The sequence below is a fragment of the Mesoplodon bidens genome, assembly GCF_964165515.1.
Source record: "Mesoplodon bidens genome assembly, chromosome: 7".
Classification (NCBI taxonomy): domain Eukaryota; kingdom Metazoa; phylum Chordata; class Mammalia; order Artiodactyla; family Ziphiidae; genus Mesoplodon; species Mesoplodon bidens.
The window spans coordinates 96,218,556-96,290,644 of NC_138164.1; positions in this window are offsets into that span (position 1 = coordinate 96,218,556).

Here is a 72,089-nt window from a genome sequence, read left to right on the forward strand (position 1 = left end):
TAAACATTTCTGAGATTTGATTAATCAATAGTTTTGTTTTAATCTAGGTTGGCTAACCTAAAGAAACAGATGATATAAGCACAAGGAAACAAAGGTATTCCAAATTCCTTTGTGTGATTCCCATCTACACAGATTAACAAAATGCTTTGGAATTCTCAGAGGAAACATTTTCTTGATTTATACATTTATATACTTGGTCTTTACATGTTTTGTTATATAAGGACCTCGGTTTCTAATTACGGATTCAGTGAGAAAGCTGCTGAATTATTGCAAAGTATTATTGAATTCATATGCAAAAGTTGTGGACTGAATATGATTTTACTCATATTACTATTTTAAGGATAAAATGATGAAAACATATATTTATTGAGCCTTTAATATGTGATATGAATTATTACATGTTACATAATAACTCATTTAATTTCTTTTAGATGAGATGATTATTTAGATTAATAAAACATATTCTTTTAACTGTAATTTTACAGAACTTTTGGATCTTTATTTTTTCTATTGGTGGATATTGAGATAATATAAAAGATATTAAGTAATGTGCATAACAATAAAGAGGGATTCTCATATACAAAATATTGAAGAGTACTAAGATTTTCCAATGCTCAGTATAGAATTTGAGGTAGATGTACTAATCTTTTAAAGAAACTCATTTTCTAAAACCTAAATCACTGTATTGTAGTTTTTTAGCCTCAAAATATAGCTAAGTAGATGATATAACTAAGCTAAACAATTACCAAGAAGAAAAACTCTAGTTAGTTGGCACCTCCTAGAATAGACCAGGTTGGTTTTTCTTTTGTATAATCCAATACAAGAAATTCGATCAAATGTGTATGTTAAGGCAATAGTTACCCCAAATAAGAAGCTTTGATTAAATTTACTCTTTTTGGTGTATCCTGATTTCTTAAAATAACTATGTAACAATTAAAACATCCATCCTCCAGGGAAAAACTGCTTCAAAGTTCTTTAATTCCTAGGTAGGGAGTGTATGAATCCCTAACTACAATGTATTGCTCAGTTTTCTCCACTTACAGTACTTTCATCTTGTGAGGAGATTAATAGCCATCCTTGAGACACTAGCTGCTTTCTATTTATCAAAGAGAAACCAGTGGCTGGCAGCTCTCCTAGAGGACTTAGGGAAGATAACACAGTGACTTAACTGCATATTGGTAACCTGAGTGTGGAGACAAAACAAGGAACTCTAAATGCTGATGCATCCCCAAAGACTGTGCTTGTTTTCTACTATTTCGATTAATACACCTATCATATCTTTAATTGTATGCTGCTCATTTTAATTTCCGTGTTTATGGTCTAAAGCCGCACGAATATAACAGTTGTGCCTCCCATTGCTTTCATGAGAAGCCATATCTAAGTAATCAAGAAGCTGATTTTATTGTTTTAGCAGTGTCTTTTTTCTTCGCTAAATTTTTTTAAAGAAATTAATTCATTGACCTCAAGATTATGCAATCTTAAAACTAGTGAACATGAGAGAAATAATTAGTCCATGTTCTACAACCAACTTCCTGACTGAAATTTAGTTCTAATGTTGTGTTATAATCACTTCAAAACACATTTGTTAAAAGAAACTCAAGAGAGGTTTCTGGGAAGATGGAGAGGTAGGAAGCACCAGGAATCTGTCTCCCCATCTAGACAAAAATTATTCTGGCAGAATCAATATGATATAATTATTTTGGAACTCTAGAATCTGTAGAAAGCTTGCAACTTACAGGGAAAGACTTGGACAGTGAATTATGGTTAATTTTGGTCAATTTCAGCTTTTAACACAATAAGGTTAAATCCACCAGCCCCAGCCATGTGGTAAGCAGCTGTGTATGAGCTCCTGGAGCACCTTGCACATAGTGTAGGACTTGGGGTGGGTTCTCCAAATATTATGATCTGTTTTCAGCTTCCTAATTGCTGCTTTTGATCACAGAGGTGTAGAAGGATAGGTAGGTAGCCATTGTCGCTGCAAGTTTCTCACCCCCTGGATGAATTAACTTCCAGGGGATTCAAAGGATCAGCATCCTTTTAGTTCCCCTTCATTTTTTGCTTTTTCCTCTTTTCGGAGCCAGCCATTAAAGACTATGATATTCAAAAAAAAACTGCATATACAGGGAAAATTAGAAAGCGAATTCCTAGGGAAAGATCTAAGAAGACGTTAAGTTTACACCTCAGCCTGACATTTGGCGTAGAAACAACAATCCCCCCAAAACAAAACAAAACAAAACAAAACAAAAACCAAAAACACCCCAAAACAATAAAGGTATATACATGAGCAATTATAAGATATAATCCCCATGGCCCATGATTACCACAAGAAAAGGGCTTTCAGAAGGAAGACTACATAAGGACAAAGATTTTTAAGCAGCTCAGTCCATATATGTATATCTATATATAGATATAGCTCCCAAACAATGCTTAGACAGTTGTCAGTACCCATTCCTTAGTGAGTGCTGAATGTGAATAATTTACACTCTTCCAGCACAACCAGGTAGGTATCGTTTTCTTTTTATCTGGAAGGGATTTGCTACACAAAGAGATCACCAAATTTTCCCAATCAGTAGCAAGTAAGGACAGTTATAGAACACAACATTCAGGCTGTTTGGGTGTAAAATTGATGCCCACCCTCACTCTACTTTTAAAGTAGAAATGTTGTTCCTTCAGCAGCAGAACGTACACAGTCACCTTATTGGCAAATTAATTCTAAATTTGCCAGAAGAGATTAGAAATACAGTAGACAGGAAAGGACTGGTAAACACCTTTTATAACTCAAAGATCGAAAGAATTAACCTGGACAGAAAGGTCTGAGCAGGCTTAAAATTGCAACAGATTTCTTAAATGCAAAATCTAATAAATCAGAGAGTAGGACATAAGGGAAGTTAAAAACACAAGGAGACTACTGGGGCAATGTAACACATTTCAGGGTTCAACCATCACTTACAGGCATCGTATAAAAATGATATGAAGGTTAAAGCTAAGAGTTCTAGAATGCATAGATAAGAATTCAAAAGCTATTTAGTCATGAAACTCAGTCTGGGTGTTAATTATGATTTGAAAGAAGATTTTAAGTTTTAAAGATTTTAAGTAGAGTTTTATATTATCCACTTGACAATACAGAATGCTATCACCTAAAAACCAAAGAGAAAATAAAAGAGAGTAACAAAGAGAAGACTTTTCTTTACCTATTGCTCTTTAGAGTGAATGTTTTACATTTCTATAATCCTACAACCACGTTAGAGTAACGCAAGACTGAAATTACATAGATAAATCTGGTCCTAAAGTAAAAGTTAATAACATTACTGTATAAATTCTTATATATGGAGGGCTTGCATCAGAGAGTCAATAAAGCATACCCTCTATTTCATTTATACAACTGCTGGAAATATGCAAAAACACCATTCATGGGAAGGAATATGAAATAAGGGTAGAAATTTTCATAGATTCAGATCCTATCAGTTTGATCATATATTTTGCAGGGTGAGTATTTGAAATTCAATTCTACTTGATTTATCTATTATAATAATATATTCAATGTCATTTTAAATTGTGCTTGGTATTATAGAGTAGGATATGAGCTTCCTGGTCTTGGAAGATAGCTATATTGAAAGATTTTCACAATCATTATATGTAGTTGTTTCTATTAAATAATTTGAGTTGATTTGTGAAAAAGATTTTTAAATAAATATAACTCATATGCTATAATAAAAAAGAGAATATTGGCTGTGCTCTATGATATAAGAAATCTGTGTCCTAAACTAATTCCAGACCCTGTCTGCTACTGAGGAATTAGTTCAGAATATGCATCCACCAGCCTTGGACCCCACTGCCTCATTGATTGGGCAATAGTACACTGAGGTGGGCATCTATTATCACTATAGGCTAAGGCGGGGGGGGGGTTGTGGAAAAAATGTCATCACTTTGCAAGTGAGACAACATTATATTCATTTTAAAGATTAATAAACAGAGGTCCTCAAAACTTAAATGACATATTTGAAGTTAAACAGCTGTGAGATAATCAGTTTTAGCTTTGAAACAACATCATTTTATTTCAAATTTTAACATAGCTGTCTCTTGCCATTGTAATTATGGACATTAAAACATGAAATTTTAGCTCATTCTAGGTTTGGCTGTAAAATATTAGTGTGAGAACTGTAAATACTTTTGTAAAAATCCAATTAAAATCTCATGTATTCAAATCTCCCTATCTTCTTAAGATAAAAAAAATTGCTTAAATAATATACGTTTTAGGACGTTTTCTAATTTTCTTCTTGTTGTAGTCAGGGCATAATTTTTAGCATGGCATCTATTATCATAGTGTATTCTCCATTGGAATATAGTGTGTAGAGTAGTCCAAAACGTTCTTCCCAGAGTACCATATCAAACAATTTTTTCCTAGATGAATTCCAGTTTAGAAATACTGGGGGTAACGGGTCAGTAATTCAAAAAGATGTTTCCAAGAATATATTTTTCAAGCTCATTCTACTGAGAGCAAATTTCATATGTTACTATCATGTCATGTTTGGACCTAACTGGAATTAAGAAAAAATTTTCTAAGAGGAATGTGTAAGAGTTTTTTAACTTCTTTGATCTTGTATCTTTGCAGGGAATATTTTTTGTTCATAGACATGAAGTCAACTGATCCCTATTTTGATTCACTTTGAGCCCTTCAGTCATGAGCAATGTCCACTGAACTGCAGATTCTCATCAGAGAACAAAGCCACCCATGAAGACAAACCATGATGTCTGGCACTGTTACCCTGAGGAGCTGACCTTGGCACTGGTGATACCCAAATTCGTATAAAATCCATAGCTCATCTTTCATTAAATATCATCCCTTATGTGTCACAACTTTGTCCAGATGTTTGGAAGCTAAGTGAAGTTCAAAACAATCTCTTATCTTTAGCAAATATGAACTGACCCATATAAAATTTAAGCAAACAGAGAATCTAGGGGAAAAAAAGAGCTTAATCTAAGGTTATTTTTATTACTTTTTTCCCTTTTTTGTACTCAACTCCTAAATAACTCCACTGTAATAATATCAATTACATAACTCATGGTACATGATTTTAACTTTCTTTGTTGTTGTAAAACAAAAACTTAAAAGTTTCTGCAAGTAGATTCCATTATACTTGAAGTGGTCTTTATTTAATAATTTTTTAAACAACAAATTATGAGAAGAAAATACACAGCTTCTAGAAAATTGTCCTAGTTGATTTACCCTCAAAAGTACCCTCCATTTACCTTTTAAATATTCCCTGCAGGAATAAACTCAGGACAACGTTAATTTTTCTCTTTGTGTGTGTGTGTACCTTTCTGAAATCACCCTAGTCTGTCCAAGATACCATCTTAGGTACGTTATGTCATTCGGTCTGTGCAAGCATCACAAGGTAGATGTGCTTATTATTCACACTTCAGATGATGGAAATGAACCCTGAGATGTGAGGGAACTTATTTCTTGGTCATGCATGTAGTTTATGAATGATGAGCACAGATTTAATTACCAGGGTATATTACTCCCAAGCTGCTGTTCTAAACCATCACATTCTTAGCTCTCAGAAAGTATAGTGATATCTGACTAGAGAAAAACTTCGGTAAACATATACAGATGCTTCATTATAATGAAGTGTCTTTCAGGTACAAAGAAACTTTGAAATATGTGAGTGTTGTCTACTCCATTTAAGCATCTCACATTAACTAAAAAATCTGCCCTTTTTTTAAAAAAAATAGCTTTTCCAAGTTGGTTCAAACTAATGTAAACTTTCTGGATCTGATCCACTAATGCATAATACACAATACAAGGAATGAAAGCTTACCCTCACTTTTCTCCGGATGGATTTCTGGATGTGAGTTTCATCTCTTTTGGCATCAAATGCTAAAACCTCTAGTAATCACAATGCAGATGTGAAACAAGACAATTTTAGCTACAGCCTCTTGCATAAAATACAGCTCGACTTATGAAAAAACGTTTGGAGGAAACATGTTGGGATGTCTGTCTATTTACATTTTAATGGGATATAGGTCCGGGGCTATATTTTCTATTATATGGAACTAGTTTCCTAACAAAGTATTGTTAATCCTGCTGACATTTTGCCTTAGTGACTCTTGATCATTTAAATATAACATTTGAGCTTATATAATCTTAGAACATACTTAACTTTCTTCTGAGGCTCACAAAATTAAGCCCTAGAGAATAAGTGCAACATGTAAATAAGTGTTTCACAAAATACCAAAAAGAAAGGATCAATGCCAATATAATTAAAGAAGTATTTTAAGAATTTTTATAACTATTTACAAAGCAGTTGGTAAAGAGCAGCCTGATGGCAACTAGCCATCTCTCTCTGCAACCTTGAATCTGGGGGATATTTAAAATCATGATATCTCTAATATTTTTCAGTATTCTCCGCTCCAGTTAGAGCCTTTGTTTTTTTCCAAAGTGTAAAAACCTATAAAATCCTCTTTTATAAAATCACACTTCCCTTTAATATCTAAAATTATGAATTTTTTTTGCACTTTTTTTTTTTTAAAGACGATGTTGGGGGTAGGAGTTTATTAATTAATTTATTTATTTCTGCTGTGTTGGGTCTTCGTTTCTGTGTGAGGGCTTTCTCTAGTTGTGGTAAGCGGGGGCCACTCTTCATCGCGGTGCGTGGGCCTCTCACCATCGCGGTCTCTCTTGTTGAGGAGCACAGGCTCCAGACGCAGAGGCTCAGTACTTGTGGCTCACGGGCCTAGTTGCTCCGCGGCATGTGGGATCTTCCCAGACCAGGGCTCGAACCCGTGTCCCCTGCATTAGCAGGCAGATTCTCAACCACTGCACCACCAGGGAAGCCCTAAAATTATGAATTTTTAAAATAATTTAGGGGCTTACCTGGTGGCACAGTGGTTGAGAGTCCGCCTGCCGATGCAGGGGACACGGGTTTGTGCCCCGGTCCGGGAAGATCCCATATGCCGTGGAGCAGCTGGGCCTGTGAGCCATGGCCACTGAGCCTGCACGTCCGGAGTCTGTTCTCCACAACGGGAGAGGCCACAACAGTGAGATGCCCGCGTACCGCAAAAATAAAAAATAAATAATAATAATAATAATAATAATAATTTAGGTAGTGTGCATCTTATTTCTTCCCCAATATCATTGACGCCTCACTAGGTGCCCTCTCCTCATCACTTCTTCCTCCAAGAGAAAGCCACAATCTTGAATTTGGTGCTTGTTGTTACATAAATATCTTTATAATTTTCTTATCTATATGGTTTTGAATGTTTTAATGTTATTTTAAATGGGACAGCATTTTATACATACATATATTCTTATATAGATACACAAAATTTTGTAAATTTCCCGTTTTTAAACAATGAAATTTTAGTATTTGTCCATATTGAAGCATATAGCTTTAATTTACTTATTCTAATTGATGTATACTGTATCATTACAAGAATATTTCTGATATTACTGAGCTGTTCTTTTCTTGATGAGGATTGAAGTTTTTTTGGTAATGCAAATGCACATTCATATATGTGGAACTGTAGTGAGTAAATAAAGAAGTGGTATTGCTGAATTGAAGAATATATTAATATATATATTGGTTAGATATTGTTATATTTCTCTCCAACCTAGTTAGGCTAATTTACCTAGACACAATGACTGGATGAGTTTATTTGATTTGTTCTTCATGTCCAGTGACATTTTTTTTCTAAATGTGTTGTTTGTCTTTTATGCTGTTATTCTTCTTTATAGTACTTTTTATTTGTTCTTAATATTAATCTATTACTAATTATAGGTATAGCAAATATTTTTCCTAAAATTTACTTTAAAAATAAATTATAAAGTCATGTAACATAAGAAAATTTGATTTTTTTCTTAATATTATGTGAATAAAGTCAAATCAGAAATCTTGTTTTTTAAAAAGCTTTTTATTCTAAAATAATTTTTAGATTTTCACAAGATTTGTAAAGATATTGCAGAGCATTCTGATGTACCTTCACTAAGCTTTCTCTAATGTTAATATCTTAAATACTCCATATATATTTATCAAAACTAAGAAATTAATATTGGCCAAATACTATTAACTAAACTATAGAGTTTGTTCAGATTTCCATACATTTTCCATTAATTCCATTTTTCTCTGCCATGATACCATGTTGTATTAAGTCATCATGTCTTTGTCTCTAATCTGTGATAGTTCTCAGTGCTTCCTTGTTTTTTGTTACCTTGACTCTTTGGAAGAGTAATAGTCAAGATTTTGTAGAATATCTCTCAATTTGGATTTGTTTGAAGTTTCCTCATGGTATATGGCTATATGGATTTGGGGAGAAGTGTCCTTATTATTGCATGGTGTCAGGGGTAAATGGTATCAATATGACTTACTAAGTTTGATCATTTCGTTAAGGTGGGATTTGCTAGGTTTTCCTAAAAAGAAACTTTTCTATCAAGTTTTCTTTAAAGTAACTATTTTAACCTCTCCATACTTTTTATACATTAGAAATTCTTATTCTTTTACATCTTTACTTTGCTTGTATTTCTTAAGAACAGTTCCCTACACTGATGTTATACTCTATTATCCTATATATTCTTGAGCAAATTTCATAGTTATGCTTTTTACATTTTTATCTTTAAACTACCTGAATTTGATGTTAGCAACTGAAGAGATGTATAGACCCAAAACGTTCTCAAAAAGATAGTCAACTTTGCCAGCACTAATTATTAATTTCTTCCTTCTGTTCCTTGTGATTTACAAACTATTTTACCCATATATGAAGTTTCCATGGATATGTGGGTATTTTTTTTTGCGGGGGGTGGCTTTCAGTTCTGTTCTGTTGAAATACTTTTATAGTTCTCCAGCATTATGATGATACAATAATTAATCTGATTTTATAGTACTTTTTCTTATGTTGTGAAACAAGATTCCTCACCTTGTACTTCTCCAAAATTGCCTTGGTTATAATTAGACCTTTACCCATACAGATCAGTATTAGAAAGAGCTAGAAAATTGATTTAATTTACAGATTAATTTGGAGAGAATAAATGCTTTTTTAAAATATATTATTGAGTTCTATCCACAAGCACAGCAAATCTCTTCCATTTACCTATATTTCTTAGTTACTAAATTTCTGCTAATATTTCCATAAAAATTATATACTTTCTACAGATACATGATTTTTTTTATATTTATTACCTTGTACTTTATAGTTTTTTGTTATTCGAAATGGCATATTTAAAAATTACATTTTCCAAATATTTGCTGCTAGTGTAGAAGAATGCATTTTTAGTATTAGTATTAATTTTATATCCAGCAAATGTTAAATTATCTTATTAATTTTAATAAATTGCATATTTTCGGGAGTTTCCTACTTTGAAAGTCATCATCTGTGAAAAAAGACAACTTTCTTACTTTCTAATCTTCCTATCTTTTACTTATTTTACTTCACCTATTGTGCTGATTAAATCTCCAAGAAATTTCTTAATAGAAGTTAAAACAGAGGGCATCTTTGACATGTTCCTGATTTTAAGTGAAAAGCTTCTTATATTTAATATATTATGTAGAGTTTGAAGACATCATTTCCCAGAATAAGTATTCCTTTCTAGTTTTAGTTTGCTAAGGTAGTATTAAGTTTTTAAAAATTTATTATAAACATATTTTAAATCTTTAATTCCTTTTTTCAATTATTTTGATGAAACATTATAAGTATTCTCATGTAAACACAACATAATCACGATACATTAGTTTTATAGACATTACTGCATAGCATTTCCTATATTTATTTATAATAGTTGAATATATTTATGAATAAGATTCATCTATAATTTCCCTATCTGTACTGCCAGGTATATGGGGGAAGGCTCTTTTGTTTGTTTGTTTGTTTTCTAGGACTTTTTGTATAAGTTTGAAGTTATTTTTTCTTGAATTTTTAAAAATCTTTCATGAAAATATTGACCTGGTATATTTTTCTGGATAAATTATATTACTGACTACATTTTTTAAGTTATAAGACTATTCAGGTTTAATACTTCTTTAAATGGGATTGATAATTTTCATTTTTTCTAGAAACTTGTTTACGTTTTCTAAGTCTTTAAATTTATTGCAAATATATACATAGAATGGAGGAGAGATATCAAAGTGAATGGTTGAGTTTCTCTAGAAAAAAAAATGTATGCTGTGTATACACAAACACACACTCACAAACATACACATGAATAATGCCTCCAAAAGTTTCATCCCTGAAACCTGTGATTACCTTATCTTACATGACAGATGGACTTTGCAGATGTGATCAAATGGATCAGAGAGTTTATTCTGAATTATCTGGGTGGGCCTAATATAATCACAACAGTCAGTATTTTAGGGGCATAGAAGGAGTCAAAGTTAGAGTAGTATAAGATGTGACAGCAGAAGCAAAAGAATGAAGTGATGTGTCCACAAACCAAATAATGCCAGAAATCTATAGCAGCTGGAAGAAGCAAGAAATAGATCATCCCCTGGAATCTCCAGATGGAACCAGCCTGTCAACACCTTTATTTTATCTCCATGAGACTTAGTTTGGATTTCTGACCTCCAGAACTATAAGAAAATTAAAAAAAAAATGTAAGCCATAAAGTTGTGGCAATTGTTTACAGCAACAATAGGAAACCAATATAGATTTTGGCACTGAAAGTGGGGTCCTGATGTAACAAATACCTAAAAATTCAGTAGTAGCTTTGGAATCGGTTAGTACATAGGGCCTGGAATAACTCTGAGCATAAAAAAAAGAAAAAAGAAAGAAAAGAAAAAACCTAGATTGCCTTAAATAGATTCTTATTAGAAATATAGATGCTAAAGATTGTTGGTGAGGGCTCAGAAGGAAATAATGATCATAGTAGATAAAACCCATGGCGCAGATAGAACTGAGAAACACAGTAACAAACAAACAAACAAACAAAAAACACCTATACTTTCTTAGAAAATACCCACATCTTCATAAACAGAATGTTGGTAGACATTATAATGCTGATGCTGAGGGCTCAAAAGAAAATGAGGAACATGTTATTGGAAACTGGAGGAAAGTGGATACTGGAGGAAAGTGGATACCAGCTATAGAGTGGCAGAAATCTTAGATTGAATTGCACTTGGATATTTAGCTGAGGAGATTTTCAAACAAAGTTTTGAAGGCATTATTTGGCTTCTTTTTGCTGCTTACAGTAAAATGTAAGAGTTAAGAGATAAATGGAGGGAAAAACTATTAAGCAAAAAGAACCAGACTCCATGATTTGGGGAAATTCTGTCTTTCCAGATTGCAAAAGATGCTGAAATTAAGAGATTCACTCTCTCTAAACAGAAAGCCAAGAATGTGGCTGAACAATCTTTTGCTAGTGTTTAGGAAGGATCAAAAGATCAGAATATTTATTCATATAGAGGGCTGTTTGACGAAATGAAGAGTGTGACTCAGGGCTCTCCTCCACCATCTCAGCCTAAATAAGAAATAGAGATGGACTTAGTGAATCAGTGAAACCACTTATCAGGAAAGATCAGTGGAGAGGCTTCTTGTTTAAAGGAGTAAATCCCAGTGACATATGCAGGAAATTCACAAGGTTTGTGGGCATGTTATACCAGTAGAAATACTGCCAGATTAGACTAAGTGAAACAAAGAAAGACAGTAAAATAAAGAAAGTTGTTGTACTTTCAAAATTCTACAGGCAGAAAATAGACTGATAAAACCACTTGTCTATAAAAATGTGGTACTCTTCATGGAAAAGCAATGATGACTTGGATGGCAGAGCCTCAGGTCCAGAGTGCAAGAGCCTGAGCCACAGAGAATTATTCCCATGCCTTGAAACTTAAGTTTACCCTGCTAAATTTTAAAATTGCTTGAGACTGGTAACTTCCTCTTTGAATAAGATTGCCTATAATGGTTATCCTATGCCTGCTCCACCATTTTATTTAGAAGCAGATAACTTTCTTGAGTTTCACAGACTCAAAGAGAGGAATTTTGTCCCAGAATTGATCATACACAGAACCTCACCTATACTTAATATAGGTAAGATTTTGAACTTGAATTGAAGCTGTAACAGATTGAGACTTTGGGGAATTTGGGATGAAGCAAATGCATTTTGCATGTGAGATGGACATGAATCTTTGAGACCCAGAAGGCAGAATGTGGTCAGCTAAATTATGCACACCAAGAACACCCATGTCATATACGCTGAATCTGTTTATTGTACTTTGCATTGTGAAAGAGAGTATGTAGGCACAATTAACTCAAGGATTTTGAGATGGGAAGATTATCCTGGATTACCCTAGTGGCCCCAATGTGTCAACAGTGCTTCCTGTAAAAGAGATGCTGGAGAAATCAGAGACAGATTAGTAGGAGATAGGCTAATGCACAGGAGATCAGAGTGATGCAACCATGAGGTAAGGAATGCTGACAGTACCTAGAAGTTTAAACAGGAAAAAAGCAGACCTCCCCAATGAAACTCCTGAAGAATCCAGCCCTGTTAAAACCTTTGTTTGTATTTTATCCTCATGACTCTTTTCAGAGAATATTTGTTTAAGTTGTTTTAAATTTGTGGTAATTTATTACAGTGGCAATAGGAAACTAATTTTCTATCTGGATTATCTGAATGGGCTTAATACAATCACAACATTACTCATTAGAGGGACATATATGCACTTACACACACACACACACACACAAAAAAAAAAAATTTCCAGATACCTCTTCTGTAAGATTAAGAAAATATTATATACACTTGTCTCAAATTCAAATTTTAGGTTTTCTTTTGAAACATGGTTTTAGCAATTAGAAGACACGGGAGAGTAATGAAAATAATAACATCAATATTATCGGCAATAGAGTTATGTTGTTTCTACAGAAAATATTTATTAAATAATACACTATTTATTGAATAGGTAAAACATTGGGTCCTTGTATTGCTTACATTCCAATGGAAAGGGATGGAAAATAATAAATAAGTAAAATGTATAATACATGAGATGATAAGTACTTTATACAAAATAAGTTGAAATATAACAAGACATTGCAGAGGTTGAAGGAGTTGTTTTTAACTGTATTATTAAGTAGGGTGTTCATAAAAGCTCTAAAATACTAGCCTGTTTTTCTTCTATGAAGTGGAAAGGCTTATAAGTTCATGAAAGGTATCCAGATTAATATTTACTCCTCTGAAAAGCATTTTTCCAAATGCACTGCAGAAGGCAACTTTTTTCATATGTGAGAAAGGCCAAGGGTGAGGTCTGGTAGATTGCTGGGGGAAGAGCATTTGAGCCAGAAGGAACAGCAAGTGCAAAGATCTTGAGGCAGGAATATGGCTTATATATTTGAAAATCACTAAAAATCCACTGTAACTCAAAGAAAGTGAGCAAAGGAGATAGTAGCGGGAAATGACGTCTGAGAATTAGGGGAAAGTGGCAGGTCTTAAAGAACTTTTACGGGAACTGATACAGATTTTGGCTTTTCCTCTGGGTAAGATAAAAAAGTATGAGACAATTTTGAGCAGGAGAGGGACATGATGTAACTTACATGTTAAGAAAAAACTGTAGAAGAGTAAGAGAGGAGCATGAAAACCAATGCAAAGGTCATTGTTGAATCTGTGTGAAAGACAGTGGCTTGGGCTAGGGTGACAGTGGTGGAGATGGCAACTAACCAAACTTCATGTTCATTTTCAAGAAGATTTTTAATGAATATTGTGTGGGGTAGGAGACAAAGAGAGGAGCCAAGAATACCCTCAATGTCTTTGACCAGAGGCAAAGGATGGATCTGAACTCTACTGAGCCAAGAACGATTTCTTCAAATGTAGGTTTAGGGAAAAGATCAAGATTTCAGTTTCGAACAGTTTGTGGCCTTGACATCTAAGTGAGGATATCAAACATACAATTAGAGACAAGAATTTAGCAAGGTGATCTAGGCTACAGATTTTTTAATTTTTAAAAGGGCATTTTCTGAAGTGCATTCCATTAGCCTCTAGTTCTCTACCAGGTTAACAAGTACTAAACACACAGCTTCTGTAGTCAAAATTTCTGGGAAATGTTGAGTTCATGTAAACAAGTTTTCTTACTTTAGTACTCAGAATCACTAATGTAATAATGCAATTTTGATACTTAAAACTTAAGATACGATATTTAAAATTTTCCAAATTTGTTCTCTCTAGAATCTTTCTTTTCCAGGAAAATTTTTGGGTCTACTATTTTGGAAGGAACATTTTGTGAAAAACTATAACAACACACCTGAGAATATTATTCTTATTTTTACCAATGAGAAAATCAAGTACTGAAGAATTTGAGTGGTTGTTCAAGGTCACATAGCCGGGTTCAAACTCTAGTCAGTCCTTTTCAGTGTTTGAACTCAGGAAAAATAAGGGATTGGCAATATAGGTGCACATGATTCCATGGGATAAGCAGAAGCCAAACAAAATGCCCCAGGACCAGGCCCTAGATCCCTAGTGGGGAAAGTGGAACTACATAGCATTAGGAGAAGCAAGCCAGAGTGTGCTGTTTGAATCTACTTAGTTCTGACTTAAAACAGTTTAACTAATAATGGCTATATAACTCAGAGTGTTGCAGAGAGCTTGAATACCTTTGAACTAGCATGGAAAATTGCCTTCTAACATAGATAAACTAAAGTTACTCTGTGTATCTTTAGCCACAATAGCCCTGAGAGGTGAGTCAAAAAGATAAGTTTTACCATTTGGATAAGGATCAGCTGGTGGCAGAATAGTGCAAAGTGATAAATTCCCTTGCACAAACAGGAATGAAATTATGAGCCATTCAAAAGTAAGCTTTGAGGAAATTACTGTTCTTTTTAATAGTTTTGAAACTGTGTTTAATTATTACCCTAGAATTGAATCTCAAATATGACATGAAGTCCCATGGAGGTAAAGGGACATCAAAGTGGGCTGCAAACTGAGCCCCTTTAGTGGCTCTTACTGTTGTTAACAAACTATTACATAGATTTTAATTTTTTTTTTTTTTTTTTTTTTTTTTTTGCGGTAGGCGGGCCTCTCACTGTTGTGGCCTCTCCCCTTGCAGAGCACAGGCTCCGGATGCGCAGGCTCAGCAGCCATGGCTCACGGGCCCAGCCGCTCCGCGGCATGTGGGATCTTCCCAGACCGGGGCACGAACCCGTGTCCCCTGCATCGGCAGGCGGACTCTCAACCACTGCGCCACCAGGGAAGCCCACATAGATTTTAATTTTGAATCTTGAACTGCAGGCTCTTTGCTAGTAATGTACCAAGTGAGTGATTAAGAGTTACTAAAATTTCCTATTCATAAAGTTTAGCACATTATTAACATTTATTGATGGCTGTAATTCCATGTTCCACAAACAAGATTGGCTGCCATGCAACGACTGGCAAAGCATCAAAGCTACATCTGTGTACGTACACCTGCAAACCACAGAAGTACTAGAGCATTTAGTTTGCAGATAAGTTATACGAAGTGATATCCTTTAAAATTATATAACACTATGTTTATACTCCAGACTGTTCAGACTCTGCAGGATAACAAGGGTGGCTCATTCATTCTCCAGCCATTTCCTTACTAACCCTACAATTACCTTACATTCTAAACAGTTCCAGGCTCTACTTCCTTCACTACAGAGACAAAGTAATTTACAAGGAATTTACTCTAAAAATATACTTATGAAATGAGCTTCTTGATCTGTGTGAGGTTATGGATAGTGACTCCTGGAGGTGAAGAGTGTTTTGATAGGCAGTCTAACACTGCAGCTAAGAGTAGATGTTTTGATGTCAGGAACACATGAGTTTAAATTCTGGCTTTATCATTTTTTATCTAAAAGATATCTAGGAACAGTTATTTAACTTCAAATATCAAATTTTACTCTGTAAATGCAGATAGGAAAAATTGCCTCATAAAGTTTTGGAGTTAAATTAAAGGAGAGAAGTCATGTAAAGCACTTAGCACATTACACAGGACTCAACTGGTAGATGTCAGCTAAAGAAGAAATCTTGTTTTGTTGCTGTAAATCTTCTTGAGATTCTTGTGCGGCTGACATGTTGGTTCTACCTAAAGGGAATTTAAGTCACTTAAATATATTAAACTTACTGAAAGTTCTATGAAAATGAGATATTTAACATATTTTAAATCTGACTCAGATAGTTCCTGTTCTTGACCCAAAGATGACATGGCTCAGATGCTCATGGGAAAACCTGACTGATAGTCACTTGCCTCTAGTTTTTAACAAGGTCATCATCCTACAGCTCTGTTAGTAGGCTGCACAGACTGAAGGGATGGGCCATACCTTATGGCCTCTGTGTTCATTACAAAGTCCTAAACTACCATGGTAAATTTTAATAGCACTGGTATTAAATTTTCCTTTCTGAAAGACAACTAGCAAAGAGGTAGAGAACAGGAAAGAAAATTATTTTTATAATTATGAGGAGTATAATAACATAAGTGGAAGTTGATTCAGTGTGTTAAAGGATCAGAGTCAAAAGTTAATTTTAATAATGATGTATCTGCTTTTCTTAATATGACATGAAGTAAGTACTATTATTTTATTTCTGCCAGTTTCAAGGGAGTGGATAACCTTGGGTTTAGATTGAAGGAAGAAGTAGATAAGACCCAACATTTGAAGGAAATAATTAGTAGGTAGTCACTATGGCTCATTTGTTCAATTTATCTAGCTATCAATTCAACCCCATGGTTAAGAATAAAAGCAGAATAGGTCCAGACTAATGTTCTAGAAGTAGTTCAGTGGGACAAAAGGTAGCAAATCTATATGCTTAAAGTTAGAGGGAGGTAAGCATACCACAGTTAGGGAATGTTTAGAGAACAAGGTTATTACAAGATCAGGCCAGAGTGAAAGAAGATAAAATAGTATATGGAAGGGTAGAGTAGGATGAGCGGCTTAAGTCCAAGGCAGTAGTCAAAAAAAAAAAATCTACAATAGACTCTTCAGGGAAAATCAAGGAAGATATCATATTAAAGTTACTTTATGTAAAAGTAATATGCTATCTTTTAAACAAACCTATACTTCCAGAGTAATTTTCATTGTAGCTTCTCAAAAGAGGTCACCAAAATCTCTGGGCAGGTCCAAGTGGCTCCCTACATATCTTTAACAGAAGTTCTTCCTTGGATTTTAAAGATTTCTTCAAGGAAATTGATGATTTTTATTTTAAGAAAGTATTTATTAGTACTGATGTTTGAGTTGTTTTTCCACGTGGTTGAAGGAATGTCTTTAGAGTTAAGAATTATGCACTTATTCTAATGACTGTTATTTTCAGCAGTATCATTCACATTTTATATGTATCAGTTCAAAGACAGGTGCAAACATTTGCTTGTCATTATTAACAATCAGTGAGAGGGTTCTTCAAACCCCATTAAATTTTAAAAATGGAAGAGGAAAGAAGGAACTAAAGGGAAATAATTTTCTTTTGTTACACAAGTAATTTTAGGATAATAAAATACATAACAAAATACAATTATCAAAAATAAAATTGTCAGGAAAGAAATTTTAAACCATTTTATAATGGAGAACCACACTTATTCACTATGGTTCAAAGCCATTCAGACTTAAAGGCAATGTATTACTTCTCCCACTAGAATTCATGGAAACATGCAGCTCTCAGGTCTAGTTTGCTCTATTTCTTGTGACAGCCCCGATGTATAAAAGTTGAGTCTCACTCACTCAGCTAAACAGAATTTCTAAATTGATATTTCCTTGTGTTTATTTATAAAGTTTCTTGGAACCACATTTTTTTTTTTTTATGTGGTACGAGGGCCTCTCACTGTTGTGGCCTCTCCCGTTGCAGAGCACGGGCTCCGGAAGTGCAGGCTCAGCGGCCATGGTTCACGGGCCTAGCCGCTGCGTGGCATGTGGGATCTTCCCAGACCAGGGCACGAACTCGCGTCCCTTGGCATCGGCAGGCAGACTCTCAACCACTGCGCCACAAGGGAAGCCCTCTAGGAAGCCCTCTTGGAACCACATCTTACTCTGTAGGTAGTTAGCAACGCTTTTTTTGTGTTCTGAATTATCAGGTCTTGTTTCAGTTTTGTCAATTCAAAAGAAAGGGAAACACACATTTATTGGGCACTCTGTTCTGTTTGTAACAGAACAAATGGAAATTTAAGAATGGAAAGAGACATTTATTGTCCAATAAATTTTAATAGCAGTTTACAGCTCCTAAATTAGGTTTAATAAATGGTATTAGAAATATCAAAAATCTTTCCATTATGTATTATATCCTATAGGTTTGGTTACTGATTCACAAGGACACTACAAAATATATTATCATTAAGTCAGACCAGTGGAGCAACTCACTCAGTCTTAACTTGGCTGTGGCAATACAAGTCTCTATTGACAACGCTTTTTTTTTAATTGACAACATTTTTAAAGCATGAGTATCTCAATTACTCCCTATATCACTTCAGAAAAATCTTAAACTCTTTAGCATGATATACGTAACACTCAATGATTAGATTGGCTCTACCCTCAGTTTATTTACCACCTGCTCCAGATCTGTAAACTTTCTCCTCTTTCTAGCTGGAGCCCTAGCTCCCTAGAAACTGCTTATATTGATTTCTCCGGTTGTGCAAGTCCACAAGTCCAGTTGCGTGGAAACCTGTGCACGGTGCCGACTGACAAAGAGAGGCTACTGCTGACCAGCTGGTCAGATTAGATGTCTACACTATACTATGTTACTAAATGAGTAAATAAGTGAATAAGCAAATGAGCAGGTTAGTAATAATACCATCAACGTTCTCTTAAAGCTTGGCATTCACAATTGCAAAAAATACTCCGTCTCATGCACTATTGCTTCCTCAAAATGAAAGAAAGCTTCTCACACAAATCATCTCTATTTCCTTTAACAGTGATACCAAGTATTGAATTGATTATATTTTTGAAGTACTATATTAGCCTGCTTCCAGTGACTTCTAGACTTTTGCCTTGACCTTGTAAGTAAAAGAGAAAAGTTTATCATTGTGATAGTGTTTGTACTGTCTTTTTCAAATGTTTTGCTGTACCCTGTGCTTGTTCTCACTAGAACATACACATTCCTACAAACCAAATCTACTCCAAATACAGCTCCAAGGCTTATTCTTAGTTAGTTGATGCTTTCTCACACCAAACTCCATTCTAATGTAAGTCTGGAAATTTCTAAGTAAAATAGTTTTATCCAGATCATTTATAAGAAATGTTAAATGAGATTGTTCATATTGCTTAATCTACAATGTTTACCTTTTTATATTTAAAGATTTTTCCTGAGCATATCATAGAGTGATGCTACAAGTAAAAAACGAGAAAACATATATAAAATGACCATGAAGAATTAAAGTATTATTCTAATGCAAAATATGATCTTTACAATTATAATTATATTTTATAATTATATAATCATAATTATATGTATAGTTATAAATATAATTACTGTTTATAATTATAATCTCTAGATATGCTTTAATCAAGGTCTATGAATAGGCTAAAACTGCCCCAGTTTTTCAAAGCTCCTTATTTTTAAGACATGATGAAAGTAAGTACATTCCATTCATTGGACCTGCTTATACACATTCTTATTGACCTTTGACGATTTATTAGACAGGTTTTCTACTAATTTCCACTCTATTCAAGCTTCCTCTCTTTATCTGTACACATGTGATCTTGGCAGAGGTTTTCTGAGTTCTTTCACCTAAGAGTCATGATGGCTGAATGAAGTAAGGTCATAACAGGAAGAATATGGGTCAAGGGTCAGAACCCCTGGATTTGGATTCTAAATTTTCCATTCTCTGTTTGTGTGCAATCACTTCACTTCTCTGAGCCTTAGTTCTCTCATCTGAAAATTGGAAATAATGATACTAAACTCATTTCTCTTCAGAATAAGAAAGATATGTAGCAAAATGTTTTGGAGTCTGTAATATATAAATATTACATGTTTTTTCTTCTCCCGTCTCAATGTAACTTTGAACCTTTGAGAATATACCACAGGCCATCTAAGTTATATGTCAGATTCATTTCATACAAGTGGAAGCAATCATTTAGTGCTTAAAATGTGCCAGACTCTGTGCTAAGCACTTTACTTGCATGATCTTATTCAAAACTCATTAAAAACCTCAAAGAAAAGTATTATGATTCCCACTTACCTTGAGGAAGCTGAGTCACAATAAGCTTAAGTAATTTGCCCAAATGTTGGAACTGTCATATTAAAATGAATTGAACCATTTTTTATGGTTACAGGTGAAGACACTGAATTCTTTTGACAGGCCAGGAAAAGAGAAGTGAATCTTTCAGAGCAACAATGACTATCTTCAAAAATTAAAAAAAAAATCACACATATTGGCAGTGTAGAAAGACAAAAGAGGAATGAAAATAAATTAAATGCTTTGATATAAAAGCATAAAACCAAACAAGAAAACAAATAGAGGATGCCAGTTTCTAGGATTTAATTTGCATATGCAGGTGTCATTGAATCACGAATCTCAAGGTTTGCAGGTCTTTAGGTGGCTGGTTCAGTGTTACTGTTTTTAGCTCATTGTTTCATCCCCTTAGAAACATTCTCTAGAAATAAACTTCTATATCACTCATCTTCAGCTGCTCTCTTTCTCTCTGCGAAACATGATGAATGATATTCACAGTTACAGTAAACACACATGGACCTAAGAGCAGAGACAATAGAAAAAAATGCATGAGTTATGTGTTATTCTAGCCATGGTGGTTATTAAAATACTCCTCTTACTCCCAGCTAAATGATAGTGATGTCATTATACAAAAACCCTATATTTGTCCTTATTTTAAATGGAATCTCTTCCAAATTTTAATAACTCAAACTATAATACTAGCAAATTCCTCCAACACAACAGCCTGTCATGATTCTGATCTTAAAATTCTCTTCCATCCTGCAATTCTGCAACTCAAGTGATGGGTTATATAAGTTTGCTTTTGGTTCAGAGTGACATAAAACTTAACTCAAAGTAATATAAATAAAAATTGAAAATTGACTTTTTCATATAGTCACCAAGTCCAGAGGCATGGCTTCCTTCAGGTATGATTTGATCCAGAAGTGTATCATGGCATCAGGGTTCTTTTGTGTGCTGGGCTTTTCTGATTTTACTCTTCCCTGTGCCCACTTCATCCTCAGATTTTCCCCTCCTCACACTATGTAGCAAAAATATTTGCACAGTTTCACACACCACATTCATTTTCATATACATTGATCAAAGACCACGCACATTCCAACCCCAAACTCCCAGAAAAGATCCTGAGATTCACAGTGCTGGGATCAGTTTATGTCACAGGCAAACATGAACCAACCACTATGGCCTAGACTAGAATGCGTTGATTGGCTTAGCCTTGGTTGCATGGTTTATACCTGGAGGATAAAGTTGGCTTCCCAGAAACCACAAAAACCCCTTCCCTACCAAACATACCAAAAACAACAGAAGCTGTTGGAAAGGGGAAAAGGAAACTAATGCAGGGAATATAAACTGAAAAGTCCACTTGTAAGAATACATTCCCTCTGAAAACAATTCTTCCCCTTATGAATGGCCTGATAGAACATCTTTTCTTTTATTAAGCCTAATTTTTGCCCATAGAGTCTATCCATCAATTCACGTTATTCCCTTGCAGATCCACAGAACAGACTATCTTTGCCATATGCTTTCTAGGGCTGATATTTATCAATAAGATATCTTAGTCTCTTAGTTATTCCTATGAATAGTAAAAGTTTAGCTTCAGATTTTTTTTTTTTTTTTTTTTTTTGTGGTACACGGGCCTCTCACTGTTGTGGCCTCTCCCGTTGTGGAGCACAGGCTCCAGATGCACAGGCTCAGTGGCCATGGCTCACGGGACCAGCCGCTCTGCAGCATGTGGGATCCTCCTGGACTGGGGCACGAACCCATGTCCCCTGCATTGGCAGGTGGACTCTCAACCACTGAGCCACCAGGGAACACCCAGTTTCTGGTATTTTTGATGCACCTAAATAAGGATATCTCAAGAAAATAAACAAAGAGTGTATTGATATTCATTTTTTCTGCTGATTTCCAACGAAACCCAATGATTTATGATGGCCTACCTTGACAGTTCATAGAAAGAAGTTATTTCTAAGTATTAATCAAAATGCATTCAGTATCCTGTAGTGTACAGGATAGATTATTGATGAAGGTGACAAGCCTCTTTATTTCTGGGTGGGAAAAATTACACTTCGTTTAACTTCTTTAATGCCTGGTTAATAGAGGCACATTGGAGCAGCTGAAGTCCTTGGACCATAAACAGAATGCTTTTAGGCCCTTAGTTCTTCACAGCAGGAAGTCAGAGAAAGTGTGGCCAGTTCTCTTTTTAGTTTACTGAAAGGCCTTCCCACTCTGTAGGAGCTTAGGGATATAACTAGATATTTGCCTCTCCCCTGGACCCCAAAATGGCATTCCTTTTGGATAAATCTTTTAAGATTCCCTTATCTTAGTTCAGTCATTCTTTTAAAAGGGTTGTGCCTTTCCCACACCAGCTCTTGTCTCATTTTTCTTGGAAAGAAACTCTCTTATTTTTCTGTAGTAGGAGGGGATTTTGACCTTAGAAAAGACAAGAAACAAGCCTAAAACCTAGGAGGCTTCTTAGAGTGTTGCTATGAATTACTTTGGATACTAACCATGGAATAATATTTAGAATTTTACACTCATGTTTTTCTTCATCCCAAACCTGACAGATGAATTGATAGATGTGACACAAGCCATTTTATTTTATTTTTGTTAACAGATGGTGTGTTCCCATTAGATGCTAGTACATTTTGAATCGTGATAGGTATACTGGAAGGGAAATTTGTGGTGCCTCAACCATGAAAATTATATTCTAAATTCGTTTTGAATGAAATGCTCTTTTTGATTCCTACTGTGGTTAGAATCAGTGATCAAAATGGTCTTGCATACTCACATAGACACACACACACATACCACATACTTTCAATTAAATTACCAAATTCTTGTAGGAAAGATTCACACATTTCATTATATTAAGCATGGCACTTACTGCGAACAACTTTGAAAAATTAAATCACTTAACAACTTATTAAGGAAGGAAGACATATTATAAACATGAGTTCTAGGCGTTTAAACTGTCATAAATGGAAAGTGGACACCAGCTGGACAACTTAATCTTTGAAGGCAGTTGGTTTAATCCAAAATATACTGATGGCCACATTTTAAGTTGGCAGCTTATTGCTATTAGGTTAAAGGATGATTATTTAAAAATTTGTGTATCTTTCATATGTCTTTTGAAATATCTATTTTAAAAGCTTAGTTTTTAAAAGAATAGATACGATGATATGATAGTCTTGTCTCATTAATAATTAATAATGAACACAAATATTAAAATTTCAGATTCTTAGGCATGGTCTCTTTTTTTATTTTTTTATTTTTTGCTTTATAACAAATTTAATCAGTTATACATATACATGTGTTCCCATATCCCCTCCCTTTTGCGTCTCCCTCCCACCCTCCCTATCCCATCCCTCCAGGCAGTCACAAAGCACCGAGCTGATCTCCCTGTGCTATGTGGCTGCTTCCCACTAGCTATCTACCTTACGTTTGGTAGTGTATATATGTCCATGCCGCTCTTTCACTTTGTCACAGCTTACCCTTCCCCCTCCCCATATCCTCAACTCCATTCTCTAGTAGGTCTGTGTCTGTATTCCTGTCTTACCCCTATGTTCTTCATGACATTTTTTTTCTTAAATTCCATATATATGTGTCAGCATAGAGTATTTGTCTTTCTCTTTCTGACTTACTTCACTCTGTATGATAGACTCTAGGTCCATCCACCTCATTACAAATAGCTCAATTTCATTTATTTTTATGGCTGAGTAATATTCCATTGTATATATGTGCCACATCTTCTTTACCCATTCACCCGATGATGGACACTTATGTTGTTTCCATCTCCGGGCTATTGTAAATAGGGCTGCTATGAACATTTTGGTACATGTCTCTTTTTGAATTATGGTTTTCTCAGGGTATATGCCCAGTAGTGGGATTGCTGGGTCATATGGTAGTTCTATTTGTAGTTTTTTTAAGGAACCTCCATACCGTTCTCCATAGTGGCTGTACCAATTCACATTCCCACCAGCAGTGCAAGAGGGTTCCCTTTTTTCCACACCCTCTCCAGCATTTATTGTTTGTAGATTTTTTGATGATGGCCATTCTGACTGGTGTGAGATGATATCTCATTGTAGTTTTGATTTGCATTTCTCTAATGAGTAAAGATGTTGAGCATCCTTTCATGTGTTTGTTGGCAGTCTGTATATCTTCTGTGGAGAAATGTCTATTTAGGTCTTCTGCCCATTTTTGGATTGGGTTGTTTGTTTTTTTGTTATTGAGCTGCATGAGCTGCTTATAAATTTTGGAGATTAATCCTTTGTCAGTTGCTTCATTTACAAATATTTTCTCCCATTCTGAGGGTTGTCTTTTGGTCTTGTTTATCGTTTCCTTTGCTGTGCAAAAGCTTTGAAGTTTCATTAGGTCCCATGTGTTTATTTTTGTTTTTATTTCCATTTCTCTAGGAGGTGGGTCAAAAAGGATCTTGCTGTGATTTATGTCATAGAGTGTTCTGCCTATGTTTTCCTCTAAGAGTTTGATAGTGTCTGGCCTTACATTTAGGTCTTTAATCCATTTTGAGCTTATTTTTGTGTATGGTGTTAGGGAGTGATCTAATCTCATACTTTTACATGTCCCTATCCAGTTTTCCCAGCACTACTTATTGAAGAGACTGTCCTTTCTCCACTGTACATTCCTGCCTCCTTTATCAAAGATAAGGTGACCATATGTCCGTGGGTTTATCTCTGGGCTTTCTATCCTGTTCCATTGATCTATCTTTCTGTTTTTGTGCCAGTACCATACTGTCTTGATTACTGTAGCTTTGTAGTATAGTGTGAAGTCAGGGAGCCTGATTCCTCCAGCTCCATTTTTCATTCTCAATATTGCTTTGGCTATTCGGGGTCTTTTGTGTTTCCATACAAATTGCGAAATTTTTTGCTCTAGTTCTGTGAAAAATGCCAGGGGTAGTTTGATAGGGATTGCATTGAGTCTGTAGATTGCTTTGGGTAGTAGAGTCATTTTCACAATGTTGATTCTTCCAATCCAAGAACATGGTACATCTCTCCATCTATTTGTATCATCTTTAATTTCTTTCATCAGTGTCTTATAATTTTATGCATACAGGTCTTTTGTCTCCTTAGGTAGGTTTATTCCTAGATATTTTATTCTTTTTGTTGCATTGGTAAATGGGAGTGTTTCCTTGATTTCACTTTCAGATTTTTCATCATTAGTATATAGGAATGCCAGAGATTTCTGTGTATTAATTTTGTATCCTGCTACTTTACCAAATTCATTGATTAGCTCTAGTAGTTTTGTGGTAGCATCTTTAGGATTCTCTATGTATAGTATCATGTCATCTGCAAACAATGACAGCTTTACTTCTTCTTTTCCGATTTGGATTCCTTTTATTTCCTTTTCTTCTCTGATTGCTGTGGCTAAAACTTCCAAAACTATGTTGAATGGCATGGTTTCTATTATTTCCTCCTAACAGAGACAGTGAAATATATATAATAATAAAATTAACATGTCAAACTTCCTGAAGAAATACCATTCTTTACATTTATAAGTGTTTATTTAAGACTTAAATAAATGATTTAGACACCTTGTAACCACAAATTTGCTTTTTGTCTAATAACATGGATTAAAAGGTATGTACAAGAAACCAAAACTAAAATATCAAAACTAAACCAAAACTAAACTAAAATATCATAAAACTAAAGTTATGTTCTTGAGGTTTCTTAGCTAACAAATATGGAAAACAACATTATTTTGTGAACTTTCTAAATGTTATGAGTTGAATTATGTCCTCCAAAAACATATATCGAAGTCCTAACCTCCAATACCTCAAAAAACTGTCTTATTTGGAAGTAGTTTGGCTGCAGAGGTAATTAGCTAAGATGAGGTCATACTGGTAGAGGGTGGGCCCTTAATCCGATATGATAGGTGTCCTTATAAGAAGATAAGAAAACACAGGGGGAGAATTGGGTGATGGAGTCAGAAATTGGAATTACACTGTTGTAAACTAAGGAAAACCAAAGATTGCCAGTAGCAACACCAAAACTAAGAGAAAGACATGCAATAGATTTTCCCCTAGAGCTTTTGAGAGACTATGGTCCTGCAAACACTTTGATTTGGACTTCTAGCCTCCAAGACTCTGAAAGAATACGTTTCTGTTTTTTTAAGCTACCCAGTATGTCATACTTTATTATGGCAACTCTAGGAAACAGGGCAGATTTTAAAGTAATATAAATGTACTGTTTCACATTTCTGGAGGCTAGCAGTTCAAAATCAAGGCTTTGTCAGGGTCATGCTTTCTCAGAAACCTCCAGGGGAGGAATGTTTCATTGCTTCTTCCAACTTCTGGTAGCCCCAGTGGTCTGTTGGCTTTTGGCAACATAAGTCCAATCTCTGTTTCCATCTTCACCTGGCCCTCTTCCTTCTGTATCTCTGTGTCTTCACATGGTGTTCTTCTCCCTGTGTCTCTCTTTTCTTTTCATATGAAGGCACTAGTCATGTTGGAATAGGAGCTACTCTAGCTCAGTATAACCTCATCTTAGCTTGATTACATTTGCAAATTTTCTATTTCTATATAAGGTCACATTAACAGGCACTAAGGTGGGACTTCAACACATCTTTTGGTATGCTGCGATTCAGCCCATAACATTAAGCATACAAATTTAAAGTTAAATGCAACTGCACTATGTTAGGTTCCAACTGTCCATGCATTTCTAATGTATGCTCTTCAACACCCTCTTTTAAAGGTAGCATAATCTAGAATCTAAATCATACTTCATAGACTCTAAGATAAAATTGATTGCCAGTCACGTTACTTTATGTGCCCTTTGAAAGGAGGAAAAATACTGCCAATTAAACTACTACAGACTGCTTTCTCAGCATTTAAGTTATATGCTTATTAAAGCCTTCTTTTTTTTTTTTTTTTTTTTTTTTTTTTTTTTTTTTTTTTTTTGCGGTATGCGGGCCTCTCACTGTTGTGGCCTCTCCCGTTGCGGAGCACAGGCTCCGGACGCGCAGGCCCAGCGGCCACGGCTCACGGGCCCAGCCGCTCCGCGGCATATGGGATCCTCCCAGACCGGGGCACGAACCCGTATCCCCTGCATCGGCAGGCGGACTCTCAACCACTGCGCCACCAGGGAGGCCCAAGCCTTCTTTTAAACTTACTTGGGAATGGATGTTTTTCATACATTACTCTTGTGCATACATCAAAAGAAAAACAAAAGCACATCATTTGGTTAATGAATTCTAAAATTTCTACACTCCTAGTGTAGCTGAGCAGGACCCTATTGGATCTTCCTGGGACAGGCCTTCCCCCCATATCCTCCGCTTTAGCTTCTCTCTAAAGTAGCTAGATAACAGTATTTGATGCACATCTCCTGAGTTGTGAAATGTGAAAACCCTCCACCAAATGGATGATGTTAACAACTTGATGACAATGAGTACATAGCCACAAGCCTCGTGGAGCTGAGGACTGATAAGGACTGATCAGGTTAACCCCCATGATTCTGCCCTGTTACTTCACCTTCAGCCAATCAGAATTGTGCATGAGCTGATCGCATACCCTGTGACCCCCCTCCCTAAACTGGCTTTTACAAATGCTTTGCCGAAACCCTTCCGGGAGCTCAGGGGGTTTTAGAGCATAAGCCACCTGTCACCTTGCGTGACACTGAAATAAACCTTTCTCTGCTCCAAACCTGCTGTTTCGGTTTGTTTGGCCTCACTGTGCATGGGGCACATGCACTAGAACGTTATCCTTTTGAATCAACGAACTTACAAGTCAAAGATGCTTAATTTTTTCACACAAAATCATCCTCTGTTTATCCACAGCATTGGCAAGAGAACATCACTAACCTATTTCAGGAATGTTACTACACATTCACCATGAACACCCTTCTTCCCACAGCCATTTGATGCCTGGGAGGGGACACGATTATCTTTTAATCCAGTAAGAACTGTTCTTTATGTTAGCATATTCTTTATGCTAACAATTTCTGATGATCAGGAATGCATGGAAAATAATCATTATAATAGTAATTTTAAGACAATATGACATGAAAGAGACATGCTAATTTCAGAGATGTTATAGTGTGAAAAGAAAATATTCCTAAGAAATAAACAAGATTTCTGCACATCTTAATGACAGAATATTCAGAATTTTAACAAAGAGTCTATGCTTTAGATAATTATCCCGCTTAGAAAGCTTTCCCAATTAATGAGCAAAATCTAACCCCAGAGCTTTAAACTGTTTCGTTCAGGTCTGCCTCTTACTATGTTACCAAAACAATTTAGTACATCTTAATAGATCTTCTAATAGAAGTTCTGTTGAAACAGCTTAATAGATCTTCTAAAAGAAAACCCTTCAATTATTTTAAAAGATTACTCGTTATCTACCTTCATCCCCCAAGAATCTTCTCTCAGGCTAACCACATTCATTTCTTAAAAAATATTCCTCATATCAATGATTAAATAAGTACTTACTGGATGAGTCATATATGGCAGGTATCCTGTTAGACACTGGGGAAGCAAGCTTTGACACCTGTGTGTGTGGGCGTGCGTGTGTGTCTACACCCATCTAACTTCTTCCAGGCACCTTTACACATTCTCAGGAGCACTGAGGTGACTGGTCATACTGATGCTAGGAGTAAAGCGAGTGGAGTGTTCAGGGACAGAGAGGAGTGAGTTTAGAGGCCATAATAGAGGAAGGTGTTTGGTGCCCTTAGAAATCAGATAGAAGGCTTTGTGGAAGATCCTCACAAGTTTAAGATTTAATTGTTAAGACTAAGATAAATGTAATTCATTTAATGCGATGCCAGCCTCTATTGACTGGCATTCAGTATGTGGCATAGCTTTAAGTTACATGCCTGTCCTGTTTATATCCCCTGAAACTTCTTCCAATATCAATGATCTTTTAAGAACGTGACATCTGACTCTGCATGCAATTCTGCCAGTGCTCTTTCTGTTCAGAGCAGAACAGAAGGTGATTTTCACTACCTTACACTTACAATGTTAGAACTGTGAGCTCAATCTTCTTGTATTTAATTTCTTCTGATTTGCCATCCCAGACACCTGAGTTTTTTTGGATTCCGAGTCTTTTATCCTTCACAGCCCAAACAGTTAGTGTCCCCCATCACCGTCCTACCACCCGCTGATGTCTTTTCATATGTTTAAATCATTGATTTAAAAAAAAGTCAGATGGGACACAGTTAAGGACCAGGTCTTACAATGTTACTAAAACATTTCCTGCGTGCTAACATTGATCAGTAATTCAATATTTTGGGGGCAAGACTGTTCAAAAAATTGCAAATTAATCAATTTATACTATAATAAAGTAATTTATCTTCATCTTGTCTTCAAAGACGTCATAAGGAAAGTTTATAGAACTTATCATATTGCATAATTATATTATTTGGTTTTTGAATCGTTTTTTTCCCCCTGTCCTTTCTACTAAAATGTGAATCTAAGAGAAAGTTTTAAAACTTTATGATTCATTCTAGGGGAAAAAATGTGCTATGTTAGTGAATACCTTCAAAAGAAATTGCCCTGAAATTGAGTTATTCATTCTGACGGCACTAGAACTTTACTGTTAACTTGTGACAGTCATGGAGGTATAAAGAGATGCTTCTGCAAGGACTTAACTGGAGGCTGAGATTCCTTGGTACCTTCCATAAAATGAGGCCATGTTCCCAGCCATTCACCGAGCATGTCAGTGTAGAGAACTCTTCAACATAGAACCACTCTATTGGGCAATCCTTGCTTGGGGACCCCCAATCATTATGCCCAAAATTTTCTCAGAGCTGTGCTACTGCCTGTGGCGTTTTTAACAACAACCTTTCTCTTTCCATCATTTATTTCACATCAGGTCCACATCAAGGTCCGAAAATAAGATTCTCTTTACCTATAATTGCCTGCTTTCCTCTTTATCATGAACAGGCATTACCTCAAAAAATTCTCTTTCACATCTAATTCTGTCCTAGTGTATACTTCTTAGAGGATTCAGACAGATGAAAGTATTTCTAAAAGACTATCAGGATTTAGTTCACAGCGCCTCGCAGACCTGCTTACTCTAATAACTGCAGGAAAAGTAAGTTTTTCTTCTTTATTCAATTGTCTTCTAAACGTTCACTCTCATTCTGTTCTCTTAAGGTGACTAAATAATTCACCCATATATTCCCTTTCTTGTAAATCTTTTCAGTGTGCCCTCTGGATCCCTTAAACATGATCATCCCATTCTCGTGCATCTCAACAATACCTCATAATATTCCCATTAGCTCTTTACTTTGGCAGAAATGTGGCTGCAGCCAGGGAGCACTGCCTTCTCGACCACCTCCTCAAGTGCTATGTTATTTCTTTCACACAAACTGGTAGGATAATTATATCCCTTGTTCACCATGTATACCTTCTCACAAAAAATCCTGCTTGCCTGATATCCACAGCAATCAGAGACAACAGCTCTTCTCCTCTTCATCTATGGACTTCTTGATCTTGCCCCTTGATTTCCACAAGTATCCTCACTCATTCAATGAAAATTTTAGTCCCCAGTTTGTCTTTCCCTACCAACTCCAGTAATTCTCCCTGGAGCCAAAAGCATCGTTGTGAATGATCCGGCCAATATTCTGGTCTCATTGTACTTACTTCCCTATCATCAGTCCTCATGGGCATTCCCTCTCCCCAACACATTCTCTTTCAGACACACAAAGGTCACAGAATTTATCACCACCAAATTCTAAATAATGGCAAAATCCTAAAAGTATGCATTCTATTCTATCACCACACTTCCCTATCCTTCCTCCTTACTTACTCAAGTATTTCTGCTTAAATATTTTTGAACATATAATGACCTCCACTTTATAAATGTCATGAATTTCTTGCTATCAACAACCTCCTGTCTTCATTTTCCATTTTATCCAGGTTAGTTTATGAGCCATCATTATTTTTTAACACTCAAATCGTATAACCTATCAGACTGGATTCACATTAAAAATCATAATTCCATGTGTCAGATGGACTTTAAACACAACTTGGTAATCTTAGTATCATTTATCATAAGAAACATCATATTTACTTTCTGACTTCCCAAAATACTCCACTTTCAACTTCCTGCTAGTATATCTGCTGATGACAAAATTAATAATTTAAGGAAATTAAAATATATAACAGGTGCACCTCTATTTTTCTGTCTCCAACTAAAAATTTAGCTGTGCATATTTTCACCTTTATCCATCATTTCATTTTCAAGGAAGATTTTTTTCAGTAAAAGGTCAGTTGCTCGATATATAATCTTTATCCCATTACCTCTTGCCATTTGAAGGATTTTGAATCTTAATCTATACCTTATTAATCTCACTAACCTTTTAAGTTTTATTTAATCAGAACATAGATGTATGCTAATGTCTATTATCCTAAAGAAAAACAAATGAAAAAAATCTTTATTTAGTAAATGTGGCTTCCAGTTACAATCTCATTTTTCCACTCTCAGTTTCAAAGCTTTCAAGATTTTATACATAAACTTTATCCACGTTCTTATATCCTATTTACCTCTTGACAAACTACAGAGTAGCTTCTGTTCCAGCCAATAAAATGGAATGACTCTTCATTTTACTGATGACCTCTAGGATTTCAAGGTCAGATGTTAAGGCAGAAATAGTAGGTACAGAGACAAGTACAGTAGTAGATACATCTGATTCTTCTGGGTAAGTGCAGCAGAGTTCTTTGTTTTCTCACCCTAATGCCATAGATGCCATATGAGTAAGATGCCAGTTGTAGAGTGTGAAGATGAGTTTGGGTATTTTCTCTGGTTAATCTCTTTAGGGCTGTTACACATCCATGCTCAATTCTGTTGTCTTCCCAAAGATACTGTAAACAACATAATATTGTTGATAAATCCCTTTTGGCTCAAACAAGTTAGAGGAAATTTATTTACCTTCAATTGAGAACCCTAACTGTTAGTTTCTGTGATTCCACACTCTCTTGAATGTTTTCTTATAACTATGGACACATCTGGTCTCCTTTCAAATCTCCTTATCTTCCTCCACATTGTGAGAAGAGATGCTCAAGCCATAAAGAGATACCCTGGATAATGAGATGATTCAAAGAGAGAGAGAAAGGCTAAAGAGGCTAAATACCCCATCACGTGATGAAGAAGTCACCTTTGACGTGGCACCTCCATCCCTAATCACTCCAGCTGACACTACGTACATCAGAGACAAATGATCTAGATGAGTTTTTCTGAAATCCCTTACCCTCAAATTTATGAGGAAAATAAAGTGGTTGTTTTGATCCACTAAGAACTGGGGTTCTTACTTACATTGCTATAGATAACAAAGTAATTAGAAAACTAGGAGTATTTCAGGGAGGGAAATTTTCATCACTTTTAGATGTTTGCTTTTTTTCCTCTATAGCTGTCTTAAAAAATACTCCAATTGTGAATAGTTGGGCTGCAGATATTTTCACTGTAAATGCTTCCATTTCTATAAAGTGGTGATTGTTTAGTTTGCTAATGCAAATTAAGCAGTTGCCTATAAAATGAAGATAAAGAGAATGACTGCTCTACAGTGTTTTATGATTTTTAGATATGGAGAAGCAAGATAATGTAATAAACAGACTCACATTGTATTTGGATGTGAATTTTAAACAAAGCTAATTTTACACATAACAGTTGTTCCAGAAAGATTCTATTTGCAGAGTTTCTGCAGTTAGCAAGCAACTATCTCAGCTTTATCAGCTTACCTAGTGGAAATAATGCAGTTACAGTCATACTTAACAAACAAATAGTATCAGTGATATGTGATGTGCTGTATTTGTCAAATAAATGAAAACTCTTCCTTTTGAATGTTAATTTTGAATGTGGCTAAATGGGCAGTCATTATTAAGTAAGGACTGCTGAAAATGAATAATTTGAATATCTAAATGTGTATATCAATTAAAACCTTAGTGAAAACAGAGAAAGCCTTTGAACTGATATAGGACTTTTAGAAAAATTGCTTGACACACCATTCTGCTGTGTGTTATTTACTTGAGATAAGGCTTCGAGGAGGCAAGTTAAGAATAGAGATGGATTGCCTGGGTGCAAAGAAAATAAGAGCAACACTAACAACTAAAATATAAGACTGCTGATATCCCAGTAAGGTTGTGTACAGCAGTGGCTCAAAAGGAGGGAGGAGAATCAGTAAGCTGTGCTTTTCTCTGAGTGTTCAGAATACTCTTCAGACTTTGTATCATCTTCTGGATGAACACTGCACAGCTTAGATGGCAGCCGTAGTAGCCAAATCCATTCCTTTGATTGGGGAAAAAAAGTTTTGCCATCATCACAGAGGTGTGAATCTGGAGAGAAAAATCTTTAACAGAAGAAAGCAAAATAATTTTAGATTTTTGATTCGCCTATGAAGAACTCTAATAAGAACACTGGTGATGCAAAACTGAGACTCTCGCGTAAGTCACTTTAATACCATCCTCACTTAAATGGGGGTGGCTGTGACATTACTGAAAAAATCATTTTCTGCTAAAAGCAAAACAGTTCGAGTGCTATTACGGTAGGTTCAGGTACTCAGTGACAAGGAAGAGCTCAGCAAGACTATGTAAACTGTATTCATAAAATATGATTTATACACCAAGCCCAGAAAAAAAGTCTAAACTTCACACTTGGTAAAATACAGTTGGATTATTTTTTTCTTTACTGCAAATAGGGGAATAGCTATTCACTAGGAGGTGCCAGGTCTGCAGTTTTGAAAACTCACCAAAGGTAGGACACAGCATTTTTAATGTCAGAGGGAATTTAGTGAGAGATTTTTGATGAGAGAGGAGTCACCCTAGTCAAGGTCTCATTGTGGGAGACCGCCTTGGTAAATAGCAATAAAAAAGTGCCACCTCTCAATGGACATTAGGTCACTGATGTGGCATGAATCATTCATCCAAGGTCTCTAAAGTCCCTGCTACCCTGGGGTTGCAGGACTTCATGGTGAATAGGAAATGAAATAAGGTTCCTGTCTAATTCCTCCTTTAATGCCCATAGAGCTTTCCTTGGGCAGGTTTAAGTAATATTGGCTGGGCCTTGTCAAGGCAAAACAGAAAATGCTGCTGTTTATACAACTCTTTTCTCCATGAATAAAGATAATTTTTCTTTTCTCTTTGTCAATTTTATGTCTTTCAAAAGCACAATAATGATGTAGAAAAAATAAAGCTTTTTTTTTTTTTTACTGATACAGGACAGGAAAAGATAATAAAGACAACTAATAAAAAGGGAAACAGCGGTTTTTGGTTACATTTTTTCCTCTTTTTTATGAGTCTATTTTTACAACACATTCATCACTTCGTTCAAATGAATGACTTGGCCATGCTGAGTTATAACCCCTAGCTTCTCACCTTTGCCCACTAATCAGATTCAGAACTTTAAAATTAGCCCTGGATTGATGCCAATATTTGGCACTTAGAAGTATTGGTCATCTTTAGATAAATGTCAATTCCATGGAATCCCTAATGTAGTGTAGAGATCTAGGTGTGTGAAAAGTGTATGAGGTCAGCTTTCTTCACCCTTGGCCTAGAAGATCCTGGGGGTCCGGGGTGGGGGGAGGGGTGCTGTCTAGCCTCTCAGAAGACTTGTCCTTTCAACTTATCCATGACTTAATGAGCATAAGTCATGCAGCACGAGCAGTATTGCTTAAGCCTTAGCACCAATTGCATCTTATAATTAATATTTATCTAGCACATTTGAGCAGTGAACTCTTAACAATTGGAGATCAGACAGTTTGCCAAGGGAAACAGATGTTAGATTGCACAATTTATAGCAATTTATGTATTGATTATTCCTAACAAGTTAATTTCTAAGTGAATGATGTCTCTTTCATTAACACCTTCCCCATATTCCTTTTAGTTGTGTTTCACCAGGCTAACATCTCCTTTATATTTCAAACTTTTACATGGAATACAATAACCTTTATAAGATGACCATGTTTCTAATCTACTAAAATAAATCCAAGTTTAGATCAATGAAGCCAAAATGCTAAATCCTCCTGAATTATTGAGGGATTATATTAGTTCTTAAATTTAAAAACCAAGTTGGGGAAGTAAGATTCTAAATTCAACTAGTATCTCATATTCAACTAGTGTCTAAACTAAACTAGTAACTCAGATTAAACATAAAAATGCATTTAATTGTCAAGTCATTTTGGATCTTTTGTAAAAGACATGAGGTATTGTCATAGTGATAATTATTATATTTTGTAGAACAGTGAAAACTGGGAAAATAAGAATTTTGTCTACTTTCCCAAAGTACTCCAAAACAGAATGAAAAAGTCATAGTGGTTTCACTCCTTTAACAACTTGAGAATTTCCTTTTAAAGGATTCTCATCTTCAAAATTAGAACTAAATGCCTAATCTTTGGATATAAATAGGACTCAGCTTTATATCACAAGTCAGTTCTGATGTTATACAAAGACCAAGTGATATATAAGATAAAACAGATGATGTTGGAACTGAAGTTAATATTAGTGTGTTAATACAATACTCAGATAAACTACGAAAAAGAATAGATTACATATAGATACTTATATATAGATGATATAGATATAGATGTAGATATTTACACACTATCCTAGATAGCTTCTAAGGATATTGACCATAAATGAAGTAACTTCCTGGTTTTTCAAGGATATGCTGCTTGGCTAGAATTTAATGATCAGAACATCTATGAAACATTCTCCACACTAAACCCTCCCAAGGTTCCTCTTGCTCTCTGGTCCACAGTTGCATCTTCTGGAAAATGGCAGAAAGCAAGTAGCCTCATAGAAACAAGCAAGGCCAGATGACCCAAACTTCTCCGAAGATAAATGGTAGAGGATTCCATCATCCTCCACCCATAAAGATCTTAGGGTAGGTCTTGCCACGCATAAGTCTCACCAGCAGAAGTCCACTTTCTAGTTTGCCAAAGTGAGTTGTTTTGCCTAAGGTTTACTGGAATTCCAAGTGGTGATAAACACCCTTGAAGTGAGGAGGAAGAGAAGCACAAAATTAACTCCTGGAAGAAACAATAGAATGAAGAATCAATAGGCCTTAAACAACACACAAATCAACCAGAATGAGAGAGGGCCCAAGGAAAAGTAACCACCATATAATTTTATGCAACGCTGGCATAAACTTATCAGGCACTGGCATGTGGGGCTCAGAATGATTTTTTTAATTTCTTAAGCATATTCAATGTAGGGAGGAACTGGAATTTGTAACTTTGTTTCTTAGGCCAGTGCTGTTCCCTGAAATTCTTATGGGCTCAGTTCAAAGCTCCTTTCCCTCTCTCCTATCTGTTTATTTAGAGTTTCCTATAAATTCCTTTCTTCTTAATGTAGTGCTTGGGCCTAGAGAAAAAAGAAGTTTTGAATAGCTTAAGACATCACTTGGTGGTTCCTGGAGATTGTAGAAGAACTTTGGAGGAAGATGTCATTTTAGATCCAGAAACCTACTTTGAAGACAACCATCAGGACTAACACTGGGAGTTCTCTCTGGATTGCCAGAAGGTGGCTGGGAAAGATGGCTCTCTCTCTTCCAGCAGAAGAGCCTAAAACATCCCACATTGCCTCCAGCTTTCCTTCCCCTAAACAAGAGGAGCCTCATCCAAACTCAATGTCCTATTGGTTCAGCAGCCATCAGGTTTATACAGAGGGCTTCTATAAGCAATCCTCTAAACCTCTAGATCCAAAGATCAGACTGCCTAGCTACTCAAATCAAATTGTTTCTGTGTTCCCATACCACGCAAGTCTTCTCTCAGTCATAACCTTTGAAAAAGGGAGAAAAGTGGGAGGTAGAGCAGCATGCTTCTACTGAAGCCCATGCCCATAATACAGTCAACTCTTTCCAGGCCTAAGCAGGCCTTTCCATGAGTTACCAAGAGAAGAGAAGGCACTATATCACATTGACTCTTCTGCCTCTGAGCCCAGCCTATACCAGGTAATGTCCTGGTTTCACCCTTGAAATGATTCTGATCAGTACAAATTCTGGGGCTGTCTGTGCATTGGTCTCTTTAATAGGGACTCATGGCAAAGAAGATTAAAGGGAGCATGATACAAATGCTGCATTACACAAAACTATTCAAAATTAGGAGGTCTATTTCACCCAACAATTGTTCTTCTGAAATTGATCTTAAATAATTAGGTAGAGATAGATGTAAGAGAAATAGAGAGAGGTTGGCTACAATTTTCACAAAACTAGAAACTGGAAAGAGAAGATTGCCTTTGAAAATAAATTAGAAATATTCAACTTATTTAGTGCATTCATTTAGCTCCAGACCTATAAAAACCACATCTGGTCACTGAAGTAGTGAAGGGCTAGATAATTATGATGATGGAACCCTATGTAGTCAATACGATTCTTACCTTAAAGAATATCTGCTATAGTAAAACATATATATATGTATGTCTACATATATACATATATATTTTATAACTATATGTATTTATAACTATATATATAACAAGATACACATTTATATATTTACTGCTAATTCCTTTAAAAAATATTTAGCAAAAGCATAACAACAATAGGGAGAAATACAACAAAGTATTAACAGTGGCATCTCTGGAATTACGTATAACTCAATTCTATCTGCTTGTTTATGTTTTCCAAATTCCTGGTAATAAGCATAAATTATATGTTTCTTAAATTTATTTATTTATTTAATCTGCTTCTGTGGGTGGCTCCTTCTCTAAAATTGACTGGATAGCCTAATGGCCAAGCGTAGATATTTTTTTTAACATCTTGCATCCTGGGTTCAAATCGCATTTCTGCTTAATAATAGCCTTGAGACTTTGTAAAAGTTAAACTGGCTTCTCAGTGCCTTCTTTCCTCATTTGTAAAACAGAAATAAATAAATAAATAAATAAAGTGTCTATGTATTAAACATGTAACCTTGAGAAAGTTAATTGACCATAGTTTTCTCATTTGAAAATAAGGGAAATAAAAGTATCTAGATCATAGGGTTCTCAAGAAGTTTAAACTAGTTAATATACCTAAAGTAATTCTTGCCTAGCACATAATAAACCCTCCATACATGTTACCTCTCATTTTTATTGACAAATATTGAGATATAAATTAACCTGCATTTTATGTAATATTTAGGTACAAATAAGTTCTTATCACAAAATGATATTCAAAAAGTTCAAAAACCCCAGATAATTTTATTCTAAAATTCGGCACTGGGCTGTGTCACAGTGTGACACCAAAGAAGAGTTACTGTGATTTGTGAGTGTGCTTAATTCCATCTATGCATGATAGTAACTAAAATAAGAGAGAAAACCTTCTTTAATCCTTATAGTGAAGGAAAACTTTTATTACAAAACTTAGTGATAAATAAAAGCTGTCCATTGGCATATGAAAACGAGTCTTGAAAATATGTTTCTCATTGAATATTTCTAGAATGAATGGAAGCAAAATTTTCTCATTTGTTCTTCACATCAATGTTGTAAGTTATTTTCAAATGAATTTAATAAGAAAGAAGACTGACACAGGAATGCATGTTTGTTTGCCCCAGGTCATATAGCAACTATGTGTCAGAGTCTGAATTTGAACCTTGGGTTCTCTGGTTCTAAACCAGAGGATTTCCATGGTTAAGATTCCACTCTTTCTCCAAACTGAAGCATATTATTTTCTTATTACATTGATTTTGGTGGGCCCAGAACCTATTTCTCCATCTGCTTGAAAGGGCTCTATGATTTCCTTTGGGAAATTCCAGCTGTACCTCTGTGGAAAACCTAGGTGGGTCCAACATTGAAGCTTCCTGCACTGCCCTAGTGATGTTGTCAGCCTATGATCTAGAGAAACCAATCAAATCCTACCCTGAGAATTTTTATCTTAAGTAAAGTTAATATCTATGAAAAAGTATATGGACTCCAACAATAGTAGTGGTCACTCACATGCTATAACTGTGGAGAGTGGTTGTTCCTACCTATGCACACCTGGAAATAATTCAGGGAGAAAAGACCATTCATTCCATGCTTATTCTAAGAGCTTTAACACACAAATTGGTCTGTTAAAGACCAATTGAAATGATCCAATCCATTCTCATAATTCCATATGACATGGAGAATGCTTTTTGCAAGTAGAGTTTTAGTGCTAAGGGTGGGAAGAGGGTATTCATGGATATTCCTGTAGGCTCAGAGGTTGAGTCAACCAATACTGCCTGCACATAGCATTGAAATCCTGATAAGGTATGTAAAGCAGAGTTCTTTTCAACTCAACTATGGAGAGAATTCATTTTAAGAGTGCAGGCAGACTCTCTGCTTGGCCAAATTTCAAATTACAGCCAAGGGGCTTAATTCAGAATGTAACACCAGTTTCTTATTCCTTTAAAATAACTTTTATGAAACTATTTATATTGTACTTGTTGTGAAAGTCTGAAATGTCAAAGGGCTTTTAAAAGAATTTCAAAAGTGTGCTTTCATCACATGGTGATAAGTGCATTTATCAGAATGTTAATGCTAAAAAAAGTCTGTCAAAAATAATCAATCTTTAAAAAAAATGAGTTAAAAAAATGGCTTTGGCATTCATTTGCCTGTCTTCATTCAAAGCATCTACTTCAATCACCTGATTTTCCTTTCTCATTGCTTCTCATCTGCTTCCCTTTCTCCATATCCTTATCTCCCTTCTTTATGTAGGATGAATATATTCTTCTCATTTTTTTTTACTCTTAACTGCCTTTGCTCTTCCTCTCCTCTGTGATTACCAATCATCACAAACAGGACTGAAATATGAGTGAAAATGACTTAATAATGATTTTCTATTCAGAAAAATTTGCCTTCAGTGGTGTTTGATTTCTCCTGAGAAAAAGGCATTCAAAGTCTTACCCTAGGGCTTCCCTGGTGACACAGTGGTTGAGAGTCCGCCTGTCGTTGCAGGGGACACGGGTTCATGCCCCGGTCCGGGAGGATCCCACATGCCGCGGAGCAGCTGGGCTCGTGAGCCATGGCCGCCGAGCCTGTGCGTCTGGAGCCTGTACTACGCAATGGGAGAGGCCACAAGAGTAAACACAATGATGCTTTTATATTGATAATATTCTGAGGGCAATTCCTGCATTTCTAGTGAAGGCTATTTAAAGTGCAGGTTAACAATGAGAAATCTAGCCCTTTTAAGACAGCATGCGTGGATAACATGTTGGTTTGCATTCATCAGTTGGTTTTTAGATTTTTCTATTTTGAAAAGCAGAAACAGTATAACTTGTGCCATTTGAAATTCCTATGCATTATAATAAGTTGTCTTAAAAACTGACTTGGTTGATTTTCCAAGGGAATGAAGTTTTATTTCTTACAATAAGTTCTAATTGATGTATCAGAGAAAACAAAATGCCCTAAAAATACTTCTCAAAATGTTTTACCCACTTCTATGCTCGTGAGAAGAAAGGGAATATATAACTCTCCTGGAATCTGGCCAGATAGCGAGAAATTTTTTTAAATATATCTTAAAGATTCAAGTGAATTTGCATTCTGTTCTATCCACATATAATTTTAAAATTATGTTTTAAATAATTTAGCTTAATTTTCCCTCCAATCTTTGAGAAAAAAAAAAAAAACAGCTGCTCAAAAAATGATCATTGTTTATCATTTAGTAACATGCATTCTCCTGGGCTGCCAACTCACATCCCAATTTAAGAAACACAGGCCAAAGAAAGTATCCTTTCAAGCAACTAAACAGAAGGCCATATTGTTATTTTGGACGAGATACAGTTTATCTCCTTCATGTATTAGATTATTGCGTGTGACTTAAAAGATACTCATTTCTTCAGTTAGTCAGCAATTACATATTGCATGTTTGCTATGGGTCCATTCTGTGGATGAGGCTGGCAAACAAGACAATTGCTAAAGTTGCCCTCATGGTGCTTGTATTTTATGGAAATACTGCAGACAATTAACAATGTCGATAAACAGACAAGCCATTCAACCAATTTACCAACCAGATAGTTACAGATTGCGATAAAACTCCAGAGGAAATACATAAGATGAGATAAAATTCTGGGAAGAAGCCAATTTGGATAATATACCCTAGAAAGCCTTTTTAGAAGACAGTGATGGTGGTACTCTCCGAAAGACAGGAAAGAGACAGCTGTGCAAACCAGTGAATCCTGATTACAGTTTTTTATGGGTGAAAAAGGTGGAATTTAAGCCAGAGACACTTTGTAAGAAATTGATTATTGGGTCTCTTTTGCTTCTTGGTTTAGAGATCAGCCAGAAGCAGTTCTCAGTTATGATTGCTCTATTCCTGGTTTCTATGTGCAAAGCTCAACTTTCTGCTAATTTCATTTCATAGATATGTCACACTTTCTGGAGGAATGCACCTTGAATACATTTCTATAAAATCTTTAGGATAATTTATTACATTCTAGATATTAATCCCATTAGCACAGGCTTTACTGGAGGGTTCATATTTCAGAATCTTCTTATACTTGATTTTGGTACATACTGATCATTATGCATGTATTCCCAAGGAAAATATGAAAAGAAACAATGTTGTTTTACCATCCACATTGAAAGAATCCTTTTTACTCCTTTCAGCAAAAATTTAAGTGTACACACAAACACACACACACGTTCAATTACAGGAAATTTTCATCAAATGGAATTTCACACAGAAAACAAATGCTACCAAAATGTAGTAACAAAAATTCTGATTGAATACATATTTGGAGGCCAGGTTGCTTCCCAAATGGGCCTTTTCCTGCCATGTTTCATGTTCCTCACCTCCTTTCTTCAGCAGCAGACCCTCAGCAACTTCACATGTACTTGCTGTAATTGTTATGACTTGTAATTGTCCACACTGGCACTCCTGGAAGCAGGATGTAAAAATAATTTCCTAGAATGATACAAAGGTCCATAACAACTTTTCATTTCTTACCCTTATGATTTTGAAAGGAAGTGTAGGATCTTAAATGTTATGAACTTCAACCACATTGATGCCTTGGGAATTGAGACTACATGAACACACTCTTAATTCTGCTAATAATTTTAGCAATGTATTACAGCAGGATGTTCCACAAAATTTTACCTTCTACATCTCATGTTAGAAAATCCTCTTTTCGTTCTATCAAGGTCTAATTCTAGTTTTTTAAATTGTTAGCTTAGAATACTTGATAAAGTCACCTTTACAAGATATTAAAATATTTCTAATCATTCTCCTTTCAAGGCAGAATTTTTCCAATCTTCAAAATCTACCATTGGATATTGATCAAATATCTACAAATTAATCTTATATTGTTATTAGCAATGATGTATGATAGACACAATTTTAAACATGTCACCAAATTTACAAGTTCCTCAAGGGAAAAGCTCCTCTTAGAAATGTTTTTTTAATAGTTTTCATTCCATGAATAAATGTTTTAAAGAAGAAAAACTCTGTCATTTGTTCCATTACTGTATCTTGTTCAAAGTAGTCTTTACTAGCTGGTCTAGTTTCCCAACTCCTAAGTATACTGTTCAACTAGAATATTCTTAGAGACACTTGATATTATCTAAGGCCACACACTGCTTTTTTATCAAGCATCTCCAGGTGCTTCTAAAGTATTCTCACACTTCAGAGAAGCTGACCTAAACTGTGTATTGGTTTATGATTATTGCAACCAACCTTACAGAGGAAAAATTATAAACGTAAACTACTTTCAATAAAAGAGTTTACTCAAGTGTGGTCATGTGGCTTTCCACAGTTGGAGGGTTGGTAACCAGCTTAATTTCCACATTGGAACAGGTTTAAGGGATGTAGAAAGTTGGAGTTGCCTTATCAAAATAGTGTAGTTATTCATTATACATATTAAAAGTTCCTTGATAATAACCTTATGTGCAATAAAATGATTTTTTAATTTTTTATTTAAGGCTAATCACTGAATTTTAAGGATGAGTCCTAGTTTTCTCCCTTAACCATGTACTGTCTTTATTTTTTCAATAAAAGTATATACATTTTTCCTGATGTGGCACAGGAAAACTATATAAGTTTTCCTTATAAGTAAGTGTAAAACAATTAGTCAGAAAAAAAACTTTTAAATAAATAACTTATTTTGAAAATTCCTTTTCTTTGTCTTTGCATGATTTTCTTTCTGATTACTCCATACAATATGCTAATTTTTGTACACACCTAATATAAGCAAGAATGCTTATATAGTTTAGAATATTAAAGTATGTTAAAATATTTTTCTCCAAATAATTTTTGACTGTTTTCAGAAAAGAATTAAAGAAAATGTTATACAAATTTCCATTGCTAGACTGAATGGAAAGAGATGAAATATTCAGTGGAACGGGAAAAATTTAATGCAATTTTTATTATTACTCTCGCTTGTTGTATCATGCTTTGTCTATCTACTGTTGTCTGGGTCAAGATTTTCATTAGTAACCTAGGATTCCTGGATTAAGTAAGCCACTTGTTCAATACAACTAGAGAATCTTCAAATGTATGATAGTCTATTTCCGGGAAAAAGATCCCAGCTCAATCAGTCAATATAAGGTAATTGTCAAATTTTATAAAAACCTGATTTTAAAAAAGTCAAACAATTTACATGGTATTTGAGCACCTGAGATTTTAGTAAGAAAATATTTTTTATTGAAAAGAGAAGTGTGGATCAGAAGAAAGAACAGAATTTATTAAACAATTTTTTCTTAGTATTTTTCCAAGTTTTCCTTATTTATTATTTCAGCAGCTAGAAAGAAAAAGAGCCCCATAGAGCTTAAAATTCTTCAAAAGCTTGGCCTCCATAGATTAACTAAATATTTGGGACCCACTACTGACGTAAATAGTCATTTTCAATCTTAACTTTCAGAAGCATATACCTTGCTATTTCCAAGGTAATTTCAAATATGCTGGTGTATTTTAAGTAAAACAGCATCTGCTTTTATTTTTTTCATTAGTAAAGACAGAAGGAAGTTAAAAGAAAGAAGGAAAGACATAGGGAAGGAGAAAGAGAGGGAGGGCAGAAGTAATTTGGATATAATAATGAAAGCTAAGAGCCTCCAGGGAGGGGATCTCTAGAACTTTTGCATAAAATCTTGTGAGTTTTGGTAGATGTACTAGAAATAGATTCCTACCTTATCTGTTTTCCCAAGACTAGTTTTAATTTCTCTGTCAATGTATAATTCTGGTATTGAATTTTTTTCTTTTGAAAACTTTATACCAGTTGCCCAGAAGATCATAAACCTGAATTATCTTCTAACAGATTTCCTTGGTTTATGTAAAACTATTCTTGGGAAGATCTGGAGTAAAGAAAATGAGAAAAAGAAAAAAAAGAGGCCTTTAACACAAGAAAAGATTTAAGAACTAGGTATAGAAATTACTTAAATATTCAAATTCTATGTCTTTCTACAATTTATCATGCAACCTATACAAAAATAAAGCTGAGGATATGAGTACATCCTAATACCCTAACATTTCCTTGTGACTTTCCAAGAGGCATTATTGGAAGGAAGTGAAAGCTGATTTCATAAATGAAAAGGAATAAGAATGTAAATAAAGATCTCCTTTGAATATGCTATACTAAACACTAGAGCTTGAAGCATTATTAATTACCCAAGCATGTGGGAAGATTAATGGTGTAAATATTTCCCTACACTGTTATTCTAAATATTTCAGTTCGAAATTTTAGCCTTTAAGTATTTCTTGGAAAGAAAAAAGAATAATTTGGGACTGGCCTATATTAGATAAACTGAGGCACGTTAAACATTTTAAGAGTTTGTTTAAACAGGCACTGATTCCAATTGGGCAGCGCCAAGCTGAAAGTGGTTAGGAGTGCTCTGTGGACAGAAGCTTAAGGAAAGGCTTTTATACAACAGACACAGAAACAAAACAAAGACATTATTCGATTGGCTATAGCTTAAGCAGTTGTCTTATTTGGGAAAGACTCGTTGGTTGTTCGTGATTGATTGTTCTTAAATTTTATTTTCTTAGATACAAGTGCATTTATAACCAACTTGGCTTAGGTTTCAAGTTTGCTAATGTAGGCTACCAAGGCATTAGAGCCACCTCAACCTAATGACGTCCTTGTTGAATTACTTTAACAATTCCTCTTTTTGGTGATCCTCTCATACATGGGGGACTGACCAAAAAGTTGGCATTAGTGCCATTCTCCAGTCATCATCTGGATTAAGTTATTCTTATCTCATTATGAAACTCATAGGTTATGATGTCAAATTCATGGAAAGACTTTTGTTGTTGTTCATCCCATTGTCCATCTTGTTTCTGTTTCTTCGAGTGCAGTGAGAACATCTGATGTACTGCTCATGGCCTTGAACACATATTTAAGACACCGGAGAAAACACAGTGCACCTGGGAGACTACAGTGATGACCAGCAGGAGGACAAGATGAAGAGACCGAAGTATCCTCCTTACCCAGGGCCCCCGTTAACCAAACCAGTTAGTGTCAAAACAAAACAAAACAAAACAAAATCAAAGGATGTACCTAAAGAGGCATCAACCTGTTTTAGCCAAGTGGCTTGTTTGTTAATTTCTTGTATTTGAGTTTCTACCATACCAGAGGTGTTGATCCCAGTACGGCAGAACATATTTGCTATGGCACAGACTCCTTGTTGTTAACAAGTAATCTAAAGCAATTCTATTATCTAAAAACTACCTTAGAAAGAAAGCATAGGGACTTTTGTTGTTCAATTATGGCCTTACGGGTAGAATCAGCAATAGTTGCCAGAGTTAAGAACACGTTTCTAATCATGTTTTCATTTGCACTTACTCCAAGCCAAGGAGAGTGGTAGTCCACAAATGATGTTCATCCAGAGGGGATTAACATCTGCTAGTAAACTTCTTTTGGATTAGTAATACCAGTTTAGAGGAATGGACCACTGCTGGGTTTCTGATTTGTTTTGTAGTGACAGTGGTGTTGCTAAAATTCCCAATTCACATTAGCCTGCATTGGCCAACCACTTAGACAGGCTGAACCATGCATATTTATAACAGTTACCATCACAGACAAAAATCATATCCTGGCAGCAAGTACAGCAAGAATAATGATTGACTATATAGGCTCTTTTTAAGTTTGGTTTGCTGGAACTTTTCATAAGGAATCTCAGAATAGATTTTTAAAAGCCTTTTGATGTTAAGAAGCCAGCAAAGAACTCACCATTAGACTTTACCTAAAATGCATATAGATTTGAATGAATTGCTCTCTTCCTGATGTTCCCAAAATATCTTGAGTTTTCTGTGCACACAAGGAAGTAACCTTCCTTACTTATCTCTTAAGGCTGCCAGGAATCCTGTAAGCAGGGTACCAGATGGTTTTTACAAGGGTCTTTTTTGGCTCCATAAATTCAACCTTAGTTCCTTATGGCTGTCTAGTCATATCTGATTCTGCATACATCTCTCTCAAATATGGCATTCCAGTCAAAGACTTGGTAATACAACCAATGTTCCCAATTGTGTCCTGTTACAGGCAAGCTGATTCTTACTGAAATTATGTGAATAACTATCTGTATGGCCATGAAAATAAAAATACTCACTAAGAATATTCTGAATTCTGGAGGGGTTAGGTAGGGAGAAAGAAATAAATGTTTCAATCTTGTTTACACAAGTATAACTTACCAAATTGCTGTAAGTTATAGATAACTTTAAAAAAAAGTTTCCCTTAAGTCTGGAAAGCAAAGCTTTAAAGAATCAGCAATATTTCAAAAAAAAGGCATAAAATTATAATTATCCCCAACAGTTCATTCAATCCCAGATAAATAATTCTTATTCTTCTTAATCTTAAGTTAACAGTTTATGAATTCAGTTATTCCATTAGAGTTTTAGAAATTCTTACTGAGTTCAGTAGTATGATTGTAAAATTATCAGAAACCTATATTTTTCAGAGTCCTTTCCTTGAATCTCTTTGAAGACAAAGAAGTCTTGCAAAAGCATCGAGTAAAATAACCCTGTAAGTGACAAAAAAAGCTTAAAAATTGTCTAAGAAAACTGTCCTTTTAACAGATGAAAGAACTAAAGTTTCACGTGAACTTGAAAAATTTGGGGGTTACATTTTGTATTTCTGAGAGAATCTGTAATTTATGTAAGTGTTTATTTTTCTTTAAGCAAATTAAATAGAGCTCTTTTACAAATTAATTTTGGCAATACGATCTGGAGGTAAAAAAAAATCACACATCTGTAACATTTGTATATTGCCATATAGAAACATACAGACAGATACAAACAGAAATCTTATAGTTTTTGTTTAAAAATTTTAGCTATGAGACAAGTACCATAATATAAAACTCACTGGTTTATAAAAAGAACATTTGAATCCAAATTGTGTTTCTGGTGGTGGTAATAAAATTTAAAATTTCCCACTAACATGACTAAAGATTTTCACTAATATTTGTGGAGAAGACTTTCAAGATGTTTTCATTTGCTTTTTTGAAGAATTGAGGCAATTTTTGATTCTTTTAGTCTTAGAAGCATCTGCATACCAATCAAAAACACATCCCATTATTTTGGGGAAGTTTGGAACCCCTATTTCTCTGTGTACCTCATAAATAGATAAGCTCATCTAGATTTAAGTTCCCCAAAGTGGTCACAGTAATTCAAGATTATCTTTGGTAATATTAACCCACTTGTTCAGACAAACACATGTTCTGTACCTATTTTTTTTTTTTTCAGTACGCGGGCCTCTGACTGCTGCGGACCCTCCCACCGTGGAGCACAGGCTCCGGACACGCAGACCCAGTGGCCATGGCTCACGGGCCCAGCCGCTCCGTGGCATGTGGGATACCCCCGGACCGGGGCATGAGCCCACGTGCCCTGCATCAGCAGACGGACCCTCAACTACTGCACCACCAGGGAAGCCCTTCTCCTATGGTTTTTATACATATATTTAGCTAGAGTCCCAGATGGAGGAGTCTCAGACTCTTTGGACTTGGAGGAACCCGTTATTTTTTTCCTTTCTTTAAAACAAAATTTTACCAACCTGAGACCTCATACTGGACCCAGTTCAATTTAAGTAGGATGCAGTCGAACTTCAGAATCAATTCGGAAAAAGAAATGTTCAAATAAATATAGAGGGCTCATAACACAAAATCCGTGGAGCTCAGATCTGAGACAAACTTACCTGCAACCCTCAGGCATGGTGCGATAAGCTCAAGAGGTACCATAGAGAGGCTCCTTTTAACAACAGAATTGTTGAAAGATAAACTGAAGCACATTAAAATTTTCAAGAGTTTATTTAAACAAGACTGGTTTGAATTGGGCAATTCCAAATCAAAAGTGCTTGGGAGGGATCTTAATACTTACCCCCAGTGGTTTGGCAGTCCTACCCCCAAAAATGTCCATAGCCTAATCTTCAGGACCTGTGAATATGTTGCCTTCTAAGGAAAAAGATACTCTACAAATATAATCAATGCTTAAAACCTTGACATGAAGAGATTATCCTGTATTATTCAGATGGGTTCAATTTAATTCCGTAAGTTCTTAAAAGCAGAGTCCTTCTGGCTGCAAACAATCAGAAAGAAAAAGACCCTATTTTTGAAAATAATCAAGAGCAAGTTCTTAAAGGAGTAGAGTTTAATTTGTCTTTATTATTTCTTTATCTTTGGAAAAATAATTTCTAAAGAAAAAGAATAAATTTAAAAAAAAATAGAAACCCCAGTCAGTGGTCTTAATAAATTTTTCTTTAACTCAAGTATTTTACATAGTGAAAGAATAAACATTTTGCAAAATATTCTAATTGTTTTTATAATCTTTGTATTAGAGGGAACCACAATGTGGTAAAAACATTTAAACATTATTAAAATAGTTGACTCTTTTGTAAGAGGGATAATGACCAAGTATTGACAGTTTAGTTAGTTTAGTTTTGAATTAAAGATGACTTAAGTAGGGATGATTACATCTCTGAACTGAAAATTTCTGGCCTTTAGAGGAAGTAGAAGCCTTAGGAGAAATAATGTAAATAATTGCACTTCATAAAACATGCCTAAATATTCATGCAGGCATTTACATACATCACTTGCCTGTCCCACATATAAGTGTATTCGGTTTGCCTGCTTCCAATATTACATAAACTTGGTTTATGTCATTGCATTATTTTCTTTCTTTCTTAACCCCTTCATCCAATGGTAAACTAATTCTTAATGGAAAGGAACATTTTATTTCTGTTTTGTTCCCCTACACAATAAACACTCAATACATCATTGACTGACTTCTCAAGGTAAAGGAAGTAGAAACCACATTTTCTGAGACAAAAATTTTTCTTGAAACCTCAAATACAATATTACTTTAGCTACACTGAATTCATTTAGTACCTTTATTCCTGGGAGATAAAGCCAACCTACATTGACTGAAGCATCTTCACACCTGTCTGATGTGGATGTAGAATGTAGGGCACACGATAACAATATGCTTGCCTTAATAACCCAAATAAAAAATTCTTGTGCAAAATTTTAAAATGATATTTCAAGTAGGGCTAGGCAATGACCCTCCAACTTGAATGTGCCTAACCATCATATGACATATATAGAATATGCAGATTCCTAGGTCTCCAGCTTCAGAATATGATATTTCCAATACAGGTTGTCAGGGGACCACACTTTGATGCCAAAACCAAAAACAAAACAAAACCAAGTGAGTAGACCCACCATGGGGGGGAAAAAAAAAGCAGTTGAGTGAGGTAGAACATTTTTCTATAAGAAAAGCTTACCAGATATATCTTACCCAAGGTAACAAGCATAATCTTAATCTCTAAGGGTTTTCTCTCCCCTACTGTGTTTAAAACACCCTAAGATGTCTTCAGTTTCTTTCAAGGAAAACCATGTGTGCTTGTTGCATTGCCATGATGCCTCTCTATTATAGACTAGATTGAGCTCATTTGTGAAAAGTTTTAAATCATGAGCTGAATTGGGCAGATATGAGAATCTGAGAGCCATGGGGCTAAGGCACTATCCCACTGCAGATGCTGATCTGGGAAGGATAGCCATGTGCTCTAAGACAAGGATTCCATTATCTCAAGAAGGGAAGGACTGAAACCCCCAGGGTTTTTCTGTGTAGGCACAAATGTGTGTGTGGATTTCTGAAAATGGCATGGCAGATCAGAGTATGCAAGCAGAGAGGACCATATGTGACACCAAAATAAAACCAAAAATACACAAAAAACACTACCAGTTTTTCATGAAGCATGTGTGTTTCCAGAGTGAGGATGAGTTTACAAACATCAGAGGTCCTCTTATCCTGATTCCACTACTTCTCTAGCAATGAAGTCTGGGGTCATTAGCAAATTGTTTTAAGCATGATTTTTCTTATTGTAAAAATGAAGGTAATAATAAACAAGAAATAATTTATCTGAATGTCTAAACACTGGAAGCATCACCAAAATGGAATTGTCCTAAAAAGTTTTCTATAAAAATAGTCTTATGCAAAAAATCTTTAAAGGTCACAGGATAAGTAATACTCTCTTATCCCTTTCAATATGCTTCACAAGGTTTATTAACACAAGAATAAGTTTAAATATGTGGACATATGTAGAATGCTTTAAATTAGAGCAAGTTTCTCCTTCAGCTCTGCTGATTTCATTTGAGTATATAGTTACTGCTCATTATGAGCAGCATCTGCTTTATTGAATAAATAAAAAAATCAATTAGGACCACAGAGCATGAGCTAGTAAAATAGCACAAATTCCAAAGCTTAGGGAGGTGTATGTGAATTCTTCTGGTTAATTCTAAGGAAATGTAGTAAAAAGAGCACTAAATTTTGTATCAAGAGACTTGGGTTCTTTAGCTTAAGACCTGTCATGGATTTCTTGGGCAAGTCATTTTCAACAGAAATATGAAAAAGCAGCTATATGCAAATGGTTTACATGGCTTGTTATGGACCAGTAGTTCTTGTTTTCCAAAGGAAATCAAACTCATTTCAGCTGTAAGAGTCAGACAGTGCAGGACCATACCTTTATTTAGGCTAGGATCCAGGGAAGTGCTACCTGCTGTCTCCCTTTTACTCCTCCTCCTTTTCTTCCATAAATCCTCAACACACAATAAAAGAAACATCTGAGGGCTTCCCTGGTGGCGCAGTGGTTGAGAGTCTGCCTGCCAATGCAGGAGACATGGGTTTGTGCCCCAGTCCAGGAAGATCCCACATGCCATGGAGCGGCTGGGGCCGTGAGCCATGACCACTGAGTCTATGCGTCCAGAGCCTGTGTTCTGCAACGGGAGAGGCCACAACAGTGAGAGGCCTGCGTACAGCAAAAAAAAAAAAAAAAAATAAGAGACATCTGAGGCAGATCAGTGGGATCCTACACATTACTTTTTGAAACCACTGTTAATGTCTAAAGCTCTGTTCATAAATAATTTTGATGAATTTTGGAATATTTAAGCTAAAATATTTTTCTGTCCAATATTTTATCTAGATAACTTTATTTATACAGCATATTTTGAATTCACATGTTATTACACAAACACACACACACACACACACCCTTTCTTTCTTATTAATGGAACCCCTAAATTGGGAAAGGGGAGGTATCCGGACTGTGTTCAACTCAATTCTACATTTTCTTCCCAGGCTTTTAGATATAGCTAGCAATGAGATGGAACCAGAACTCATGACTGACCCTGAGAAAGCACTTTAAATAGTCCTAACTCAACTCAAAGTCCTGCCCCTGCTGACATGTAGTGGAAGCAATGGCCAGAGGATTGGGGCCTTCTTGAAAACAAGGAGTGATCTTACAGATGGAAGTCATACACTAAGGAAGGGAGAGAAGATAGGAGGGGACCAGAGTCCACTGAAGGTGAAGCAGGCAAACCTCACATCAGTATCAGACTGCCTACCTCTAGACTTCTCTTATGAAACTTTATCTTGTTTAAGCCACTGATATTAAGATCCAGCCTACTTACTCCCGATACTAGTGTTTTCTAGACCAAATATAGAGAAGTATAGAAGTATAGATTATGTTATTACCTCACAGAATTGTGTGATAATTCAATGACCTAAGTCTGCACAGAACATTTTAATCCACCCAGATAGTAAGTGCTCAATAAATTGAAGCCACATTTGTTCTCACTAGCATCAGTGCACTCTCTTCCATTAGTTAACTATAGTCTGTGCTTCAGGTGACTGATTCAGGTGGAATGAAAGGTGCTTCAGGTGAATGAAAGTTGGAAACAGATGACTTCTAATGCTTCCTCACAAATCAAAATTATCTGACACAAGGCAGATATATATGATGTATATGTTAGCAGTCTATGCTAAAGTATTTTCCCTCTGGCTGCTTTCACATTTTCTACTTGAATTTTTATAGTGCTTCAAATTCTAACAATTTGAGATTTCTTGTGCTCTTGATTAGAAATAAAGGTAATGCAGGAGTAGTCAGGGGTTGTATATTCTACAGTGTGGTGGGCATCAGATGGCTTTATTCTGATCCCTACTTGGTCTATGAGCTTTGGTGTTATGAAATAAAAAGAGGTAATCAGGAGGAGTAATGAGTGAGAGTGAATAGAGCTGTTTGCAAGGGAGGGGCTGGGTTGAGTAGATTTGCACTTGAATATAGCTTATTAAGTAAAAAATGATAATGAAGGGTTTCAGAGAAAAATAATGTATAACCTCAAAGTGTCCTGATCTGAGTAAGGATCAGAGAGATGAAAAAGCTCCCTAGACAAAAATCTTCCCAAAGACTGAGATTATCTCTGTGTTGTTCATTAATATATCCCTGACAATTAGCACAGGACATCAAAAAATAGCCGGTGAATGTTCAACAAATTTCCAGTTTTCACAATACTAAGTTTAAATGCCAAAGAGAACCAAACTTTTCTGATTATAACTCTGGTGGTTTGTTTTTCTTTTTTTCCATCCTTCGCACATTGTTTTAGCTCCACTGCTTAGCATACTAAATATCTGGTGAATGAATGAACAATGAACAAATTAATGAATATCCTCCTCTGTTTTTGTGAATATGCCATGGTCCAAACCAAAGAAAGACAAGAAGATAAAAAAGGAAAAAGGAGAAAGCCATCTCTGTCTTTTCTCTTTCTCTGTCTCCACCCACTCCAATACCCACACATAGTTCAAGCCCAATCCAAAAAATTTCTAAATTAGAGCATGCCGTGCGGGAACAAGAATGAGGCATTTGGCCTTGGTATTTTTGTTTTAATATGTGTACTTGCAAAGGACAAAAGAAAGGTCAGAAAACAAACAATGCAGAAAGCAGTTGGAAAAAAATAATAATTGTAGGGGAAAATAGGGTTCTCTCAGAGAGTAGTGACTAAAGATGAACAAACGCTGAGCAGCGGTTGTCAAGGGGATTCATCTGAACCACAATTCGGAGGAGAGTTCCAAAGTTGTTTTGTGGCTTAACACATTAAATACACACAGAAAGGGATGAGAATAAAACATGCCTCATTGCAAGAGCTGTAATATGTGCCAGTAGGGGCTGCCTGAGCCAGACATACTCCAAAAACCACCTCAAAAATGCTGCAGGAAGTCAAAAAAGTTGGATGTTGCCTGTGTCTGATGGGGTGGGAACCATTCACTAGGGGAAAAGGTTTTTTAGCTGAAACACATGTATGTGGGAGTTCGGTGCAAAATGATCTTGCACAAGAGAGAAAAAAAGAAAAGAAAAGGACAGCCTTTGGAGAAGAGGCAAACTGCTTCAGAACAAAGATAAGGCCTTTTCAAGAATTGAGCTGCTGAGAAAGTGCAGATTTTCTCCCAGGAATAACCCGCCTCTCTCTCCCCGTCTGCAGCAGGCTCCCACTGCACTGCAGTAGCTCACCAACTGTTTGAAGCTCTACTATAAGAGACAATATTAAAAAAAAAAAAAAAAAAGTGGAGGTAGAGGAAAATTCAGGGAACTCCAAGCTCACTTTCTCTTTCTAATTCCTAATAAACTGAGATGACCTTCTTTTGCCATAGCTTTTATTTAAATAATACTACTTGCACTGTTATGATTACTAAAACAATGAATATTCATAAAAGGCAAAATGGAGTAGTGCCAAAATCCAGTATGCTTAAATTACTACTTTGTGATCATTAATATCTAGGTGACCTTGAGCATATCATTTAACCTCACATGGCCTCAGTTTCTTCAGCTGTAAATTAAGAATATTAATAGTACCTAACTCAGGATTACATGAGGACTAGATGAGTTAATTTATGAAAATAATTTATAACAGAGTCCTGGCATGTACTAAATGCTTTGTACGTGGTAGTAGTTATTGCATAAAACAAAAAATATGGTAATAATATTAAAACAATAATAGGGATAAGCAGAAAATAAAAATTATCCCTCATTCCAACGAGAGACAGCCATTGTAAAATTTCAATATTTTGCTTTACTCATATTTTGCTACCTTATATATTTGGAAAGTTCTTTTTTCTGATACTGATATTACTAACCTTATTATAATAACCATAACACAAACATCATATATATATTTTTTGACATCTTTACTGGAGTATACTTGCTTTACAATGTTGTGTTAGTTTTTGCTGTATAACAAAGTGAATCAGCTATACGTATACATACGTATACATATATACGTATATATATATATACGTATATATATACGTATATATACGATATATACATATATTGCCATATCTCCTCCCTCTTGCATCTCCCTCCCACCTTCCCTATCCCACCCCTCTAGGTGGCCACAAAGCACCGAGCTGATCTCCCTGTGCTATGTGGCTGCTTCCCACCAGCCATCCATTCTATATTTGGTAGTGTATATATGTCCGTACCACTCTCTCACCTCGTCCCAGCCCACACCTCTCCCTCACTGTGTCCTCAAGTCCATTCTCTGTATCTGCATCTTTATTCCCGTACTGGCTCTAGGTTCTTCAGAACCATTTTTTCTTTTCTTTTTTTTTTTTTTAAGATTCCATTATATGTGAGCATATGGTATTTGTTTTAATTTCTGACTCACTTCATTCTCTTTGACAGACTCTACATCCACCAACCTCACTACAAATAACTCAATTTCATATCTTTTTATGGCTGAATAATATTCCATTGTATATATGTGTCACATCTTCTTTATCAATTCATCTGTCGAGGGACACTTAGGTTGCCTCCATTTCCTGGCTACTGTAAATAGTGCTGCAATTAATATTGTGACATATTACTCCTTTTTGAATTATGGTTTTCTCAGGGTATATGCCCATAGTGGGATTGCTGGTAATATGGTAGTTCTATTTTTAGTTTTTTAAGGAACCTCCATACTGCTCTCCATAGTGGCTGTATCAATTTACATTCCCACCAAAAGTGCAAGAGGGTTCCCTTTTTTCCACACCCCCTCTAGCATTTATTGTTTGTAGATTTTTTGATGATGACCATTCTGACTGGTGTGAGGTGATACCTCATTGTAGTTTTCATTTGCATATTTCTAATGATTAGTGATTTTGAGCATTCTTTCATATGTTTGATGGCAATATGTATATCTTCTTTGGAGACATGTCTATTTAAGTCTTCTGCACATTTTTGGATTGGATTGTTTGTTTTTTTGATACTGAGCTGCATGAGCTGCTTGTATATTTTGGAGATTAATCCTCTGTCAGTTGCTTCATTTGCAAATGTTTTCTCCCATCCTGAGGGTTGTCTTTTCATCTTGTTTATGGTTTCCTTTGCTCTGCAAAAGCTTTTAAGTTTCATTAAATTTCATTGTTATTTTTGTTTTTATTTCCATTTCTCTAGGAGGTGGGTCAAAAACTATCTTGTTGTGAATTATGAAAGAGTGTTCTGCCCATGTTTTCCTCTAAGAGTTTTATAGTGTCTGGCCTTACATTTAGGTATTTAATCCATTTTGAGTTTATTTTTGTGTATGGTGTTAGGGAGGATTCTAATTTCATTCTTTTACATGTAGCTGTCCAGTTTTCCCTGCACCACTTATTGAAGAGGCTGTCTTTTCTCCATTGTATATTCTTGCCTCCTTTATCAAAGATAAGGGGAACATATGTGCATGGGTTTATGTCTGGGCTTTCGATCCTGTTCCATTGATCTACATTTCTGTTTTTGTGTCAGTACCATATTGTCTTGATTATTGTAGCTTTGTAGTATAGTATGAAGTCTGGGAGCCTGATTCCTCCAGCTCTGTTTTTCTTTCTCACGATTGCTTTGGCTATTAAGGGTCTTTTATGTTTCCATACAAATTGTGCAATTTTTTGTTCTAGTTCTGTGAAAAATGCCAGTGGTAGTTTGATAGGGATTGCGTTGAATCTGTAGATTGCTTTGGGTAGTATAGTCATTTTCACAATGTTGATTCTTCCCATCCAAGAATATGGTATAACTCTACATCTGTTTGTATCATCTTTAATTTCTTTCATCACTGTCTTAAAGTTTTCTTCATAGATGTCTTTTGCCTCCTTAGGTAAGTTTATTCCTAGGTATTTTATTCATTTTGTTGCAATGGTAAATGGGAGTGTTTCCTTAATTTCTCTTTCAGGTTTTTCATCATTAGTGTATAGGAATGCAAGAGATTTCTGTGCATTAATTTTGTATCCTGCTACTTTACCAAATTCATTGATTAGCTCTAGTAGTTTTCTGGTAGCATCTTTAGGATATTCTATGCGTAGTGTAATGTCATCTGCAAACAGTGACAGTTTTACTTCTTTTCCAGTTTAGATTCCTTTTAGTTATTTTTCTTCTCTGATTGCTGTGGCTAAAACTTCCAAAACTATGTTGAATGATAGTGATGAAAGTGGGCAACCTTGTCTTCTTCCTGATCTTAGAGGAAATGATTTCAGTTTTTCACCATTGAGAATGATGTTGGCTGTGGGTTTGTCTTATATAGCCTTTATTATGTTGAGGTAAGTTCCCTCTATGCCTACCTTCTGGAGGGTTTTTATCATAAATGGGTTTTGAATTTTGTCAAAAGCTTTTTCTGCACCTATTGAGATTATTATATGGTTTTATCCTCCAATTTATTAATACAGTGTATTAAATTGATTGATTCATATATACTGAAGAATCCTTGCATTCCTGGGATAAACCCCACTTGATCATGGTGCATGATCGTTTTAACGTGCTGTTGGATTGTTTGCTAGTATTTTGTTGAGGATTTTTGCATCTATGTTCATCAGTGATATTGGCCTGTAGTTTTCTTTTTTTGTGACCTCTTTGTCTGGTTTTGGTATCAGGGTGATGGTGGCCTCGTAGAATGAGTTTGGGAGTGTTCCTCCCTCTGCAATATTTTGGAAGAGTTTGGTAAAGCTACATGTTAGCTCTTCTCTAAATGTTTGATAGAATTCACTTGTGAAGCCATCTGGTCCTGGGCTTTTGTTTGTTGGAAGATTTCTAATCATAGATTCAATTTTAGTGCGTGTGATTCGTCTGTTTATATTTTCTATTTCTTCCTGGTTCAGTCTCGGAAGGTTTTGCTTTTCTAAGAGTTTGTCCATTTCTTCAAGGTTGTCCATTTTATTGGTGTATATTTGCTTGTAGTAATCTCCCCTGATCCTTTGTATTTCTGCAGTGTTGGTTGTTATTTCTCCTTTTTTATTTCTAATTCTGTTTATTTGAGTGTTTTCCTTTTTTTTCTTGATGAGTCTGGCTAATGGTTTATCAATTTTGTTTATCTTCTCAAAGAACCAGCTTTTAGGTTTATTGATCTTTGCTACTGTGTCCTTCATGTCTTTTTCATTTATTTCTGATCTGACTTTTATGATTCCTTTCCTTCTGCTAACCTTGGAGTTTTTTGTTCTTCTTTCTCTAATTGCTTTAAGTGTAAGGTTATGTTGTTTATTTTAGATTTTTCTTGTTTCTTGAGGTAGGCTTGTATTGCTATAATATTCCCTCTTAGAACTCCTTTTGCTTCATCCCATAGGTTTGGGGTCATCGTGTTTTCATTGTCATTTATCTCTAGGTATTTTTTGATTTCCTCTTTGATTTCTTCAGTGATCTCCTGGTTATTTAGTAATGCATTATTTAGCTTCTATGTGTTTGTATTTTTTCCTTTTTTTTCCTGTAATTGATATCTAGTCTCATAATTTTGTTGTTGGAAAAGATACTTGATAGGATTTCAATTTTCTTAAATTTACCAAGGCCTGATTTGTGACCCAAGATATGATCTATCCTGGAACATGTTCCATGAGCATGTGAGAATAAAGTGTATTCTGTTGTTTTTGGATGGAAAGTCCTATAAATATCAATTAAGTCCATCTTGCCTAATGTATAATTTAAAGTTTGTGTTTCCTTATTTATTTTTATTTTGGATGATCTGTCCATTGGTGAAAGTGGGGTGTTCAAGTCCCCTACTATTATTGTGTTACTGTCAATTTCCCCTTTTATGGCTGTTAGCATTTGCCTTATGTATGGAGGTGCTCCTATGTTGGGTGCATAAATATTTACAATTGTTATATCTTCTTCTTCGATTGATCCCTTGATCATTATGTAGTGTCCTTCTTTGTCTCTTGTAATAGTCTTTACTTTAAAGTCTATTTTGTCTGATAGGTGAATTGCTACTCCAGCTTTCTTTTGATTTCCATTTTCATGTAATATCTTTTTCCTTCTCCTCATTTTCAGTCTGTATGTGTTCTTAGGTCTGAAGTTGGTCTTTTGTAGACAGCGTATGTATGGGTCTTGTTTTTGTATCCATTCAGCCAGTCTATGTCTTTTGGTTGGAGCATTTAATCCATTTACATTTAATGTAATTATTGATATGTATGTTCTTTTTACCATTTTTTAAATTGTTTTGAGTTTGTTATTGTACATCTTTTCCTTCTCTTGTGTTTCCTGCCTAGAGAAGTTCCTTTAGCAGTTGTTGTAAAACTAGTTTGGTGGTGCTGTATTCCCTAAGCTTTTGCTTGTCTGTAAAGGTTTTAATTTCTCCATCGAATCTGAGTGAGATCCTTGCTGGGTAGAGTAATCTTGATTGTAGGTTTTTCCCTTTCACCTCTTTAAATATGTCCTACCACTCCCTTCTGGCTTGCAGAGTTTCTGCTGAAAGATCAGCTACTGACCTTATGGGGATTCCCTTGTATGTTATTTGCTGCTTTTCCCTTTCTGCTTTTAATATTTTTTCTTTGTATTTAATTTTTGATAGTTTGATTAATATGTGTCTTGTCATGTTTCTCCTTGGATTTATCCTCTATGGGACTCTCTGTGCTTCCTGGACTTCATTGACTCTTTTCTTTCCCATATTAGGAAAGTTTTCAACTATAATCCCTTCAAATATTTTCTCAGTCCCTTTCATTTTTTCTTCTTCTTTTGGGACCCCTATAATTTGGATGTTGGTTATTTTAACGTTGTCCCAGAGGTCTCTGGGACTGTCCTCAATTCTTTTCATTATTTTTTCTTCATTCTGCTCTGCAATAATTATTTCCACTATTTTATCTTCCAGTTCACTTATCCATCCATTCTTCTGCCTCAGTTATTCTCTATATTCTCTATATTCAAGAGAATTTTTAATTTCATTTATCATGTTGTTCATCATTGTTTTTCTGCTCTTTGGTTCTTCTAGGTCCTTGTTAAAAGTTTCTTATATTTTGCCCATTTTGTTTCCAAGATTTGGATCACCTTTACTATCATTACTCTGTATACTCGGGTATACTGCCTATTTCTTCTTCATTTGTTGGGTGTGGATGGTATTTACCTTGCTCCTTCATCTGCTGCATATTTCTCTGTTTTCTCATTTTGCTTAACTCACTGTGTTTGGGGTCTCCCTTGTGCAGCCTGCAAGTTTGTAGTTCCCCTTGTTTTTGTGTCTGCCCTCAGTGGGTAAGGCTGATTCAGTGAGTTGTGTTGCTTTCCTGGTGGTGGGGACTGGTGCCTGTGTTCTGGTGGATGAGGCTGGCTCTTGTCTCTCTGGTGTGAAGGACTGCATCTGGTGGTGTGTTTTGGGGTGTCTGTGACCTTATTATGATTTTAAGCAGCCTCTCTTCTAATGAGTGGAGTTGTATTCCTGTCTTTCTAGTTGTTTGTCCAACACTGGAGCTTTCTGGTCATTTAGTGGAGCTGGGTCTTAGCTTTGAGACATAGATCTCTGGGATAGCTCTTTCTGATTGATATTACGTGGGGCTGGAGGTCTCTGGTGGACCAGTGTCCTGAACTCAGCTCTCCCACCACAGAACCTCTGTCTTGACACCTGGCTGGAACACCAAGATCCTGTCAGCCACACGGCTGTGGGCTGGTGGGGGAGGCAGGTGGAAGGACTGAGGGGGCTGAGCAAGACCATAGTGGGAGGTGGGAGATGGGAGATGAGAGAGCGAGTGGCCACTGCAGACAGTTCAGGCTATTGCTCTCTCCTTTGACTCCCCACCAGAGCCCAACCGTGCTCAAACATCATATTTTTGACACTATGTTTCAAATTCTTTATCTTATTTGTTATGTAATGCTGATTAAGTTGGTAAATTATTAGCTCAGTTTTACAGATAAACACATTAAGCATTACTGTGTTTGCTAGGCAGAATTTTAATATGATTCCCAATAACTCACACCCTCTTTATAACCCCTTCACCTTGACAGTTGGCAAAAATATGCAGTTTCACTCCTGTGATTAGGTTACTTTATATGGCAGAGGTGAAGAAATTTTGCAGATATAACTAGTGTTCCAAATACACTGATTTAGAGTTAATCAAAAAGTAGATTATCCTGGGTGGTCCTAACATATATAGCTAAGACACTCTCTTGATTTTTTTTTTAATTTTTTAAAATAAATGTATTTATCTTATTTATTTATTTTTGGCTGTGTTGGGTCTTCATTGTTGTGTGAGGGATTTCTCCAGTTGTAGTGAGCAGGGGTTACTCTTCACTGAGGTGCACAGTCTTCTTGTTGTGGTGGCTTCTCTTGTTGTGGAGCATGGGCTTTGCACTCGCAGGCTTCAGTAGTTGTGGCACATGGGCTCAGTAGTTGTGGCTCGCAGGCTGAAGAGCACAGGCTCAGTAGTTGTGGCACATGGGCTTAGTTGGTCCTCGGCATGTGGGATCTTCCCAGACCAGGGCTCAAACCCATGTCCCCTGCATTGGCAGATGTATTCTTAACCACTGCACCACTAGGGAAGCCCTTTGTTGGTTTTAGAGAAACAAAATGCCATGTTGTAGAGAGGGTCACCTGGCAGAGAATTATGGACAGCCTGTAGCTGAAGAGGGCTTCAGTCCTACAACCACAAGAAACTGAATTCTGCCAACTACCTTGAATGAGCTTGAAAGAGGACCTCAATCCTCAGATGAGATCACAGTCTTTTGAGACACAATACAAAGGACTCAGCTAAGCTGTGTGTGAACTCCTGACCCACAGAAACTGCAAGATAAAAAAATGTTTGGTGTTTTATGCCACTAAGTTTATGAAACACAGCAAACAGTCTGTAAAACAGGAAGTCTGTAATACAGGAAGGTGAAAGTATAACTAAGTATCTCACTATGAATAAGAAACAGAACCATGGCTTGAATCTAGTTCTGACTAATGTCAAAGCAAGTGTGCTTCATGGGATACACATTCATTTAGATCAATATAATGTATATTTCTTAAATTACTACATAAATATTATTTGCTGAGTTTTATTCCACAGGTTATGAATAAAACTCCTAAAAAAAAGTATACCTAGAACTAAATCTTCTCTTTCATTTTCTTAGCAAATTCTGTAGAATCCAATGCTCCCAAGTAGAAAGACTAAATGAAAAAGCATGTGTATTTTAAAACCGTTTACCCTATTCCTAATATTGGTATGACTGACAACCCCACTGAGACTGAGTTCAATTACTTTCTAGAATATGCTAGGTAGTAAATGTATATTATATCAAAACTGTAATTGAAAAATCTGTATTTGTAAGAAAATAATTTTATAGGAATCAGGAAAATATAACCATAATTAACTCTGCACAAAAAAGTACTTTAAAACCTTTTTGTGACAGGTAGTGGAAAACCAAAAAACATATCCCTTAGCCTCCTAAAAGACATTTACCAATCCCAGAGTAAAGTGTGGCAGCCCATTAATGACCTTTCCTAATTGTTGGAATGTAACCACAGGCAAAAATAAAATCTGTAGACAATCTGAAAATTCTGTCAGACTAAAAATTCTAATCTCTATGCCTGTAAGACATTTGAATCACCTCTAACAGGTTTTTCTAACACTTGTCTTTCCCTGTTTTTGCCTGTCTCTTACTGGTGGAATACAATTAAGAAGAGGGAAGATCAAAAGAGAATTACCAGATTGAATTAAAGAAAAACATAATGAACCTCCTAATTGAAATCAGATTAACATACTTTGCACAAAAAATGGAATCTAATATGTCTTAGTAAGAAATGGTTTACATGAGAGAAATAGAAACTTCTAAAGTTTACTATATTAAAAAAAAGGAAGTGAGTCACTAAAATGATGAAGCATCTCATATCTCACAGAACAAGTTGCTTGCATACAGATACAGTTAAGAAATAGAATAGATTGCTTTCAATAGAGTCAGAGTATTTTAAGCTGTTTTGAACAGGTGTCTCTACACTTAAAAATTGCAAAGGATGTTAGTAAACCCCTCTTTAAAAAAGGAAACATAAAGTAAGCTAATCCTCTGAAACATGAATATTCTAATCAGAGAAACATTCCTGATTTTGACTCAGTGATAATTTTCCCCTTACTCTTTCTTAATTTTTCTTGGAAATATCCAGTAGGTCAGGAATAAACTAGAACCATGATATGTAAATGGTTTCCTTTGCCACAAGTAATCTATGTAGAAAAATATGAAACAACAGTTGTGTCATGGTAGAAGAGCATTAGCAGATTGAACAGTAAAATTTCCCGAGATTGAAAATATACGGCTTTGATATGTGTCTCCAAAGAATAGATAGAGCCAAGAAGGATAGAATGGTATACACTGAAGTTCTGCATAAACTCAATTTCAATAAATTTTTAGTTTCTGAAGGGCACAAAGTAAAGAGACAGGGGGAGTACACTGGGAGTGAATAGTGTAAACCACAGCTGTGTCATGTAGGCACTCTAATCTTTGGCAAATCATTAAACTTCTTTAATTCTTAGTTTCCTTATTTAATATATAGAAATGTAGTATTTAGCCCATAAACTTGTGAGGATTAGTGAGTTGTGCAAAGGGCTGGCACCTGGTTGGCACTCAGTGAATAGAAGTTATAGGTATTGATAATGTTGTTATTAGAATCCAAAGAAAATCATATTTTAAATCTGTTACCATAAAAAAACCTATTAAGAAGCTACCATAAGGGTGATTTTAATTGTCACATTTTCTCTCTTTGCTTGCCCTCTAGCTGACTGCTAATTACCCACATGCCTATAACAAGTTTAATTTTAAAACTTAAATTTCTCTCTCTGTTGCTCAAGGTGTAAGAACTGAATAATTTCTGACCTCTCCTGGCCATGAAAATTCTCTGATGCCATTTTCAGCTTTTCTTAAATTAATATTTATCAGCTTTGCAAAGCACTGGAGTATAAGTCTCCCAAAGACTTTGCTCTGATTACCACAAAATGCCAACTCCCAATAACAGCATCATATCCTCTCCTTTATGCCATTGCTATTCGCTTGGTAACAATTTTCTTTTTAAACAGTAGAATGAAATCCTGACATATCCTTTAACATATCACTTGACCCCATGAACTTGACATTTTATATTACTCATTTGGAGTAATGAATCCATCTGCTTATTCAGGAAGTTGAAAAACATGGGGTTCCTTTAAGTATTTTTCTTTATACAGGCATCTCTTCACGTGATTTTCAAATGTTCTTCACATAGATAGGCGGGAAGAAAGAAATTGTGTACCTGGTTCCTTCATTCATTCAATAAATATTGAGAATAAACATTTATCCAAAATTGAACTGTACATAAGAGATATAACAATGAGCAATACATCGAGGTATCTAGCCTGCTAATGTAGGTGTTACTTCTCTATTATTTATGTCACATTAATTCCACAAACTTAGCTCCCTAAAATAACAGTTTTATTATTTCAGTGGGTGTGGGTAAGGAGTCTAGGCATGGCATTTCTTGGTGCTCTGCTTCAGGGTCTGATCTGAAAGCTGATGCCAAGGTGTGGTGAGTCTCTCCTCAAAGCTTCAGTGGCAAAGGGTCCACTTAAAAGATGACTTAGCTATTGACAAAATTCACTTCCTCACAGACCGTGGGACAGAGGTCTTCATTTTCTTGTTGGTTGTTGACAGTGATAACACACAGTTCATTGTCACAAAGATCTCTTCATAAGGAAACTCACAATATAGCTGCTTTATTTCCTCAAATCCAGTGAGAGAGAGATACTACTGGCAAGACAAAAGTCACAATTTTATATAGCCTAATCACGAAAGTGGCACCAATCACCTTTGCCATGTTCTGTTGGGAAGAAGCGAGTCACAAGTCTTGCCTACACTCAACAGGGGAGAATTATACAAGGTGGAAATACCAGGAGATGTAAAAAATTGAGGAGCATTTTGGATTTTGTCCACCAGAGTATAAGATCCATAGACATTTATAAAGATAAATAGGCTATTACAATATAGTTTCATATCCAATATATTTAATGATCTCAATTACCCTGATATCCAGGTATTATTATCTCATTTAACAGATGAGAACACAGAGCTTCAGTGTTATATTTACTCAATTAGCAGCCAGTAAAGTCAGTATTTGAACTTAGGTTAGGTTTATTTAGAGCTCTAGCTGTGCTCTTAAAACAATGGTAATAAAAGAGTATATTCCTAGAAATGCTATGGATGTTACAAAGATAACAAACAATGTAAAATATTTTATGGCAATAAATTCAAGTTATTAAAAAATTGGAAAATTTCTTGAAAACAAAATTTACTGAAAATTAAGCAAGAAAACACAGAAAAACTAAGTATCTCATAGTAGTTGAAGAAATTGAATATATAATTAAAAACACTCCCATGATAAAAGTTGTAGACCTGCATGATTTAACTAGTGAATTCTATCACACATTTATGGAATAAATAATTCTAGTGATAGATAAGTATTTTCAGAAAATAGAAAGGAGAAAATATTCAAAACTTATTTTATTAAGACAGAATAACTCAATATCCTTAACATTTGAAAACCAACCAATGCAATTCACCACACTAACAGAATAAAAGAAAATATCCACATGATCATGTCAATAGGTTAAAAAGAAAAGCATTTGACAAAATTCAACATTAATGATAAAAAGTCAACAAACTAAAAATAAAAGGAAATATCCTCTTTTTGACAAAGGGCATCCACAAAAATATCTACAGTTAACATCATACTTAATGGTGAAATATTAAAAAATGTCCTATTAAGATTTGGAACAAAGTAAGCATGTCAGCTCTGAACACTTCCAGTTAACACTATATAGTATGTCTTATCCAGTTCAATAAAGCAGGAAATAAATATACTTGTTGGAAAAGAAGAAACAAAATTGTTTTATTTTCAGTTGATATAATTGTGATAAAAAAATAACCTACCCAAGAATTATTGGAACTAATAAAAAATTCAGCAAAATATCAGTCAATTTACAGTCAGAATACAGTCAATATACAAAGATCTATTGTGTATATATATTCTATCAATTAGAAAGTAATATTTCTAAAAGTGACATGTAAAATATCATCAAAAATCATAAAATCTTAGGAATAATTTTAACAAAAAAATTGTGTAAGACCTGCACACTAGAAACTACAAAATATTGTTGATAAGAATTAAAGAAGATGTAAGTAAATTGAGACATATAGCATGTTTATTGATTGGAAAATTCAATATTTTCCAGATATTAGTTATTACCAATTGATGAATGGACTCTATGCAATACTAATCAATATCTCAACTTATTTTTGGTAGAAATTGTAAAGCTGATTCTAAATTGGTATTGAAAAATCAAAGGGCCTAAAATACTCAATGCAATTTTTAAAGAGCAGAGCAAAGTTGAGGATTTACACTGCCTGATATAGTTTCACTAATTAAGACCATGTGGTATTGGCATTAAATATAGACATATAGGTCACTGGAACAGAATAGAAACTACAGAAATAAAACCACACTTACAAAGACAAATGATTTTTGATGAAGTTACAAAGGGAAAAAGAAAGGGTTTTCAACAAATGCTGCTGAATCAATTGGATAAATTTATTCATAAAATAAATTTGGATCCACTATTCATATCATATATAGAAATTTGTTTGAAGCAGATGATATGTACACATAAAAGCTAAAACTGCAAAGTTTCTAGAATAAAATAAAGGGGACCTTGTAAACTTGGGTGAGGCAAATAATTCCTATAATACAAAAATCACTAAACTGGTAATAAAAGAAAAATATTTTAAAATACATTTCATTAAAATAAAACATTTATTCCTTCTAGGAAACCATTAAGAATATGTAAAAGGCAGAGCCTGAGAGAAGTGAATCATGATATATATTTCTGACAAAAGACTTGTGTCTAGAATACATAAACAGTCTAATATTTTATAAATCAATGTAAGAAGTGAATAATATTGCTTTTAAAGGGACAAATTAAATTAAAAAAAAAACACTTTCCAAAACAAGAAGTATAAATTGCCATTAAACACCAAAAAAAAAAAAAGTCCTCAAGATCATTAGCAAAATGAAAAGGAAAACCATAATAAGATGACATTTCACAATTACTGGAATGACTAACATTTAAAAAAAAAATTGTTACCAAATATTAGCAAAGACCTGTATTGATAAACATGCAGAGAAGCTAGAACCCTCATACGCTGTTGGTTAGAGTGTAAAATAATTCAGATGTTTTTGAAAGCTGTTGTGCAGTGCCCTATCATGGTTGGCAGCCTCTAAGATAATTCCCAGTGATCTCCATTACCTTTAGTTTCATGCCCTTGTGTAATCCCTCACCTTCAGTGTAGAATGGACCTGGTGTCTTGCTTCCAAAGAATAGAATACAGCAAAAAGGATGAGATGTAATTTCCAAGATATGGCAGCTGCAACAATGTTCTGGAACCTATGAGCTAGAAGTTTATATTCACATTTCTCCTCTGCTTGTGTCACCTCAAATTTCACTTCAACTAAGATGTTTTCTATGTGATATCCTCCATAGCAGTAGTTGGAGAACTAAAGAGATGGCAGATTTTCTTTACCTTGGTCCATGCTCCCACACTCTCTTTCAGGGTGTCCCTTTGAAAAGTACTTAACTTTTTCTGACATCAGTTGGAACACCTAGGAACTGTTACATTAATATATCAATCTAATGAGGATGCTTATAAACAAATTAAAGATTGTATGGCCAAGAATTTTTACTATTATTCCAATTTCTGCTGGTACTTGGAGTCAGAAAATGAGAAATACTTTACTCTCTGGCTTTGTACTAAATTTATTATAATATAAAATTCTGCCCTAATAATCAACCCACATCTGGCCATTTTTGCACCTTGATTCACACAGGAACCCAATATGATCACATCAAAATATAAATAAATAAATAAAAGGAAAAAGAGGGAAATCTAGCAATTCTATATTTTTATTTTCTTCCTGTCTTCATTCTGATCTATATCTATATTCAATTCTAGACTAATTGACCTTCAACTTTGACTTTGAACCCGTTCCCTTTGAACATGGTGTTTTGGAAACTGATCTACTTGGTATGTGAAGTTCCCCTTTCTCTTTGGACTGTGACTTATGTCCCCAAGTTCTCCGCAACCCCTGTTGCCAATCCTAGAAAGGATTCTTAAGTTAGATATAAATGTATTCCAAATACTGTATGACACATGACCTATAGTAAAAAAATAAAAATTTAGTGTTTTATTATTTATCAAGAAATTCAAATTTAGCCGATACCCGCTTTGTTAGCTAAATCTGACAACTCTACCTATATGGGACTTGGTGTTATGGGAGAATCAACACTAACAAATATGAATATCAATTTAGATTTGATCCCAAGAAACTTAGCTCTCCTTCTGTGCCCCCATAATTACACCTAAGTGGACCAAAGGATGAATAGAATGAGTCAGTCCAAATTTCACAGATTTTTTGTACCTTAAGCAAATAAAAGTCTTTAGAAACTCAGCATAACACAGAGCATATAAATCTCTAATCCAGGAAGAAAACAAAAACAAAAAACCCAGGGAAATATATCCATTAGAGGGCACTGACCTCATCTGAGCTATGCCCAATTATCAAATGGCCCAGAGCAGTGGTTCCTAAACAGTGGAGATAAGAGTGGCAGAATTGGTCTGAGAATATTGTGAATTCCTGTGGGCACTAGTCTACAAATAGGGTAGAGATTATGTGTTACATATATCTTTTAATTTGTGTATAAATGTTGTAATAAATGCAATATGAAATCATGAAGACATACTGGATTTATCAGAGAATTTTCTTGCTCTTTGAGTTTTGTTCAGAAATTATGTCATGCACCTACTCAGTTTGTTTTTCTCAAAAGCTTCTGATAATCGAACAGGTTAAGTATCATTTACCTAAAGTTATTCAAAGAGGTAAATATACATGTTCAACTATGTAAATATCACTTTTTAGGGTTTAGGTTCAACCAAGACATTGACTGTTGAGGAAAGTGAGAGAAGGATTCATCTGCACTACTAAGAAAAAATGCATAAAGTGAAACTTGTTTTCAAAGGAATATAAAACAGCTACTTAAACATGGGAGGCACAGGATGGCATTGCATCTGCTTCCCATTGCTCTTTCCCTTTATAAGAAACTCCACTGCAACAAACACAGAATGGGGACATCAGAGGAAGAAATGAGAGGGCGTTTGGCTCTAAAGCTTTGGCCAGCTACACTCTTACTTTAAAAAAAGGAAGTAGGGCAGACAGCAATCATAATAAAGAGAGAGCAAAATATACAACAAGTTTCTTTTAAAAAAAAGAACTGCACTACACTGGAAAGATACAGATGAAATCAATTCTGAGCAGCAGCTGAATTCACTTTGCACAAAATCCTATTCAAAGCCAGGTTTGCCAATCATACAGGATAACTGAAAAAGAGACATGATTGTTTCACAAAAAACTGCCTCCTGCCACCCCAATTTCGTCAAGACCATCTACATTTATAAGGTGGGGTAGGGTAGACTTCTGGTTGTTTATGTCTTGGTGATAATTCAACATGTGCCTACAGTGTCTATTTGTGTGTCCAAAATTTCTCTTCTAAGGACACCAGGCAGTCAGATTGGGTTAGGGCCCTTCCTAAAGGCCTCATGTTTACTTAACCACTCTTTAAAGGCCCTATATCCAAATATAGTCATATTTTTTCCAATCTGGATTCCTTTTATTTATTTTTCTTGTCTAATTGCTCTACATGAAGGCTCCAGTATAATGAGGAATAGAATTGGTGAGATTCTATTCTTTTGTGTTTCTTTTGATCTTTCCAGTTTTTCACCATTGTGTGTGATGTTAGTTGTGAGTTTTTCATAGATGTCCCTTATCAAATTGAAGTTCCTTTGTATACATATTTTTTGAGTTCTAATCAAGAGATGGTACTGATTTTTTATGTTTTTTTCTTCTACATTTATAGAGATGATTATGTGGTGTGTTTGCGTGTATTTTCTGTTGATGAAGTATATTACACTAATTGATTTTCTGATATTAGACAAACCTTGCACTCCTGGAATAGGCCAGTTGGTCATGGTGTATAATTTTTTAATACATTGCTGGATTCAGTTAGATAGTATTTTGTTTAGGATTTGGTGTCCATATAAATAATAATTATTAGGTTGTAGGATTTTTAAAATATTTTTTAAATGTCTTTATTGAATTTGTTACAATATTGCTTTTTGTTTTATGTTTCTGGCTTTTTTTTGGCTGTGAGGCATGTGAGATCCTAGTTCCCCACCAGGGATCGAACCCATACTCCCTGCACTGGAAGGCAAAGTCTTAACCACTGGACCACCAGGAAAGTCCCTGTAGTTTTCTTTTCTTGTAATGTTTTTATTCAAATTTTTGTCAGGGTAATACTGACCTCATAAGATGATTTGGGCAGTGTTCGCTCTTATTCTATTTGAGAAGAAATGACATTAATCATTTTTGAAATTGATGAAATTCAACTGTGAAACAATCTGGGCCTGGGCTTTACTTTTTCGATAGCTTTTGGTTAGTAATTCAGTCCCTTAAATTGTTACAGGTGTATTCAGGTTATTTATTTCTTATTGTATTAGTTTTGATAATTTGTGCTTTCCAGGAACTCGTGTCATCTAGGTTGTCTAATACCTTGATATACAATCTTTCATAATATTCTTTTAATCCTTTATATTTCTGTAATGTTGATAGTTAGTATCCTCTTTCATTTCTGGTTCCAGTAGTTTGAGTTGTCTTTCTTTCTTCTTGGTCACTCTAGCTAAAGTTTTTTCAGTTGTATTGAACTTTACAAAGAACAAGCTTTTGGTTTTATTGATTTTCTTTATTGTTTTTATAATAACTATTCCATCAATTTCTGCTCTAATCTTTATTATTTCCTCCTTTCAGTTTCTTTAATTTTAGTTTTCTCTCCTTTTTCCTAAGGTGGAAGTTTAGATTGAGATATTTCTTCTTTATTAACAGAGACATTGAGGAACCAAGATGGTGGAGTAGAAGGACGTGCTCTCACTCCCTCTTGCGAGAACACCAGAATCACAGCTAGCTGCTGGACAATCATTGACAGGAAGACACTGGAACTCACCGAAAAAGATACCCCACATCCAAAGACAAAGGAGAAGACACAATGAGACGGTAGGAGGGGCGCAATCACGGTAAAATAAAATCCCATAACTGCTGCGTGGGTGACTCACAGACTGAAGAACACTTATACCACAGAAGTCCACCCACTGGAGTGAAGGTTCTGAGCCCCAAGTCAGGGTCCCAACCTGCGGGTCTGGCAATGGGTGGAGGAATTCCTAGAGAATGACTTTGAAGGTTAGTGGGATTTGACTGCAGGACTTTGACAGGACTGGGAGAAACAGAGACTCCACTCTTGGAGGGCACACACAAAGTAGTGTGTGCATTGGGAACCAGGGGAAGGAGCAGTGACCCCAGGGGAGACTGAACCAGACCTACCTGCTAGTGGTGGAGGGTCTCCTGCAGAGGGGTGCGGTGGCTGTAGCTCACCATGGGGACAAGGACACTGGCAGCAGAAATTCTGGGAAGTATTCCTTGGCATGAGCCATCCTAGAGTCTGCCATTACCCCCACCAAAGAGCCTGGGTAGCCTCCACTGTTGGGTGGCTTCAGGCCAAAGAACCAACAGGGAGGGAACCCAGACCCACTATCAGTAGTCAAGTGGATTAAAGTTTTACTGAGCTCTGCCCACAAGAGCAACACTCAGCTCAACTCACCACTAGTCCCTCCCATCAGGAAACTTGCAAAAGCCTCTTAGATAGGCTCATCCACCAGAGGGCAGACAGCAGAAGCAAGAAGAACTACAATCTTGCAGACTGTGGAACAAAAAAACACATTCACAGAAAAATAGACAAGGCGAAAATGCAGGGGACTAGGTACCAGAAGAAGGAACAAGATAAAACCCCAGAAAACCAACTAAATGAAGTGGAGCTAGACAAACTTCCAAAAAAGACTTCAGAATAATGATACTGAAGCTGATCCAGGACCTCGGAAAAACAATGTAGGCAAAGATCGAGAAGATGCAGAAATGTTTAACAAAGACCAAGAAGAATTAAAGAACAAACAAACAGAGATGAACAATACACTAACTGAAATGAAGACTACACTAAAAGGAATCAATAGCAGCATAACTGAGGCAGAAGAATGGATAAGTGACCTAGAAGACAGAATGGTGGAATTCACTGTTGTGGAACAGCAAAGAATAAACAATGAAAAGAAATGAAGACAGCCTAAGAGACGTCTGGGACAACATAAAATGCAACAACATTCACATTATAGGGGTCCCAGAAGGAGAAGAGAGAAACAACCTGAGAAAATATTTGAAGAGACTATAGTCGAAAACTTCCCTAACATGGGAAAGGAAATAGCCACCCAAGTCCAGGAAGTGCAGAGAGTGCCAAACAGGATAAAACCAAGAAGAAACATGCTGAGACACACAGTAATCAAACTGGGAAAAATTAAAGACAAAGAAAAATTATTGAAAACAGCAAAGGAAAATGACAAATAACATACAAGGGAACTCCCATAAAGTTAACAGCTGATTTCTCAGCAGAAACTCTACAAGCCAGAAGGGAGTGGCATGATATACTTAAAGTGATGAAAGGGAAGAACCTACAACGAAGATTACTCTACCTGGCAAGGATTTCAT